The sequence below is a fragment of the Mobula birostris genome, chromosome X (assembly GCF_030028105.1).
Source record: "Mobula birostris isolate sMobBir1 chromosome X, sMobBir1.hap1, whole genome shotgun sequence".
In the NCBI taxonomy this organism is placed as follows: Eukaryota; Metazoa; Chordata; class Chondrichthyes; order Myliobatiformes; family Myliobatidae; genus Mobula; species Mobula birostris.
The window spans coordinates 67,194,322-67,259,380 of record NC_092402.1 but is presented as its reverse complement, the minus strand read 5'-3'; the positions used below and the strand labels follow the sequence as shown (position 1 = coordinate 67,259,380).

Below are 65,059 nucleotides of genomic sequence, written 5' to 3'. Positions count from 1 at the left end.
AGGTCCCTGATGATGGATGCTGCTTTCCTGTGACAATGAATTGAATTGAATTGAATTGCATGATGTTTATTGTCATTATACATAGGTACGATGAAACTGTTTGGCTTCCTCTCAGACAATTAAATAAAGGGGTAGATAAAAACAAGACAGTAATAGAAAAACAGTATTAAATAGATAAGTAACAGAAAATAAATTGCAGCAGCACCAGAATATCACAGTAATGCACAAAGTGCTGTTAGTGCAAGTATTTGGGTCCTTGTGTGTGCCTGTGTGTGCTCACAGTTTCAGTCATTATTCTGTGGGAGTGGTGTGATGGAGGCCACAGCTCTGGGATAGAAGCTGTTCCTCAGTCTGTTTGTTCTGGCTTTTAGTGTCCTAAACCTTTTGCTGGACAGCTGCGGGTCAAACAGGGAGTGGCCGGGGTGTGTGGTGTCTCTGGTTATGCTGATTGCTTTCCTCCTGAGTCTGCTGGAATAGATGGTGTCCAGTCCTGGGAGCTCCATCCACACAATTCACTGGGCCGCCTTCACCACGCGATGCAGGTCTTGTCGCCCAGCGGCTGTGCAGCTGGCATATCATACTGTGGCGCTGCTGGTCAGGATGGTTTCAATTGTGCTCCATGCAGATGTGCTCAGTGGTGGGGAGAGCTTTACCCAAGATGACTGGGCTGTATCAAATACTACTTGTTGGATTTTCCATTCAAGGGCATTGGTGTTTCCATACCAGGCTGTGATCTAGCCAGTCAATATGCTTTCCACTGCACATCTATAGAAGTTTGTCAGAGTTTTGGACGTCATAGTGAATTTTCACAAACTCCTGAGGATTAGTGAATTAGTGAGAAAGATTTACGGCAGCAAGAGCACAAGAAAAAGATTTCCAGTTTAGTAAAACCCCTCTCCTCATGGCTAACCGTACCCTATCACCTAGTCCCACTGTGAAAGTACAGCAAAAATCAGAGCAGGCAATAATCCCCCTTCTTTAGTGGACTAAAATTTAAAACAGATTTAGACAAGTTATCTGCACTCATGAAGCCAAGGCCATTCCACCATTAGGTGTTGATGAGGAAACCCTATGGTAGAATCAGCTCAGGGCACACATATCATGAAGCGAGGAAAAGAGAGGCTGGAATTGGAAGAATTATAAATTCAGGGAATTCTGAGTTGCAGGGAAAGTCCATTTGAAAGGCAAGAGTGGACAGATGAGATGTGGGGAATGACAGTGGTTGTGGCTCCAAATAACACCACTATGACACTCAAAGTGTTAAAGGCACATGGGTCACAGTACCAGCAGAATGGTATTAATGTAAAGCTCTGTAATCAGAGGGGCGAAAGAACTATTTTGCAATTCTGACACAGAATCTCAAAATAGAAGGTTGCATTTCAGAGCCCAGAGTAAAGATATACACTTGTGATGGCAAACTAAGCAGTCAGAGGTTATGCTTTATGTTCAAACTGATAACACACTGAAGTGTGCTAATGGCAAGATATCTATCCTGCTTTATGTAGTAGATATTATGGAGTAGGTGATTAGAAAAGAAAGTAGATAAATCACCTGTGCCAATGGTGTACACTCCAGGGTTCTGAAAGAGGTGGCAGAAGAGATCGCAGAGGCATTAGTAATATTCTTTCAAGAATCATTACGTTCAGGAATTGTTCCAGAAGAATGGAAAATTGCAAATGTCACTTCACCCTTCAAGAAGGGAGAGAGGCAGAAGAAAGGAAATGATAGGCCAGTTAGTCTGTCCTCTGTGGGTGGGAAGATGTTGGAGTCGATTTTTAAGGATGAGGTCTCAGGGTACTTGGAGGCACATGATAAAATAGGCCGTAGTCAGCATGGTTTCATTAAGGGAAAATCTTGCCTGACAAATCTGTTAGGAGTCTTTGAAGAAATAACAAGCAGGATCGACAAAGGAGAATTGGTTAATGTTGTGTACTCGAATTTTCAGAAGGCCTTTGACAAGGAGCCACACATGAAGCTGCTTAACAAGTTACAAGCCCATGGTATTACAGGAAAATACCATGCTGATTGGCAGGAGACAAAGAGTGGTTATTTCTTCAGCAGTTTGATCGAGGCAGAACTGCGCAAGCACGTGGGCGTCAGCCAGTTAGAACAGCTAGGAGAGTTTAAAAGGAGTCAGCTTTATAGAGCGGGCATCAGAGGAGCGGGCGATAGTGTAGAGGGAGACAGAGTAGGAGGGCTTTGGTTCAACTGGGCTTAGGCGATAACGAGTCGAAGTGAGGTAGGTTGCCTGTGTAGAATACAGACAGGAAGTATATGTGTGAGGCCGGTGTTCTGTGCTCAGTGTAATGTGGGAAGTCCAGGAGACTCCCAGCCTCCCGGAAGGCCACATCTGCGCCAGGCGCGTCGAGCTGCAGCTCCTTGGGACCGCGTTAGGGAACTGGAGATGCAGCTTGATGACCGTCAAGGAAAGTGAGGAGGTGATAGATAGGAGCTATAGGCAAGTAGTCACACTGGGACCTCGGGACACAGATAAGTGGGTTAACAGTCAGGAGAGGGAAGGGCAGGAGTCAGATGCTCAAGCCTGTGGCTGTCCCCCTTAAAAATAAGTACTCCTGTTTGAGTACTGCTGGGGGGGACAGCCTACCTGGGGGAAGCAACAGTGGCCGTGCCTCTGACACAGACTCTGGCCCTGTGGCTCAGAAGGGTAGGGAAAGGAAGAGGATGGCAGCAGTGATAGGGGACTCTATAGTTAGGAGGTCAGACAGGCGACTCTGTGGATGCAGGAAAGAAACACAGATTTCCTCCCAGTTTGCCTCCCAGGTGCCAGGGTCTGGGATGTTTCTGATCATGTCCATGATATCCTGAAGTGGGAAAGAGAACAGCCAGAGGTCGTGGTACATATTGGTACCAATAACATAGGTAGGAAAAGGGAGGTGGTCCTGAAAAGAGACTACAGGGAGTTAGGAAAGAAGCTAAGAAGCCGGACCACAAAGGTAGTAATCTCTGGATTACTGCCTGTACCATGTGACAGGCAATATGAGGCTATCAGGCGGGAACTTGGAAGCATAAATTGGGAACAGATGTTCTCAGGGAAATGTGTCAAATGTTCAGGGGATATTTGTGTGGAGTTCTGCATAGGTACGTTCCAATGAGACAGGGAAAGGATGGTAGGGTACAGGAACTGTAGTTTACAAAGGCTGTTGTAAATCTAGTTAAGAAGAAAAGAAAAGCTTACGAAAGGTTCAAAAAAAACTAGGTAATGATAGAGATCCAGAAGATTATAAGGCTAGCAGGAAGGAGCTTAAGAATGAAATTAGGAGAACCAGAAGGGGCCATGAGAAGGCCTTGGTGGATAGGATTAAGGAAAACCCCAAGGCATTCTACAAGTATGTGAAGAACATGAGGATAAGACGTGAGAGAATAGGACCAATCAAGTGTGACAGCAGAAAAGTGTGTATGGAACCGGAGGAGATAGCAGAGGTACTTAACAAATACTTTGCTTCAGTACACTATGGAAAAGGATCTTGGTGGTTGTAGGGATGACTTACAGCGGACTGAAAAGCTTGAGCATGTAGATATTAAGAAAGAGGATGTGCTGGAGCTTTTGGAAAGCATCAAGTTGGATGCCACCGGGACCGGACAAGATGTACCCCAGGCTACTGTGGGAGATTGCTGAGCCTCTGGTGATGATCTTTGCATCTTCAATAGGGACGGGAGAGGTTCCGGAGGATTAGAGGGTTGCGGATGTTGTTCCATTATTCAAGAAAGGGAGTAGAGGTAGCCCAGGAAATTATAGACCAGTGAGTCTTACTTCAGTGGTTGATAAGCTGACGGAAAAGATCCTGAGAGGCAGGATTGATGAACATTTGGAGAGGCATAATATGATTAGGAATAGTCAGCATGGCTTTGTCAAAGGCAGGTCATGCCTTACAAGCCTGATTGAATTTTTTTGAGGAAGTGACTAAATACATTGATGAAGGTAGAGCAGTAGATGGAGTGTATATGGATTTCAACAAGGCATTTGATAAGGTACCCCATGCAAGGCTTATTGAGAAAATAAGGAGGCATGTGATCCAAGGGGACATTGCTTTGTGGACCCAGAACTGGCTTGCCCACAGAAGGCAAAGAGTGGTTGTAGACAGGTCATATTCTACATGGAGGTCGGTGACCAGTGGTGTGCCTCAGGGATCTGTTCTGGGACCCCTACTTTTTATAAATAATTTTTATAAATGACCTGGATGAGGATGTGGAGGGATGGGTTAGTAAATTTGCTGATGACACAAAGGCTGGGGATGTTGTGGATAATGTGGAGGATTGTCAGCGATTACAGTGGGACATTGATAGGATGCAAAACTGGGCTGAGAAGTGGCAGATGGAGTTCAGCCCAGGTAAGTGTGAAGTGGTTCATTTTGGAAGGTCAAATACGATAGCAGACTATAGTATTAATGATAAGACTCTTGGCAATGTGGAGGATCAGAGGGATTTTGGGGTTCGAGTCCATAGGACTCTCAAAGCTGCTGTGCAGGTTGACTCTGTGGTTAAGAAGGCATACGGTGCATTGGCCTTCATCAATCGTGGGATTGAGTTTAGGAGCCAAGAGGTAATGTTGCAGCTACATAGGACCCTGGTCAGACCCCACTTGGAGTACTGTGCTCAGTTCTGATCGCCTCATGCAGGAAGGATGTGGAAACAATGGAAAGGGTGCAGAGGAGATCTTGCCTGGATTGGGGAACACGCCTTATGAGAATAGGTTGAGTGAATTTGGCCTTTTCTCCTTGGAGTAACGGAGGATGAGAGGTGACCTGACAGAGGTGTATAAGATGATGAGAGGCATTGATCATGTGGATAGTCAGAGGCTTTTTCCCAGGGCTGAAATGGTCAGCATGAGAGGGCATAGTTTTAAGGTGCTTGGAAGCAGGTAAAGAGGAGATATCAGGGGTAAATTTGTTTTTTTTTATATATAATACAGAAAGTTGTGAGTGCGTGGAATGGGCTGCCAGCGACAGTGGTGGAGGCAGATACGATAGGGTCTTTTAAGAGACTCCTGGATAGGTACCTGGAGCTTAGAAAAATAGAGGGCTATGGATAACCCTAGGTAGTTCTAAGGTAGGGACATGTTCGGCACAGCTTTGTGGGCCAAAGGGCATGTATTGTGCTGTAGGTTTTCTATGTTTCTATGTCTGTAATAGGAGCTTTTTCTGGTTGGCTGCTGGTTTACTGGTGATGTTCCACAGGGGTCTGTGTTGGGTCCGATTCTTTTTACATTATATATCAGTGATTTGGATGATGGAATTGATGGCTTTGTTGCAAAGTTTGCAGACAATATGGAGGGGCAGGTAGTTTTGAGGAAGTAGAGAGGTTACAGAAGGACCCAGACAGATTAGGAGAATGGGCAAAGAAATGGCGGGTGGAATACAGTGTCAGGAAGTGTATGGTCATGCACTTTGGTAGAAGAAATGTAAAGGTTGACTATTTTCTCAATGGAGAGAAAACTCAAAAAACTGAGGGTGCAAGGGGACTTAGGAGTGCTTGTGATGGATTCCCTAAAGGTTTATCTTAAGGGTTGAGTCTGTGGTGAGGAAGGCAAATGTGATGTTAGCATTCATTTCAAGAGGACTAGAATATAAAAGCAAGAATGTAATGTTGAGACTTTATAAAGCACTGGTGAGGCCTCACTTGGAGTATTGTGAGCAGTTTTGGGCCACCTATTTAAGAAAGGCTGTGCTGATATTGGAGAGGGTTCAAAGGAGGTTCACGAAAATGATTCCAGGATTGAATGGTTTGTCATATGAAGAGTGTTTGATGGCTCTGGTCCTGTATTTACAGTAATTCAGAAGAATGAGAGGTGACCTCATTGAAACCTATCAAATGGTGAAAGGCCTTGATAGAGTGGATGCGGAGTAGATATGGTAGGAGAGTCTGAGACCAGAGGACACAGCCTCAGAATAGATGGGTGTCCTTTTAGAACAGAGATGAGGAGGAATTTCTTCAGCCAGAGAGTGGTGAATCTGTGAAATTCTTTGCCGCAGGCAGCTGCGGAAGCCAAGTCTTTATGTACATTTAAGGCAGAGGTTGATAGATTCTTGACTGGTCAGGACATGAAAGGATATGGAGAGAAGGCAGGAGATTGGGGCTGAGAGAAAAATTGAATCAGCCATAATGAAACGGTGGAGCAGACTCAAGGTTACAGTCTCATGGTCTTAAAAGTCAGTCAGTTTACAGTGGAAGCTGAGAAGGCTAGCATCTGACAGGACTGGGAACTTAATATTCCATAATATTTTTTAAGAGTGAAGGTAGGAGAAATGTGTGGCACTAGTAATAAAACAATTCACAGTCCAATGTTACAATGCAAAGGTGTAGGGGGTTGTTTTCAGACAGAATCCGTATGGGCAGAACTAAGGAAACCTGGATCATTCTGCAGGCTTTAGAACCCACTTATTAGCAAGTGTCAGATCTGCAGGCAGTTCAAATTATCGTTAAGAGCAAGTTACTAAATGCTTTGCTATACAAAGCTGGCCTGGAGTAAAAGATGACGCATTTGGTGATACTCAGTGGCGGTCTGTTTCACCATCCAGCAGTAAGGAAGGTTCCCAGTGCAGGTCTGTTTATGCAAGAGTCATCCCTCTTTCCACTGGGGACCTTGGGTGGTGAGTGTTACATAGAGCAGTACCATGCAACATTCTTGAGTTGGTTCATGGTCTCCCCAGCTACCTGCTATTACTGTGGCTGGGAGGAGACGGTGTATCATGTTCACATATACAGAGTGTGAGAGGTTGCAGCCTCTGAGTATCCGAAGAGGCTGCTCCTCAAATACTGGCTGCACTTCAGCTCCACAGTCCTGATCTTCAGTCACCCAGTGTGGGTGGGTGGGTTGGTTGGGAGATCTCCTGGTCAGTCTGCTCCTGGACCTGGCCAAGGTATCCATTCATGGGTCAAGGTAGTTCTGCCCAAGCCATTCACCTACCCCTCTTCCATGGTTATGTCCAAGTCTGTCCCTGGGTACACTGGGAGATTTTCAGGACCGGTGGATCCCCCAGGGGCTCATCTGTGTTGTAGATAGTGATAACTGTATCGTAATTTGAAAATAAAAATAGTGTATTGTGAACAACAGGAATTCTGCAGATGCTGGAAATTCAAGCAACACACGTCAAAGTTGCTGGTGAATGCAGCAGGCCAGGCAGCATCTCTAGGAAGAGGTACAGTCAACGTTTCCGGCCGAGATCCTTCCTCAGGACTAACTGAAGGAAGAGTTAGTAAGAGATTTGAAAGTGGGAGGGAGAGGAGGAGATCCAAAATGATAGAAGACAGGAGGGGGAGGGATGGAGCCAAGAGCTGGACAGGTGATTGGCAAAGGGGATATGAGAGGATCATGGGACAGGAGGTCCGGGGAGAAAGACAAGGTGGGGGGGGGAGGGAACCAGAGGATAGGCAAGGGGTATAGTCAGAGGGACAGAGGGAGAAAAAGGAGAGTGAGAGAAAGAATGTGTGTATATAAATAAATAACGGATGGGGTACGAGGGGGAGGTGGGGCATTAGCGGAAGTTAGAAAAGTCGATGTTCACCCCCGCCCCCTCCCACTTTCAAATCTCTTACTAACTCTTCCTTCAGTTAGTCCTGACGAAGAGTCTCGGCCTGAAACGTCGACTGTACCTCTTCCTAGAGATGCTGCCTGGCCTGCTGCATTCACCAACAACTTTGATGTGTGTTGTATTGTGATAATGTAATCATTTGAATATTTTTTTGTATATAAAAAATGATGAATTTGGTTAAAATAGTGATTGGATCTAAGACCACCTGTCGTGAAGGGGCGCTGGGTAGTGGCAGGTCTTGACACACATCAAGGAGGTGGTACAGGAGTCTGAAGACACACACTCAACGTATTAGGAACAGTTTCCCCGCTACCACCTGATTGCTGACTGGCCCATGAACCCATGTATACTACCTCATTATATTTTTCCCCATTTTCCTTTTTAAACTACTTATTTAATTTTAAATATACATTTCATTGTAATTATAGTTTTTTTTATTACGCATGGCATTGTACTGTTGCTGCAAAGTTAACGAATGTCATGACATATGCCAGTGATATTAAACTGGATTCTGATATTGTGGCGAGAGTAAGTATACAATTGGAAATAGTCGGCACAATGTAATTAGGTTCAATGTGGGGAAAAAAAAAGGAAAATGACAATTAAGAATAACTTACTGGTAGAAGGAGAAGAAAGGCAAGTTAAGAAAGGACCTGCCTATTCAGCTCATCATTTCCCTATCTCGAGTCAGTAAACAGAATTACTGAAAGATGGGCATGGAATTTTCATGTATGAGATAGGGAAATTATAGGCCACTAGGTTTAACTCTGGCAATAATTGAGTGAAAATTTGGAATCCATTCTATGGGACAATGTAAATCTTCACTGAGAAAAGCAGAGATTAATCTGGAACTGTCAGTATGAATTAAGAGAAGGTCATTCTGACAGACTTGAATTAAATTTTTTTTGAAGTTACAAGGACAGTCCCACTGCTTAATGTAGTGTGTGGATTTCAGCAAGGTTTTTGAAAAAGTCCCACATGACAGACTGGTGAAGACAATCAAAGCCCATGGGATACAGGGAAAGTAGCAAACTGGATCTAAGATTTTACATTGTGCTTAACTGTGTAGATAAAAGAATATCAAACAATTCTTCTGTTTTAGTTGCGATAAATTACACCAAATTACTTCTTTTGGAATATAGTACATGTGACCCAGCCAATAGAAATGGATCAATTAGGGGGAGAAACTCATGAAGACAAGAGAGATTGCAGGTGAGGCAGAAGTTCGCTCACACCTTTTCCAGCCTGCCCTCCTCTACACTGGTGACCGAGACCAGTCGACAGGTTTGCAGAGCACCCATGCTCTGTCAGCAATTGCCATCTTGACCTGGTGGCATGGCATTTTAACTCTTCTTCCCACTCCCACACTAATGTGACCTACTCCACTGTTCAGGAGAGGTCAAACAGAAATTGAAGATCGGCCTCCTCTACTGTAAAGATGAAGCCACACTCAGGTTGGAGGAACAACACCTTATATTCCGTCTGGGTAGCCTCCAACCTTATGGCATGAACATCGACTTCTCTAACTTCCACTAAGGCCCCACCTCCCCCTCGTACCCCATCTGTTACTTATTTTTATGCACACATTCTTTCTCTCACTCTTTTTCTCGCTCTGTCCCTCTGTATATACCTCTTGCCCATCCTCTGGTCCCCCCCCACCCCCGTCTTTCTTCCCGGACCTCCTGTCCCATGATCCTCTCATATCCCCTTTTGCCTATCACCTGTCCAGCTCTTGGCTCTATCCCTCCCCCTCCTGTCTTCTCCTATCATTTTGGATCTCCCCCTCCCCCTCCCACTTTCAAATCCCTTACTCACTCTTCCTTCAGTTAGTCCTGACGAAGGGTCTCGGCCTGAAACGTCGACTGCACCTCTTCCTACAGATGCTGCCTGGCCTGCTGTGTTCACCAGCAACTTTGATGTGTGTTGCTTGAAAGATCAATACTGCATATTCTACTTGGGAAGCTTATGACCAATGACATGAACAATTTTCTAATTTCATTTAATCCACATTCCTGGTGCTCTCCTCCCACACACTCATGTCCACCTAGTTCTCCTTGTTAATCCTTCCCATCCCCTCCACCACCTGGTTTCATCTTCTCCCCATCTGGTTCTATTTATCACTTATCAATCTGTACCCTATCTCCCTTTGTACTGCTGTACCCAAGCAATCTTTCCCGCTCCCTCTCAGTTCTGATTCAGGGTCTCAACCCGATACGTGGAGAAAGTTTGGCTCATCAGCTTCTGCACTGGTAGAAGCTGCACCTGGGGTAAAACATTAGGCCAAGTTGGAATATTCAGGTGCTCATTTGGTCCACTAAAGTGTTGTTCAGAACTCATCTCAGCTGTGATACACAATCAGGCAAGCTCTGCAATTAACCACTTCAAAAAAAAAATGCTCTATGTTGAACAGTGGTAGTCAAACTAGCCCAGTGAAATTGATGAAAACTACCTCTCACTTAATAGTTAATTTACCTGTTTGTTGGCAAGGACAAGTAAGACAGCATCACACAATTCGTCTTCTGCAAGCATTCGCATCAGCTCCGCACGTGCCTCATTCATACGTTCTCTGTCATTACTGTCAACGACAAATATCAACCCTAGAAGAACAAAGTGAGCACAAAACTTCAGAACACAGTTAATATACGGTATCTCTTGCTTTCCTTCCCATATCCTAAAATCAGAAATGCCTTTGCCAAAGAGCGGATGGGTAACACACATCAAAGTTGCTGGTGAACGCAGCAGGCCAGGCAGCATCTGTAGGAAGAGGTGCAGTCGATGTTTCAGGCCGAGACCCTTCGTCAGGACTAACTGAAGGAAGAGTGAGTAAGGGATTTGAAAGTTGGAGGGGGAGGGGGAGATCCAAAATGATAGGAGAAGACAGGAGGGGGAAGGATAGAGCCAAGAGCTGGACAGGTGATTGGCAAAAGGGGATACGAGAGGATCATGGGACAGGCGGTCTGGGGAGAAAGACAAGGGGGAGTGGGGGAAAACAGAGGAAGGGCAAGGAGTATAGTGAGAGGGACAGAGGGAGAAAAAGGAGAGTGAGAGAAAGAAAGTGTGCATAAAAATAAGTAACAGATGGGGTACGAGGGGGAGGTGGGGCCTTAGCGGATGGGTAAACCTGCTTCCCAAACAATTCTTCACTGCACACCATAAATCACCCATCGGCAGCCCATTAGGTGAGACATCTTATTATTCAACCCTCAAAGTACAAAAGACAAGTAACTGGCCACGTGGAGAACTGCTGTTGCACTAAGTAGTTTTATGTACCTCTGCACTGAAGATAAAGACTACCTTTATTTGTCACATGTACTTTGGAACATCGGAACATAGTGAAATGTGCCAGTTGCATCAAAGACCAAAACAGTCTGAGGATCTACTTGGAGCAGCCCATAAGCATCACCAAGCTTCTGATGCTAGAATAGCAAGCCCACAATGTACTAATCCTAACGCACATGTCTTTGGCGTGTGGGAGGAAACCACAGCATTCAGAGGAAACCCAAGTGATCAACAGAGAGAATGTAAATCCGCTTACAGAAAGTGGTGGGAATTAAACCCTAATCACTAGTGCTGTAAAGCGTTACACCAAGCACAACATTACGCTGCCACCCATTAAATCATTTGAGGTTTATGAGATTAAAACATTTATATACAGTACCAACAGTTAAACATTCCAAAACTGATATCTTATTAAATAACAATTGTGCAGTGTGATATGAAGAGGTGAGATGAAATGCACGTACTGAGCAAATATCTATTCACAACCCTTCTCCTCCTCTGCCCTACACCCTCCCTTCTAATTAAGTTGGAAGCATTGAAAACTACAAACAGGTTTCCAGACAGGAGGTGGTTGATGGGCGTTTTATGATTTTTCTACCACTCAATGTGAAGGATGTTAATACAGGAGAAATTAGCATGTTCTATGCAGAGTGTACAGGGAGGACAATGTAACATCCCAAAAAGCAGCATGATCACTTTGGCCACCCTTCAAAAGTATTTCACTGGATGCAAAGCACGTTGAGACGTCCCATATTTTCTTATGATAGAAATGAAACCATTTGGCCCATTGACTTTCTGCTGGCTCAGAGTAATCCCATTCCCCCATTTATTTCTCTCTAACCTATTCACTCTCACATGCTCATCGACTCCACCACTCATCCACACACTATTAGCCTGTTAACACCAATCCACAAGTCTTTGGGATGTGTGAGGAAACTGGAGTATTCAGATAAGACCAACATGGTTGCAGGGAGGATGTTCAAACTCCATGCAGACAGGAGCAACGGTCAGGACTGAATCCAGGTCATTGGAGCCTAGGTACTGGTACTACCCGCTGCACCAACATATTACCCTCTTCAAAGGCACAAAAGAAATTAAAGGCACTAGAAATGCAGACCCTTTGAAAGCTTTCATCACAAAGACTATTTTCGTCCATTAGTGCTGCACTACCTCTCGAACCCCCATTCCTCCTTTCACCAACTACACTAGTCTACTGCTTGCTGGTCTCATACAATCCATTAAACTTCAACTTTCTCAAACACTGCTGAATGCATTCTACCTCATACCAAGATACGTTGGTTCCCTTTCCCTTTCTCCATGGACACATCTCATCTGTCCCAAATCCATCAGCTCCTAAAATTCAATTCCTCTGACCCTCTGAGCATCAGGTGATGTAGACGTTCCTCTAGAGAAACTATTGAAGAAATTGTAGCAGACAGCAGACAGAGATACACGTGCAATAGGCCCTTCCAGCTGCGCTGCCCAACAACCCCCAATATAACCCTAGTCTAATCACTGGACAATTTACAATGACCAATTAACCTATCAACTTGTACATCTTTGGACTGTGGGAGGAAACCCATGTGGTCACGGGGAGAACGTACAAACTCCTTACACACGGGGCAGGAATTGAACCTGGGTCGCTGGCACTGTAAGGCGTTGTGCTAACTAGAACACTACCATGCCACCCAAGCAGCAGGTGACGTTGACACTCCTTTACAGAAACTATTGAGTAGACCAACAGACATTTAATGAGAATTAAATCTCAGAATCCATTCAATATTCAATTAGTAAATACATCTCCCAGTTTTAGAACCTTATGGTTATCTACCTTAATATCATTTAAATTGGCACCAGCGAACAATGATTCCTCGGGTGACATCTTCCAGATAGCAAATCTTTTCAGTTATTACACTTTTTCTATGCCTTCCACTTGTCCTTTCTGTATTGTTTGTGTTACGGAAACTGTTGGAGCCTGTGATGTACAGTTTGAATCATGATTGAAGGATTCAGCACTTTGCTGTGTCCGGAGGGCTGCCTCGTGGAGATCAGAGAAATGGGGGGGGGGGGGGGCACTGAAAAGGTCCAAGAACACAAGCTGACTTGTGGAAAAGACCAGAGACGAGGTGCGGGGTCATGAACGATTCCATCTCAAAGCGGTGAGGAAGATTGAAGCATCGAGTTGAATGTGGAGGGGTCAGCAGCTGGATCAGCATGTTCGATTGGGATTGACAGTGGCGTTCGGACCCAGGTCAGCGGTCACTCTTGTGGTTGCTCTGCTTTATGCAGATGAAAAGACCTTTCCCATATTCTGAGATTTGTGATTATTGGACTATACTTTATATTGGTTTCCTTCAGTTTTTCAGTGGTTTCTTTCTTGTAGACAATTGACAGACAGCTGGTCTGTTGATTTTTTGTAAGGGGGAGGGTTTTGATGCTACTGTCGCTGTTATTTTCTGCGAGTGAGGGGGTCGGGGATTGTTATGTGCAGACAGTTGTTGATTATTATTGTGGCTGCTTTTTGCTGTGGGTGAGTGGGGGATTTTGGGGTCTGCAAGTTTCATTTCTGATCACAACTGATTTTATTTTTTTTAACCTCAGAGCTATATCACTGTTTCCCTTGTTTCCCTTAATACCTAACCTCCAAAACTAGTATCTGGCTTATTGTCAAATTTTATTTGATAATCACTCCCACGAAATGGTTTGGTAAGTTTTGCTATACGTAAGGGTTGGACAAATAAAACAAATCATTGTTGCACTTAAAACAAAGTGAATCTCATACACTGTGCTGTTATCCAGTTTCTCAGTGCAGGTGTCTTTTTTCTGAATACTCTCTCAGATGTGCTGCAAAGTCAATTATGAATGAACTCATTCTTAACTATTCAGCAGTTTAATCTCTTTGAAAAACAAACTGCTCTCAATTTAACTGTATATCACAATCACTGTGCCAGTTGATGGCAACCAGCCTTTACTTCGTCAGGAAATCATCTCAACACACTGCAGTATTTGTCACAGGAAACAATTCTCCTGTTTCCAAATATCCAGTCAAAATGCTTCATTTCCAACTAAACTGCAATGATTTGCAGATGCTAAAGGGAATAATTCATGATTAGTATCATGTTTTTATTAGACCAGAGCCAAATATTACTGAAACTTGATTTGCACTGCAAGGTATTTTAGCCAAAACTGCCATAGCTCAAAGAACAGCTTTTGTGCTTGATTTTGTCACATCTTATCTGAAGTTGGTCTCTTCATTATGTCAGTTTGTGCCAAAGAGTAGCAATTCCTGGCTCCGATCAGTAGCAAACATCTTTATCGATATTTTGCATTTGAACTATACAGAACAATGTATTGTGACAAATCATGTTAAACACAAGGTATCACGAGGAGAGGCATAAACTTACATTATCTAGGCCACAGGCTTGGAGCATCACCATTACATTGATCTTTGTTTAAGTTTGTATCACTAAGTCAGCACTAATTTGAAACGTTGCTGAAGCAAACCAGCAAAAGATTAAGGAATGGACAGACTTGTGAAATGCTATTCCACAACTATTAGTACAGAACATGGTTGCTTTTTTATGGCAATTACAGATATCTGAGGCTCAACAGTAATTTCCTCATTGAGGAATATTTTCTTCTGACTTATTTTGAGAAGTCCTAAGGTTGTGGGAGCTGTGGGTGGTAATGGGGACAAGCTCGCTCTACCTATTAAATGCTCCCAATGGCATGTGTCTCAAATAACCAAGTCCAGCTCCTGACCTCTGCACGTGGTTTGCGTGTGGTTTAGCTACGAAACCCAGCAGAACCATTTCTACTGAGAAGAGAGGAGCAAAGCCAGATTACTGGCGGCTTAAAAACCAGTCGCTTCAGGCAGATGGGCCTCATCAGCCGTGGTTGGCAGCTCATCCATGAGAAGTAAAACTGATCTCAAACCTCTGCTCCCTTGTGTCTTTATCCACTCATGGGGTAGACCTTGGGATTAAACCCCAAGGAAAAATCTGGAGCTGGAGTCCCAAAGGCAGTCTTACGTTGAGTTCAACGTTGACTGGCAGCTCCTGAGATGTTGCTGGTACCAGACTGTATTGGTCTCTGCCATTGCTTTGGGTTCACCAGATGCGTGGAGAGGGGGAGCTTGCTACACGGGCAGCAGCTTCCTCTCCGTATCGCACAGCTGTGGCTTGGTATCTAGACAGCTACTACTACTAATTTGAGAATTTCTATTTACAATGTGCTGTCCAATAGACATAACTGATTGTAATCGTTAGCATTGCTCTTGTTATTTGCAGATAACATCAAGTATCTAGTGGAAACACGACTGGAGATGCTGCAAATTATCCGGTAACTTTCAGAAAATTTTTTGGAATTGAGAGGTGCTCTCAATACTTTCCCTGTGCATGCATAAAAATTACTAAACATAGAAAAACCTACAGCACAATACAGGCTATTCAGCCCACAATGCTGTGCCGAACATGTCCTTACTTTATTAATTACCTAGGGTTACCCATAGCCCTCTATTTTACTAAGTTCCATGTACCTGTCCGGGAGTCTCTTAAAAGACCCCATCGTATCTGCCTCCACCACTGTTGCCAGCAGCCCATTCCATTCACTCACCACTCTCTGTGTAAAAAACTTACCCCTGACATCTCCTCTGTACCTACTTCCAAGCACCTTAAAACTATGCCCTCTCATGCTAGCCATTTCAGCCCTGGGAAAAAGCCTCTGACTATCCACACGATCAATGCCTCTCATCATCTTGTACACCTCTTATCAGGTCACCTCTCATCCTCTGTCACTCCAAGGAGAAAAGGCTGAGTTCACTCAACCTATTCTCATAAGGCATGCTCCCCAATCCAGGCAACATCCTTGTAAATCTCCTCTGCACCCACTCAATGGTTTCCACATCCTTCCTGTACAGAGGCAACCAGAACTGAGCACAGTACTCCAAGTGGGATCTGACCAGGGTCCTATATAGCTGCAACATTACCTCTCAGCTCCTAAACTCAATCCCACGATTGATGAAGGTCAATGCACCATATGCCTTCTTAACCAGAGTCAACCTGCGCATTAGCTTTGAGTGTCCTATGGACTTGAACCCCATATGTATAGAAACAAACTATACAACAGCAAGAACCACTAAGATTTCCTTGCCAAAAACGAGGTTTGAAGGAACACGCACAATGGCATGTGCAGAGGGTTGCAGACACAGTTGGGCACATCATGGTATCCACATTCCCATGGGCTTGGTAAACCAGCCAACATAATTAAAGATCTCATGCATCCTGGAGATTCTATGCTCCCTCACATCACAGAGAAAATACAGAAGGCCAAAAGCATGCTTCTAACCCGCTATCATAAGACTATTGAACAGCTCCCTAAATGGACTTGACCTCACAACCTACCTCGATTACTATAAACATAACCTCCTCACATGTTAATCCTTTCATTCTCAGGGTCATTTTCAATAACCTCCTTTGGACCCTCTTCAATACCAGCACACAGATTCTGAGATCAGAAGCCCAAAACTGCTGACAATACTCAAAGCACAGACTCTAAATGTAGGTAGCATGCCAAGTGAAAAGCCTGCAGGCTTAAATCTCCGAGACTTGAACACGAAAAATCCTAGTCTGGTACTCTCATGCTGAGCTGAGAGAGTTCTACACTATCAGAAGTGTTGTTTATTGGATGGTTATACTAGAAAAGATGAAGAAACTCCAATGGAGTATTGCTTTGTTGTTATTTACAGCATTACATTTCCTGAGATGACTCATGTCTGCTGCATGCCTTTGGTTAGATACAGGCCCTCAAAGTATTATCTTTAAAAAGGAGCTTTAGTGAAGTTTATCATAAAGAGTGCAAACTGCAGACTGGCAAATTCCCAGACCTGCAAGCACTGACATCAGGGGGATCAAGAATGTATTTCAGTCACATTCTTTAGCCTCCTAATTTGTCCTGATAATTGGCTAGGCCCATTGTCATAGGAAATTAAATCCTAACTCAGTACTGATCTAGGGTTGCCATCATTGCTTGCATTTCACGCTGCTGCCTTGGAGACATCACAAAATAATTCCAATTTCCAGCTCTGATAGATGTAAGACTGTGGGAACCAGGAATGAGTGGTAAAATTTGAGAGCAGCACCAACACTTAAGATCATTTAGCAGAACTACTTGGGCAATTGATCTGGATTGCTAGGATTTTTCCCTGCCTTCATGAGTGGAAACATGCCATACAACCAAACTTTTCTCAATAGTACTGAACACATTCTAGAAGATCTAAGCATGTGGAATCTGCTGCTGCCCTTTTCAAATTTTGCTGGTTTCCTACCTTGCCTAGGAAAGGCACTTGACATTGTACTTGCACCATAGGCTTATCACAGCATGCAATGGTGGAGATCCTGCAACACTACACTCTTGCCCCACCCCCAGACAGAAGCAGCGCTGTAGGTACTGACTTGTCAGAATATCAGTCCCTAAAGTCAGAGGCTTATGCCCAAGTCTCAATATTAATAATTACAAAAACAAGTAGATGTCAAAAAAGTATTCACTGATGACTGCATGACATTCTAGCTGGTCTCCAGCATTAACCTCAGCATAAGGAGCCTTTAGCAAAAAGTCAATAGCAAGGCACTTGGCAGATTAATAGTACAAGTTGAAGATCCACACCCTCCACCCCAGACGATACATTGGGAGGGTGTTGTAAGTGACAGAACAGAACCATCCATACTTCGTTTCTTCCTTTGATGTAATAATTCATTCATCCATTGCACAGGACCTGACCAACAACTCCAAGCTCCAGCACAGACAATTTTCAGCTTACTTTAATTGCAAATTTAAAAAGCCTCTACATGCTAACTTTAAAATTTAATTAGCAATTAACAGGAATTAGTGCATCCAAATTGCACTATGCACAACGTAATAGCTTTGTGGCTGCTTGCTGATAAACCTATACCATGGTTTTGCCAGCATGAGTGTGGGCAGTGGCTTTAACTTCAAAACATCTTTGACCAAGTTAGTTTCATAATGGAGACTACACTATAATACCCAAATGAGGTTTTTAAAAAGAAAAAAGTATTTTTATTTCTTTTGTTGCCTGTTTGCATAAATTGGAAGCAGCAGATGCAGGAAATAACTAAAGAGCATTCACAGGAGGAATGAAGCCAAAAGAGCAGGGGTTATTAGTGCAACAGTATAATCCATGAAAGTATTTACTCACTGATGCTATTATACTTCTCACATTTTCTTCAAACCTAATGGTCACAAGCAGGGAAAATATTCCACAAACTGCTGCACAGGTGTGAGATGGGGGGGAGGGGGAGGGGGGAGGGGAACCCAAGTACCAGTGAAGGGGACGAGAAGGAACCAAGGTACCAATCCAAGTTACCAAGGATAGGCTGGCAGACAACTGGGCTTTGGGTACATCAAGACAAAAAGTATTTTTGAAGTAAACTTAATGGCAGTGGAAAATGCAGAGGATCTTGGAATACGAGACACTTTAGGTACTTTTAAACCAGGGGTTCCCAGTCTGGAGTCCACAGACCCCTTTCCTTAATGGTCCATGGCATAAAAATGATTTAGGAACACACAAAATGCTAGAGGAACTCAGCAGGCCAGGTAGCATCTATAGAAAAGAGTAAACAGTCAATGTTTTGGGCTGATACCCTTCATCAGGCCAGTCCTGGAAGTGCTTTTAATTTGTGTTTCCCTGCTAGAGCACATTTTTAATTGTAGACAATGTTTAATATATTTAATTTAACCATGTCATTATTCTCAGTAAATGTGCTCTAGTAGCGAGGCACAGATTAAAAGCATACTTCCATTTTTTAATTCTTTTATCACTAATTTACTAACATGCACTCAAATGTGCAACTTTCCATTATTTCATTATTACTTCAAATACCCCCATGATAATCACACGTTGCTCTGCAACGACACCGGTGCCAAGCTGTATGGATCCTAATGCCCTTCCCTTGGACAACATCAGCGTCGTGGAGAGGGGAGACTTGCAGCATGGGCAACTGCCGGTCTTCCATACAACCTTGCCCAGGTCTGCACCCTGGAAACTTTCCATGGTCTTATGAGACTAACAGATGCCTATATTTGTAAACAATACTACTAAAAATTAATGGTTGGTGAGGCTGATGTGTAGAGGAAGGCAACCAGTGTTGCCTTTACAAAAGCAGTTTTCACTACCTTCAGGAATTCCTTTTGTACATGGGTCACTTGTGGGAAGAACACCAATTTGTGCATTACTCAACAGGCAGCAACACAAATTACTGATCAAGGACAAAGCAGGAGTTAACCAAGTGCCAGTGTGATGAGTCTCAAACTCCTAAGCATGTAAAGTGGTGGAAGGGTGATCAAACATTAAAGCAAGGCATGAAGTGGGCTAAAGGATTGTGCTCATTTGTATGTTTTATGAACATCTTATTTCTAAACATCAACTGATTGAACAAAAACAAGAAATCACTACAAAAGAAACCATTTGCCTTGTTACAGTTCAGTGTTAGACTGAACTCAAGCCAGAGGTAGAAAACATCCTGGACTTGGCAGAAATCTCATAAATGCATCTCCTCAGATGGGCATTAAATTCCTATTGCACCAGTCCTCTCCTGTAACTTAAAAAAAAAATTAGCAACTCCTCCATTGTAAACTGTGGTAATGTAACCACCAATAAAAACCTGAAGATTCTAACTATTTCTGGAGCTCAATTTCATTGATGGTAAAATGCTTCATTCATCGCAAATCAAGACATTTCAGTGAAATGAGACAAGAGAAGAGCTCCACAAGGACGATTTAGCAATCGTCCCAGTAAGATGTACGTTCAAATGCCTTGGGGGAAGTCAGGACTAATATGTGGTGAGCTCCACTTCTATGGCAACCGGAGAGGAATCTGAACAATTTTTCACAGAGACTGTTGCTGTCCATTATGTCAGTCTTCTGGTCTTTTGTGCACTTCCTCCATTAGAAAATACTGCATTTCCCCACTCTGTCTGCTTACATACCAGTGTCAGTTGCTGTGCATTGGAAAAGACAATGGCTGAATCCTCCTGCGTTTTAATGAAATTACTGCCTGGGTCAATATGTTGACTTGTGATGTGGAGAGGTTACACTAGGAACAATGTGGACAGGCTTAAAGCGAGAGACAGACAAGCAATAACTGCTCTGAATAGGGCAAAGCCGAGAGTGGCTCCCAACCTCTGCTCAGTCTCTCTGCTTGTATCAGGGAGGGATAGACACAAGGAGCATTAGGACCCAACAGCTGATCAAGGAGAAGCTCAGTGGGGCAAAGCGCTTTCCGAGCATTCCTGTCATTCATCTGTAACAATGAGCTGGATTAGTGAAGAATAGGATTAGTGGCAGCAAGATCCCAAGAAAAAGGTTTCCAGTTCAGCCAACCCTTCTCTTAACGGTTAGCTTTATATTATCCCCCAGTCCCACTGTGAAACTGCAGCAAAAACCATCTGAGCAAGCAATAATCCCCTTCTTTAGTGGACTGAAATTTAAACAGATTTAGATATGTTACCTGCCCTCATGAAGCCAAGATCATTCACCATTAGTGCTGGAAGGGGCTGTTTAAGGAAACCATACTAGAAGCATCTCAAATGCACTGGTACTTGAACAGAAAGGCATCAATTCCTTTAAGATCACTGAACTTGTTCCACTTTCAATTGCATAAATGAGCAAAACTCACCACAGTGAAATGTTTCAATGTTCATAAAGGAGATGCATTCAGTTTTAAAAAGTGACAGTTACCTGATTTTAAAAATATGCTTGTCTTTTAAATGGCCAATTCAATTAAATATGGACACATTCAAGGTGCAAGAATCAATAGAAATCAGATGAACAGGAAATGCACCCCCCCACCACCCCCAATACACATAGCAGGACACAACCAAGGCAGAGCTATAACCACAAGGTCACAAAATGGAATGGTTACTAAAATGCCTTGCTTTGCCAGGGAATACTGCATTTGAAACATGCTTTCCATTTGGAGTATGCTCTGATCCACAGCCCAAGATCATTTTTCAACAGTAGCCATTATGATCACGCAGTGCGTTTGCTCCCTTATTGGGGTAGATCACTGTCAACTTAACTTGATATGAAAACTAAATCAAAAATAAAAGACAAATTCAAACCTCCACCACCCACCCTCAAATCTAAGCGATATTTTGACATGAGTCAAAGACAAGAAATGCCTTTTAAAATTACTGGTTACAGTCCAAAAGCAAAACTGCACTTGCTGGAAATCCAATGAAACAGGTGCTAGAGGTACTCAAGTCAGGTAGCAACTGAAAACATGTACTGCCATCTCGTTTTTTTCCAGTTACTTGTTTGATTATTGTCCAGTGATTGTCATCAGTGCCAAGGCCTAGGATGGAATGGGCTTGCCTTTTACACATGAAGATCAATTTGAATGGCAAATATCACCCAGCCTTATAATGCCAAGTATAAATAGAGTACATACTTAGAATTTAAAATAAACATTAAATTGAAATAAGGATGCTCTGATATGACAAAACAATTCAATACTACCAAAGTTTCAATATCCAATAAATGTATACATTCCATCTAACAAGTACAGTGTAGCAGCTAGCGTAACACTAATACAGCACCAGCAACCCAGGTTCAATTCTGCCACTGTCTGTAAGGAGCCTGTAACAGATTCCTCGTGACTGTGTGGGTTTCCTCCAGGTCCTCCTATTTCCTCCCACATTCCAAAGACGTACGGGTTGGTAGGTTAATTGGTCACATTGGTGTGATTGGGCAGCACAGGCTCGTTAGCCCAGAAGGGCCTGTTATGAAGCTGCATCTCTAGTACATAAGCCACTAATCCTCAGTGTGTGTTGGCATTTAATCACAAGGGTCCAGCTTGATCCATATTCTAACAACCTGAACAATGCTTCTTTGAGGTCTCTTGCCAATGAAAAAATTCTAGTCATCCACTCTAAAGCCCAAAATTGTAAAAAAAAGCTTCTCCAACCTACTGTCTCATCCCTTAGACATCAATTTCTTCAGTTTAACAATTCACTTATAGCCTCTTCCCCTCCCCAACCACAACCTCCCCCCAGAAATATTTATTGGATTGCACAATGCTTTTGTCAGCCCAGAAGCATGCATAAATACAGCAAAAACTTAAAAAGAAAATACCTTTCCTGTTGCAACCACAGCTAACTTGAGGGAAGCAAACAAAACTCAGAACGGATACTTTCTGATATTTAAGAACAACTTCTCCAGCTTAATTAGCAGCTTCCACCAACTGACATTTTCTGTAGCTGTCCTCAACAACTCAGTGAGGGAATGGTCGCATCTGAACTAGATACAAACCTGGATCCTGGAGTAAAGAATGGCACTTATCCACTGCACCACAGGTCCCAAGCTTTGAATTGGAAATTGAAATGCATGAAATGTTTAGTTTTTATAAAAAGAAAAGGTTCAAGTACAACTTCAATACAAACAATTCTGCCAATTACATACAACCTTGACAATGTGCACCAACATCCAAGCATACAGCAACATGGATTCCTTCTCCATCCCACCTGCTCTACAAACAGTTAAATATGTGCTATTTTGAATGACAACACTTGAGAATTACATCATGCACACTGCATTGCAAGGAATGCCTCTTGAACGTAGCTGGTCACTTATTATTGCAGAGGACTCAGTGGCTTCACACAAATATTTCAGCACCTTCAGTTAGTCTGCAAATCAGTAACCACTTCATTCACCCTTCAATAAAATGGTTTGAAAGCAATCAGAAACCAAATACAGAAACAGATGTCTGATCAATATTTCAGTACATTCACTATAAAAATGTCAATTTTATAATTTCAGCCACAGAAAGATACTGACCCACACTATTTTGCAGAGGTGGACAAGTAAAGTGTTTAATTAAGCCAATTTTACAGTAACAATGAAAGCATGGAGAAGTGAACAAAATTGTTGGGAGTTCCAGTACTCAAGTGCAATTTAAAAATACAAGCAGAACGCTCCATTTATTGGAATGTGATAAATGCACTGTTGATAAATTCAATCTTGATGCATTGTTTTTTTTCAAGATCTTTCTGCACAGGTCCAGTTCCAGTTCAAGTTTCTTACATACAAGCCAACAGCAGCTGTTGATGAGTCTTGGAAAAGAGACTACAATACAGTCAAAGGACACTACTGCTTGGATCCCCAATTCAATAACCAGAAGACACCATACCCCAAGGAAATGATGAAGATTAAAAAAAGTCAGTGTAGCCAAATTCACCTCATCAGGACAGTTACATTTTTCCAAATACACAATCCTTGGCAAGCAGTCATCACTTCTTTTTCAACTGACTGGCTAACCAATCCAGGCCGTTGCAGAGACCCTCACCAGAGGTGGCGCACGTAGCCTGAATATACCACTGTCGACTGCGCAGGGTGTGTAGGCCCAGTTTGTCTGTGATTTGAGCTGCATTCATTGCATTCGGAAGATCCTAGGAGGAAGAGGCAACATTTATACCTCAGGATTATATTGCTTTATGAGAAGAAGCTGCAAGATTGTCCCTGATCCCAAAATGCCCTTTTCTCATTGCTACATTAAAAAACACAGTAACTAATGGAGAACAGAAAGAGAAATACCAATATGAACATTAAGTGAAAGTAGGTGCAGCAACAGAATCATTAGGTCAGGGTGCTTGAGTGTAGCAAGACAAGTTCAGAAAGATTAGAGATGTGCTGGTTCCTTAACCTTAAAATGGTATGCAAGAAAGCTATGTCAAACTTCTGTAAATTACTGGTTAAGCCTCAGCTGGAGCAGCACGCTCAACTCTGGACATACACTTTGGAGAAAGGCATCAGATGTCTTAGAGGAAACCATTTAAAAGAACTTAAATTGATAGATCAGAGAAGCTAAGGCCCACCTTCCTTTAACTTTTCGGGCTCTGACATAATCTGACAAATATTTTAGTAAGCGTAATTAAGAAAACCCTATTTTCAAACAGAACGGTTATTCACCAGAAGACACAGATTTAAGATAATTTACAAAAGAATAAGTTGCAAGATGCAAAGAACATTAACTTAATAAGACAGCAGAATTATGATCTAGAATGTGTTACCTGTAAAGGATTGTGGAAGGCGTAGAGGTAACGAGAATTGGACAAATGCTGAAGAAATGGGGCCATGTGACTAATTGGACAGCTCTACCAGAGAGTCAAAATAGGCATGATAAACTGAATGATTGCCTGTGCTGTGATATTGAGACAAGCATTTGTTAAAATGTTTAGCAAAATGCATAGTACATGTATTATTCACTACTCCCTGGATAAAATTTTATTATTGGCAATGAAGCATTGTAATAATGACTATTTGAGAGGCATTATTGCAAGAGAAAAGAGATTTGCCATTTTTTTTTAGCAGTTCGCAATGCGCAAAGACTAATGCTGCCACTTTGCTGAAGGTGCAAGAAACTAAAGTACCAAAGTACAGCAAAACATTTTAGCAGTGACAATTTGCGCAAAATTACAAATGCTATATTTTGTCATGCAGTACTTGCCAGGCTGCAAATATGGATACACTAAGAATGTGGCCTTTTAGGAAAAGTGATCATGGTGAACCCAAGAGGGAAAGTCAGGTTCAGTTGCTGCAAATGGGATGAAACATCAGGCCAAGTTGGAATATTCAGGTGCTCATTTGGTCCACTAAAGTGTTGTTCAGAACTCATCTCAGCTGTGATACACAATCAGGCAAGCTCTGCAATTAACCACTTCAAAAAAAAAATGCTCTATGTTGAACAGTGGTAGTCAAACCATCCCAGTGAAATTGATGAAAACTACCTCTCACTTAATAGTTAATTTACCTGTTTGTTGGCAAGGACAAGTAAGACAGCATCACGCAATTCGTCTTCTGCCAGCATTCGCATAAGCTCCTCACGTGCCTCATTCATACGTTCTCTGTCATTACTGTCAACGACAAATATCAACCCTAGAAAAACAAAAGTGAGCACAAAACTTCAGACTGTAGTTAATTTTTCCTGATTCTTAGAACACCAATTTCTCTGAACAACAGTTAAGTACATTGAAAGAAACGTACACAAGTTGCAAGGGATAAATTAGGTTGTAGTCCAAGTGGAAGCAGAAGTGACTACCATTTCGGATAGAAGGCCATTCGGCCCTTTGAGCCTGTTCTAATCAGATTTTTACTGCAATTCTATTTTGGAGGCCACCTGACTTAACCCCGTCTCCCTCAATATTCTGTTTCAAATGTTTTTATTATGAAGCAACATCAGCTTAACCACAACCAACAATGTCCTAAAGTACAATGCCTCTTTTTCCTTTTCTTTCTTATAACATAATGAAAATCAAATGAATGTATGTATATTAAACAAGCAAAAAGCAAAGGAAACCCTACGACCCCGTCTCCTTTCTCCTTTCCCCTTCCCAGCCCTCCCCTCCCCTCACCCCTCCCGTATGTGCAGTTTAGGTCCTACTGCCCCCCAAACTCAGTTCAGCTGTCGGTCTCTTCTAAATACAACAGTAATGGTTGCCAGATTTTTTCAAATTCCTTGAGTCTGTCCTTGATAACATATCTTATCCTCTCTAGGTGCAGAGTATCCATTAATGCAGCCAGCCATTGTCTGAGTGATGGATATTCCTCTTTCTTCCAGAAAATCAGTATGAGTTTCTTTCCATTAAGTATGCCATAGGTCAGGAGTTGTTGCTGGGTAGCCTGGAATTTATTTGACCTTGCAGAAGTTACAAAAATTATTAAAATGAGGTCTGGTATTATCTGAACCTTTAGTACCTTTGATAGGACCTCAAATATCTGCTTCCAATACTCTTGTATCCTGAGACATAAAGCATAACTATGTAACAAATTTGCCTCCGAGGACTTGCATTTCTCACACATTGGGGACACCTCTGGGAATATTTTATGAATCCTTACTTTTGAGTAATGTAGTCTATGCAAGATTTTAAATTGTATTAAACAATGCCTGGCATTGATGGAACAAGAGTTCTCCCTTCTCCTTCTCCCTCAATATTCTAAATAAAGAGTGTGAAATAAACATTTGTGGGTGGTGAGGAGCAGGAGTAAGGACAGAGTTCCACTCTCCCATTGTCCCTGTACCTAAAAAGACGAAGGTAACATGTCCTGGCACACTCACCTTAATAATAAGCAAATGCTTTGAGAGGTTGGTCAAGGATTACATCTGCAGCTTGCTACTACCCACACTGGACCCCCTACAATTCGCCTATCAACACAACTGATTGACAGATGATGCAATAGCCACAGCTCTACACACCGTCCCTACACATCTGGAGAAAAGGGACTCTTATGGGAGAATGCTGTTCTTGGACTACAGTTCAGCCTTCAAAACCATAATTCCCTTCAGGCTTGACAAGAAGCTCAAAGACCTCGGCCTTCACCTTGCCCTGTGCAGCTGGATCTTGGACTTCCTGTCAGATCACTGACAGATGGTAAGAGTGGGCTCCCTCACCTCTGCTCCCTCCTTTACTCACGACTGTGTCGCCACCCACAGCTCCAATCTACTAATTAAATTTGCCAACAACACTACATTGATCGACCTAGTCGCAAAATAATAATAAGGTAGTCTACAGAGAAAAAGTCATCACCCTGACACAATGGTGTCAAGAAAACCACCTCTCCCTTAATGTCGCAAAAACAAAGGAGCTGGTTGTGGACTTCAATGGATCTGGGGTTGAGAGAGTGAACAGCTTTAGGTTCCTTGGTATACACATCATCGAGGACCTCATATGGTCTTGTACATATCAGCTGTGTGGTGAAAAAAGCACAACAGCACCTCTTTCACCTCAGACAGTTTAAGAAGTTTGGCATGAGTCCCCATGTCTGAAGGATTTTCTACAGGGGCACAATTGATTGAGAGCATCCTGACTGGCTGCATCACTGCCTGGTATGGGAACTGTACCTCCCTTAATCGCAGGATTCTGTAGAGTGGTGTGGAGAGCCCAGCACATCTGTAATTGTGAACTTCCCATGATTCAGGACACTTACAAAGACAGGTGTGAAAAAAGGGCCCCAAGGATCATTGGAGACCCGAATCACCCCAACCACAAACTGTTCCAGCTGCTACCATCCGGGATAACGGTACCACAGCATTAAAGCCAGGACCAACAGGCTCCAGGCCAGCTTCTTCCACCAGGCCATCAGACTGATTAATTCACACTGACACAATTGTATTTCTAAATTATATTAACTGTTCTGTTGTACATACTATTTATTACAAATTACTACAAATTGCACAAATGGAGACGTAACCTAAAGATTTTTACTCATGTATGTGAAGGATGCAAGAAACAAAGTTAATTCAATTCAACCACAGATAAAGCGCTTACCAGTTTCACTAGTTCAGAAATAGATCATAACTGTACTGTTCGTTCTGGACACTGCTCAAAACTAGTTTTTCCAACAACCATTGAACACTGGAAGTTTTAAAAACCTTGAACATCACCTTTCATCTTTAAACTTGGAATACAAGCCAACTTATGCAACCCATCTGTGATTCAACCCCATAGTCAATATAATCTGCCAAAAGTGCAGCACTCAATGCAAAATAATTTCTGAAGAGGAACACTCAAGACTCTGTACAAGAAAAGCAAAAGTTTTCACCTGTTGTATTCCGACCCCTTTGAGATACAAAACCAATAATCCATTAGTTGAGTGATTTAGTTGCTGACTAAAATTCAACAAGTGCATTGAAACTAGGAATCAAAGTGATAATGCCTCACTTTTTATAGTCTTTGCTGCTTATAAACTTAGAACCTAAAAATGTGTTCACTCAGTTCTTCCGTTGATAGATTACAACTAGACTCACGTGTAGACCAAATCTAAAAATTACACATTACCCTCGCCTCATTTCACTCTACCCTCCCAAAATGATCATTAATAAATGATATCATTGAATATCCAGTATTGGTTGTAGTGTCAAAATACATAAAGTGTAGATAGTTAAAAAAAAGTCACCCCCCCCCCCCCGCTTACCTTGTGTGTTTTGAAAGTAATGACGCCAAAGTGGTCGGATTTTATCCTGTCCACCAACATCCCATACTGTGAAGCTTATGTGTTTATATTCCACGGTTTCCACATTAAAACCTGAAAAGAAAGACATCTTATTATGTGGTTATCCCATCCATTTCCCCTTTTTACTGAATCCACCAAATCTATCCAACCAGAAATTTGGCATCAATACTGCAGATTTAATCAAAAGCACAACTATTTAGTCAAAAGTCATCCTGATGCAAATAGCCAAGTTGGAACCTTGAAATTCTAGCTGCAGCATTAAAGCAGAAACTGCTCTCCAAGTACCAAGCAATTGTCTTGCAGTAAACTGGTTGACTAATCCAGCTTTTCTCCCCCATGAGGTATTTAACACCCTGCCCAACTGAGTATTAAACAGTCCTATTCCTATATCAGCACCAACATTTAAGAGTAAGTGCACAAGGAATATGAAGTATTTGAAAAGTACCTGCTGCAATTTTTCAAAAAAAAAAATAGGAGCAGGAGTAGGCCATCTGGCCTGTTGAGCCTGTTTTGTCATTCAATAAGATTATGGCTAATTAGATCACACACCCAGCTCCACCCGTCCACCTTTTTCCCCCATAACCCTTAAGACAGGCATCTGTTAGTCTCGTGAGACCATGGATTTGCGCTTTGGAAGGTTTCTAGGGCGCAGGCCTGGGCAAGGTTGTATGGAAGACCAGCAGTTGCCCATGCTGCAAGTCTCCCCTCTCCATGCCACCGATGTTGTCCAAGGGAAGGGCACTAGGGCCGATACAGCTTGGCACCAGTGTCATCACAGAGCACTGTGTGGTTAAGTAACCCTTAATTTCCCTGCTGTGCAAAAATCTGTACATTTAATCTGGTAGCTACTACTGCTTCCCTGGGTATGAAGAAGTTGGAATTTATGATTTTCACCTGGAAATGCAGGAGTAAAAGCACAGATTTTATGACAGATTATAGAAATGTGATATGATGTCAACACGGGCAATTCAAACTAGTGACCAAAAGTCTCCAAGTTCAAGGCCCAAGAAGAACTTTAACCATTTCCCCTTGTTCTTTTACACGGATGATTTGACTCAAAGCTGTTCTCTTAATTATACTCAACAACCCAAATCTCTAACACAATGATAGATACCCAAATATACCCAAACCTTTTATTCAAGGAAAATTAAGGCACTTAGCTGCAGACAGATTTTAAAGCATCACTTGCTAATTAGAGTACTGGAACCACCAGATGACTCAAATTACATGCTGTAAAAGATCTTCCTTTATTGAAGTTGAAACAACACAATTGTTGATTCTTCAATTGTAAGGCTATTTGAACATACCGATGGTAGGAATTGTGGTAACAATTTCTCCAAGCTTAAATTGGTAAAGAATGGTGGTTTTTCCAGCAGCATCTAGACCAACCATGAGAATTCGCATCTCCTTCTTTCCAAAGAAGCCTCTAAGACCTGAAGCAAAAATTCCCATGGTCACGCTCACGTCCCTGTATAAAAGAATAGTAGGTTAAAATTTTCCCCAAAATATATAAAAAACATTCAAGTGATCATTGCATGTGCCAAATTAGAAAGATTATTAAGTATGTCACAGACTCCATTGTTTTCAAACAATGTATCACGGAAAGGTGTAAATTAAGTAATTAAGTCGTTTGGCACAGGAAGTGTTGTTCCTAGAACAGCCAAAAATCCATTTCCTTTTACTGATGGAGGCTTGGGCCAGAAGCCAAATTAGACCACATTTGCCCAATACAATTTATTGTCCCAAATCTACAATATTACCACATGGTTAAAAACTCAACTTCTGTGTAAGGTACTCCCTGGTCAATGTGGTCAAGGTCTTTGAAGCTTCTGATACAAAACAAAAACTTTTGATTATGAACAAATACCTGCAATTCTTTAAATGCAAAGGGGCGTACAAACCAGAAAGTGGAGCATTCAATAAAGTGAACTTTAAACAAGCTCAAATCATGCTTATGCCCAAATTCAGTTAATATTAAATGTGTAGAACAGTTCTGCAAGAATTAAAATATATTGTGTTTATGTTCAATACTGCAAAGTTATTAAAACTCCCTTTGCAGCAGAAAGGATTTAATACTTAAACCATTAAAGAGTTATTGGAGAACATCACAAGTTACTATAAATGGTTACTATAGTACTACAAGCAGAAGTCAATCTAAAGTTTGCAATACAAAAATGACAGTCCTCACAAAGGAGGAAGAAAAGTCATCTTTAATTTTCAAGTCAGATTTTGCTCAGGCGTAACTTGCAGAACATCTAGCTTCTCCGGTTACTGGTTTGGATCTTTCAACTGGCTCGACAGTAGAAATAACTACCAGTTACATAATCTGAAATTTGAATTAATGTGCATTTCACAATATCATTTACTAGAAACAGGTTTACCAAAAAGGTTTACCAATCCCTAACTATGCAAGTGTTCCACTGGATCTCAGTTTAGATTACAAACCGTTGAATACAATAAGGTCTTCAGCAGTTAGCTGCCTAAATATTGTGCTAAGGAACACTATTATGTTCCTTTAACAAGATTTTAAAAAGCAGAGGGCATAAATTTATAACAAATCTAAAGTCTCCAAATGTATTGAGTTTCAAGGTATGAACATTTAAAGATCAGCATTCTACATACAGTACATACTCATATTCCCACAGTTCTGATCAGAACACTCCAGAACCTGGGCCTCTACTTCCCTCTGCAACTGGATCCTCAACTTCCTAACCGGAAGACCACAGACCATGCAGATCAGAAACAACATCCCCACCTCGCTGACAGTCAACACTTGCACACTGGGCGTGTGCTTAGCTCCAATCTCTCTACACCCACAACTGTGTAGCTAGTCACAGCTCAAATTTAAATTTGCCAATGATATAATCATTGTTGGCAGAATTTCAGATGGCGATGACAGGGTGTACGGGAGTGAGATATACCTGCTAGCTAAGTTGTGTCACAGCTACAACCTTGCACTCAATGTCAATAAGACTAAAGAACTGATTGTGGATTTCAGAAGGGGCTAGACAAGGGAACTTAGACCAGTCCTCAGAGAGATCAAAAGTGAAAAAGAGTGAGCAATTTCAAGTTCCTGGGTGTCAATATCTTTGAGGATTTATCCTGGGCCCAACAAACTTATGCAGCTACAAAGGCAGCATGACAGCGGCTATATTTCATTAGTTTGAGTAGATTTGCAAATTTCTAAATATGCCCCGTGGAGGGCATTCTAACTGACTGCATCACCGTCTGGTATTGCGGGGGGGGGGGGGGTGCTACTGGGAAGTAAGATGCAGAGACATGTAACCTTAGTCAGCTCCATCACAAGCACGAGTCTCCGGAGAATCCCGGACATCTTCAAGGAGAGATGCCTCAAAAAGGCAGCATCCGTCATTAAGGACCCCCATCACCCAGGACATGCCTGTTTTCACTGCTACCATTAAGGAGGTACAGAAGCCTTAAGGCACACACTCAATGATTCAGGTACAGCTTCTTCTCCTCTACCATCCGATTTCTGAACACTATCTCACTACTATTTTATTTCTATTTTTGCACTACTTAATTTAACTATTTAATCTATATCTACTGCAATTGATGTTTTTTCTATTATTGTGTATTGCATAACAAATTTCACAACATATGTCGGTGATATTAAACCTGATCCTAATTTTAGTAATTCAGACACCTGAGCTCTCCAAATTATTTTACATCAGTTTTAATACCGCTGTAGTAAGTAGTAGCTGCCCTAGTTGAAGGGTAGTCATTTTGATAGGAAATCAAGCAGGTCTATTACTTGTTGATTTCAAGAGCCAGCATTGCCAAGACATTAGGACAAACTGATCAACCCAGCTTGCAGACTGGTTTTGCCCCACTCCCCTTGTCCAATCCCCAAAGGACGCCAAGATTTACATTCAGCTAATTTCATCCAACTCCAGGCCTCACCATCACATTAATCCACTGAAGTGCAGCAGCCCACAAGCCCCCTGAAATCCCATCTGTAATTTACCTCAATGGCTTTTTGATGGCTTCTTCTCTCAAAGAGCATTTTGAACTGCATTTAAGTGTCTGACAGACATGTAAATAGTTGAAATGGACTCAAAAAATATGAAATTTAATTGACAAAGCAAACCACTTACCTTTTGTTAAATCAAGGTTCAAAGGTATAGGAAATGTCCTTCAGCTCACCACACTAGGCTGTGCTCTTGGCCTTCATGCTGCTACGTACGGGTACAGAAGGAACTTTGCTAGTGGTTCCCCTCCAAACTGCCAAGTTTGGCCTGATAAATTTGCTGGTTAGGGTTCTGGATACACTAAAAAGCTCCAATTCATATTAATAATACAACATCGCAGAAATCCCATTCTTCTGATACCCAGGATGCCCATCACTTCCCTCCAATTCTCTCACCACCTGCATACACTAAGAGCAACTGATAGTGCACAATTAACCTGCCTACTAGGAAGAAACCAGCACATCTGGGGAAATCCACATGAGTACAGAGCGCTTGTGCAAGCTCTGCTCAGATAGCACTGAAGATCAGGATGGGACCTGGGTCCTTGGAGCTGCAAGGGCAATAGTACCTACTCTACAACAACTAGCAACACAGACAAATTCCTCATTTGCCTTCCTCTCCAACCACAATATGCTCTGCAACACATATTAACTGTTCAGTGGTAATAGTTGAGACAAAACCTACTGTAATGGACAGCCCATTACAAGCAGTAAACTCCTTGTAGACAATGATATTCTGCATACTCAACTCAAAGCATCAACTGTTTCCCTCCTTAAATGCTACCTGATCTGCTGTGTTCTTCCAGAACTTCAAGCATGTTGTTCGTGATTTCATGCATCTGCAAAATCTCTTGTTTATAATAACTATTTGCTTAGCATAATGCCCAATTGCTCTTAAGGGTTAACATATTCAACAGTATTTCCTTAACAAGTCTAATGACCCTTACAGTTACATTCATGGTTCAGGTTTGCAATCCAAATGAAAGATTTGGAAATTAACACTCTCAAAGTCCAACCCTACATCTATCATGAAAACAGGTGGAAATGGGTAAGGCCTCTGGTGAAGCTGTATAGATCAATCCCCTGGACTGCAGAAGTGTTGATGAACTTTAACCATACCATTGACTTCAGAGGTAATCGATGGCCTATGCTCCACTGGGAGCTAAAGGCCCAAGTAGGTAACACTGATTCACGTGAATAAAAAGGACCATTGCAGTCCAGTCCATCAGGCTGAACCGTAGAGGAACCATCCCGCGATGACTCTCTTGCTCTATTTCTTCTGGAAAACAGTCAATCTCAATCCTCACAGTGCTTTTCACCCCTCAGGCTTACCTTGAACAAAGTGAATTATTGTTCAAAACAAGACTGATCACTCCCAGGGAGCTATGTTCACTATCAGCTCCTTCCTCAGGCATTCATTCCAGTATGAGGTTCTCAAATAGTGCCCTGATAACAGAAGACTAACCTCCTTAACTATGCATTAATTAGAATGCAGAGGGTCAATTTGCTTCTAAGTTTAATCTAGCCCAACATTATTAAAGTGGATTATTTGCTGTGATACAGTGTATAGCCCAGGAGGATGAATGGACTTTATACATATCTGAACATTAAAACAGAAAATGTTACAAATTTATAAAAACTTGAATATAATAGTCATGAGAAGGTCAATCAAACAAGCATCTTGCGGCCCAAAACCCAAGTGGGTTTTCAACTGCAATTATTCAGTATGTAAAATTGAGAGGCGAATCAGCCACACTTCCAGTAAAAGTTTTTTGTTTTAAAAAAAAACATCAAGGCCAATGTTTTACGGCAGAAAAGGTTAATGGTTTGGATATCACAATTGAAGGCTACTGAAGTGCCAACCCAGCTCCTCTAAAGGACAATCTGTACATATCTTAAGTGTTACAGTTTCAATTTCATTTCTATCATCATGCACTGGCATTTCTCAAAGCTGTTCACTGACTAAACCGCATTAGATTTAGAACTGCAGCACAGTGTCGTGAGCAAAGTGTATTGATCCAGTGATCAGAGGCATCACTTGCAGAAATTTAAGAGGGCAGAGTGGGGCAAGGATTGCTATCATATCAAAGTGTTCTCTGCCTGACGTGTACAATCCTACATTTCTAACCTCCCTTAAGTGAGAAAAAAGTTGGTCTGAATTTGCCCAGATCACAGAAAATAAAGCACTTGAAACTCAAAAGTGCAAATATACCTCAAGTACACTATTATGGTACTTCACGTGCGTGATAAGAATTGTTCTCAGTATGTTTTTCTTCTACCTCCAAAGATAAGTTAGCCACGCTGATCCATTTATCACTAATGCAGCTCCATTTCATCTAAATGAAACATGCCACATTTAACCCTGGTTTCACTAGGATATAAAAGACATTGCCGCATTTAATAGAAGATACACATTTCTTTCTATTCCCGCAGGGATCTGTGCTGGGATCTCTATTGTTTGTGATGGCCTAGATGAAAATGTAGATTGGTGGGTTAGTAGGTTTGCAGATAATACCAAGATTGGTGGAGTTGTGGGTAGTATAGAAGGCTGACAAAGAATACACTGCAATATAGATCAATTTGCAGATATGAGCAGAGAAATGGCAGATGGAGTTTAACACAGATAAATGAGAGGTGCTGCATTTCGGTAGGGCAAATGCAAGAAGACAGTACACTGTTAAGGGCCAGACCATTAACAGTGTTGCTGAGCAGAGGGAACTTTGGGTCCTAGTTCATAGCTCAATGAAATTGGCTACACAAGCTGATAAGGGGCCTTATAGAATGCTTGCTTTTATTAGTCGAGGCACTGAGTTCAAAAGTCAAGAGGTTATGTTGCAACTTTACAAAACCCTGGTTAGACCACATCTGGAGCACTTCATACAGTACCGGTCACCCCACTATAGGAAAGATGTTGAGGCTACGTACAGGGCTTACCAGGATGCTGTCTAGTTTAAAAGGCATGTGCTATCATGAGAGGTGGACAAACTTGGGCTGTTTTCTTTGGAGCAGAAGAGGCTGAGAAGAGATCTGATAGAGGTTTATAAAATTATGAGAGGTATAGATAGAGTGGGTGGAGTATCTGTTTCCAGAGTTGAAATGTCTCATACTAGAGGGCTTGCATTGAAGGTGAGAGGAGGTAGGTTCAAAGGGTATGAAGAGGATGCCTGGATATGGTTGAGGCTTTTAAGAGATGTTTAGATAGGCACGTGAATGTCAGGAGGATGGAGAGATAATGGACACTGTGTAGTAGGTAGGAGGGATTAGTTTCTCAGGGGTTTTGATTTACTTTTTAGCTGGTTCGGTACAACATTGTGGGCTGAAGTGCCCGTTCCTGTGCTGTACTGTTCGATGTACTTGCACAGATTCAGTCAAAATGCCAACATTTCAAGTAAAGCAAACTTATTTTTTTGAAATTAAGGTAGCAACTATCCACAATCAGAAAGAAGTAGCTTGCAAAATGACAGGCATGAGATAAGAGAAAGGAAGGATTTGTACAGCAACATATACCTGAAACAGAAGCCAATTTAGGGATGATTGGTAACAAGACTTGAAAGCTGAACTCTACAAAGTACAAAAAATGTCAAATAAGGCAATGCAGAATGGCAAAATCGCAACAGGAGAAATTCTGCAGATGCTAGAAATCCAAAGCAACACACACAAAATGCTGGAGAAATTCTCAGCAGGTCAGAGAGCATCTATGGAAAAGAGTAAACAGTTAATGTTTCGGGCCAAGACCCTTGTTCAGGACTGGAAAGGAAGGGGGAAGACACCAGAATAAAAAGGTTGGGCGGGGTGGGAAAGAAGAGAGAAAAGAGGAGGCAGCTAGTTGGAATGTGATGGGTACATGGATGGGAAAGGTCACGGGCTAGAGAGGAAGGAATCTGATAGGAGAGGAATGGACCGTAGGAGAAAGGGAAGGAGGAGGGACCCAGGGAGAAGTTATAGGTAGGTCAGAAGTGAAAGGTCAGAGTAGGGAATAGAGGAAGCAGGGGATGGAGGGGGGATTTGTTCACCAGAGGAGAAAGCGATATTCACGCCATCAGGTTGGAGGCTACCCAGACGGAATATAAGGTGTTGCTCCTACACCCCGAGGGTCTCATCGTGGCCCAAGAGGGAGGCCATGGATCAACATGTTGGAACAGGAATGGGAATTAAAATGCTTGGCCACCAGGAAGTCCTGCTTGTGGTGGATGGTGTGGAGGTGCTCGACAAAAACATGGATGTAGCACTGAAACATGGATGATATACAAAGTGAGAAGCAATGATACAGCTTCAGTAGGGTAACTTCATTAGAACAGCTCACTGGCTGGATTCAAGGCAGTAAAGTTATCTTCAACGCGAGGAATAAAATTCAGAATTTATGACCTGCCAGCCAGCAGGGATTCTTCACTAAAACAAGGGAGGTACCATGAGACTGTTCCACGGACATACAGATGCTCATAGTGGTTATATTAATATCCAAAACATGCCTCTAACTTGTAACGCATTGATGTACTTTGTTGGTTCTGTTTTTATTGACAAAATCATTCACAACAATCTTAAAATATGCCAGAAAACTTTTTGGATCTTAGAAATGACAACTTAATAAGACTAAAAGTTGTTACTTCAGTGAAGTACAAAGCAGGTACAAACAGAAAGCATCTTCAATTAACTCCCTGCATGGGCAATTAAAAAGGTGTTACAAAAGACAAGATACTGTATGCAAGTCATTTCCACAAGGCTCAATAACACTTGTACTCTTCCTGTCATTAATATTTTTAGCTACAATTCTCCTGATTTTGTCCATTACCAAGAGTGTCTACAAACAAAGCTGCAGAAAATTCAATTCCATTCACAACGCCTCAAATGTAACAGCGCATATCTACATACAGCAGGACTAAAATAACTTTTGAGCAAGTAACATTCATGCCAGAAAGTGACAGGTCTACCATAAGAGTTTAACCACCTTTGACATTCATGGCATCAAATATCAAATCCACCATCAACACCTCAAAGGTCCCCATTGACCAGCACACATGAATTCATCTGCACCAGCCACACAGATACTATGACTATAAGGAGAGATTGAAGGCAAGAGACTTACCTCCCCTGACACTCTAGACTTTGCACCATCTACAAGGCCAATCAGGAGCATTACAGAACACCCTTCACTTCCCTAGCATTGTGCAGCTCCACTAACACACTGGTTGAACACTGCCTTAAACAAGTCTCCAAATTGGTAATCCATTTACAACCCCAAACATTCATTTTCCATCATCATGGCTGCACTGCTCAGAAACTACACAGCAGCCATTCACTTAGATTACTTCAAAAGATTCAAAGTACATTTATTATCAATGTATGCAGCATACAACCCTGCTATTCATCTTCCCCACAGACAGCCACGAAACAAAGGAACCTTTCGGTGAGAGACATCAACCCCACACACCGCTAATGTACAAAAAACAAATTGCGCAAACGGCATGTCACAAATCCAAAACCTTTACCAGGGAGAATGGTAGGGGTCTCCGGTGAATGGCAACACGTCCTTTAAGTGTTCCCCTCCAATTCACACCAACTTCACATGGAAATACATTATCACTCAAACTTATTGGGCTTAATCGCTGGCATTCGTTAATAGGACTACAACCATGACTACAGCAAACCACTTAAGGCCATTAAATGGCCGTCGACATAACCGTCCATTCCCAAAGTAAAGACCAAAATCCTTTCTGCACATAACCGTTAACGGTTACCAAGAGCTTCACTTTAAAAGCTAATTTGAGACAGGAAGCGAGGAAAAATGCACGAAAGGTAATTAAATCACATGTACTCATTAACTCAGGCGAAACAAAATACAAGGCTAGCTCCAGATCCAAAGCTGCAAGGTAGCAGTTTGCCTTCTTTGCAGTTGTCATTCACCGCACCCTGTACCACCCACGAATTCCAGCCGTATACCCCAGACGAGTTACCACAAAAATACGGTAGCTCGTCAATGAAGGCCAAAGCCGGCCCATTCCCGTTACTTAGGCTAGCCGACCAACCATCTACTCATCGAGTCGTGGTACTTCCCAGCTCTTCACCCCTACACGATACGGAAGAGCAACTCAGTACCTCTCAAGTCGAAACCGTGAATTTACCTGCTTCTCCTCGATGAAACTGTTACTCACCACCAACTCCGACGAGCACTGCCAGAAACACGTCACACGTCACACGCACCACGTAAGACCCGCAGTTCATACTGCCGCGTGCCACCTCTACGTCTGACGCAAAAACTTACGGCGGGCCTTCCAAATATTATGAATGGCAAGTGCTGGCGAACGTACGGGGGTACTCATACATGATGTCGTTTGAAAGCTAACATGTAGGTACAACAGACAATTATGATGGCAAATATCATGTTGTCCTTTATTCCAAGAGGATTTAAGTGCAAGAGTAAAGGCGAATACCGCAATTGTGTCGGATGTTAGTGATTCCACACCTACAAAAGTTTTGGTCAGTTTACCGATTGAAAGGTATCCTTGTAGTAGGAGGAGCGCAGCAAAGATTCACCAGACTGGTTCCTGTTTCAGAATGGTGTTATCATTTCAGAGGATCTGTTCTGAGCCCAGCATGTCAGTGCTTTACGAAGGAAGCACGGCAGCGCCTGTATCTCCTTAGGAGTTTGCGAAGATTTGGCATGACATACAAACCTTTGATAAACTTCTACAGGTGTGTGGTGGAGGGTATATTGACTGGCTGCATCACAGCCCGGTATGGAAACACTAATGCTCTTTAATAGAAAATTCTACAAAAAGTAGTGGATGCAGCCCATTCCATAACGGGTTAATCCCTGCCCACCATTGAGCACATCTACATAGAATGCTGTTGCAGGAAAGCAGCATCCATCATCAAGGACCCCCACCATCCAGGTCATGCTCTGTTCTTGCTACTGCCAGCAAGGAAAAAAGGTACAGTAGCCTCAGGACTGTCACCACCAAGTTCAGAAACAGTTATTACCTCTCAAACATCAGGCTGTTGAACCAAAGGGGATAACTTCACTCAACTTCACTTGCCTCGTCACTGAAATGTTTCCACAAATAATGGACTCACTTTCAAGGACTCTTCATCTCATGTTCTTAATATTTATTGTTTACTTATTTATTATTATTATTATTTATCTCTCTCTTTTGCATTTGCAGTTTGGTGTCTTTTGCACATTGGTCGTTTATTTGTCCTGTTAGTTTAGTCTTTCACTGATTCTATTGTGATTCTTGTATTACTGTGTATGCCCGCATGAAAATGAATCTCAGAGTTGTATATGGTGACATAAATGTAAACATAGAAACATAGAAAACCTACAGCACAATACAGGCCCTTCAGCCCACAAAGCTGTGCCGAACATGCCCCTACCTTAGAACTACCTAGGTTTACCCATAGCCCTCTACTTTTCTAAGCTCCATGTAGCCATCCAGGAGTCTCTTAAAAGACCCTACTGTTTCCACTACCACCACCTCCGCCGGCAGCCCATTCCACGCACTCACCGCTATCTGCGTAAAAAAACTTACCCCTGACATCTCCTCTGTACATACTTCCAAGCACCTTAAAACTATGCCCTCTCATGCTAGCCACTTCAGCCCTGGGAAAAAGCCTCTGACTATCCACATGATCAATGCCTCTCATCACCTTATGCACCTCTATCAGGTCACCTCTCATCCTCTGTCGCTCCAAGGAGAAAAGGCCAAGTTCACTCAACCTATTCTCATAAGGCATGCTCCCCAATCCTGGCAACATCCTTGTAAATGTCCTCTGCACCCTTTCTATGGTTTCCATGTCCTTCCTATAGTGAGGCAACCAGAATTGAGCACAGTTCTCCAAGTGGGGCCTGACCAGGGTCCTATATAGCTGCAACATTACCTCTTGGCTCTTAAACCCAATCCCACAATTGATGAAGGCCAATGCACCATATGCCTTCTTAACCACAGAGTCAACCTGCACAGCAGCTTTGAGTGTCCTATGGACTTGGACCCCAAGAACCCTCTGATCCTCCACACTGTCAAGAGTCTTACCATTAATACTATATTCTGTCATCATATTTGACCTATCAAAATGAACCACCTCACACTTACCTGGGTTAAACTCCATCTGCCACTTCTCAGCCCTGTTTTGCATCCTATCAATGTCCTGTTATAACCTCTGTCAGCCCTCCACACTATCCACAACATCCCCAACCTTTGTGTTATCAGCAAATTTACTAACCCATCCCTCCACTTCCTCATCCAGGTCACTTATAAAAATCACGAAGCGTAGGGGTCCCAGAACAGATCCCTGAGGCACACCACTGGTCACCGACCTCCATGCAGAATATGACCCGTCTGCAACCACTCTTTGCCTTCTGTGGGCAAGCCAGTTCTGGATCCACAAAGCAAGGTCCCCTTGGATCCCATGCCTCCTTACTTTCTCAATAAGTCTTGCATGGGGTACCTTGTCAAATGCCTTGCTGAAATCCATATACACTACATCTACTGCTCTACCTTCATCAATGTGCTTAGTCACATCCTCAGAAAATTCAATCAGGCTCGTAAGGCACGACCTGCCTTTGACAAAGCAATGCTGACTATTCCTAATCATATTATGTCTCTCCAAATGTTCATAAATCCTGCCTCTCAGGATCTTCTCCATCAACTTACCAACCATTGAAGTAAGAACTTTGACAATAAATTTACTTTGTACTTTGTGTCCTTTTTGGCACAACTTTTAGATGAGGAGGGATTAAATAGCCTACAGCTCTGGAGGTTAGAAGAATGAGAAGTCACCTTAGAATCAGGTTTATTATCACTGACATATGTCATGAAATGTGTTGTTTTGGGGCAGCAGTGCAGTGCAATACATAAAAATACTATAAGTTCCAATAAGAAATATAAAACTAAGCATATAAATAGTGCCAAGAGAGAGCAGAATAGCACAGTATCGTTCATGGATTCATTGACCGTTCTGAAATCTAATGGTGGAAGGGAAGAAGCTGTTCCTAAAACTTTGAGTGTGTGCCTTCAGGCTCCTGTACCACCTTTGTTGGTAGTAATGAGAAGAGAGCAAGTCCTGGATGTGATGGTCCTTAATGAGGGATGCCGCCTCTTGAAGATGTCCTCGAGGGTGGGAAGGCTAGTGCCCGTGATGGAGCTGGCTGAGTTTATAACTCTCTGTAGCTTTTTTTGATCCTGTGCATTGGAGCTTCCATACCAGGTGGTGACACAACCAGTCAGAATGCTCTCCACTGTAAATCCGTATGTGCAACGTACTCGGGCACTTTCAGAGATAATGCTTCCCTTGACTGAGGGGTGTCGACCTACGGGTCACAGTCTCAAAATATGGGTTGGCTACTTAGGGCTTAAAATGAGGAGGCATTTTGTTACTCTGAGGGTGGTGAGTCTTTGGAACTCTCTACCCCAGAAGACCGTGACGGTCCAGTTATTGAGTTCATTCAAAACTGAGTTCGACTTCTGTGGTCAAAGCTCAGCGATCCTGGAGGTGGGGTCGGCAGGCTCCGAGGAGACCAGCAAGTCCCAGGTCGTCAAGTTTTCAGTCAGAGGTCTGTACAGTTAGGAGACACAAGGGCCTGTCTGAGTCCAGAAGTCACGGCCCAAAGGTTAAACCCGTGATTAGCAAGTCCTGTAGCCGGGGCCTACAGATAAACCCATGATCAGCAAATCCTGGGGTCAATACCTAGAGGTTGGTGAAGTCTGGAGGGCAAGGCAAAAGGTCAGAGTCCAGAGCTGGCGAGTCTAGAGGCAGAGACCCAAAGGTTGAGTCTGTGAGTCCAGGCCAGAAACTGGAGGTTGGAGACCCAGTGTCTGTGAGTCTGGAGGCCCAGAGGTGGTCCATCCTTGGGTTGGAGGCCTGTGTGTGTATGATGGTGGGGGTGGGAGGGTGGTAAAGTGGCTTTTTTTGCTGTTGTTATCTTGTTTCGGTTTTGTTGATGTTGTGATGAGAGACCTAGGTGAGGATGGTGAGGACCCAAGTGTTGGAGTACCCGGGACTAGAATTTAGACACAATATGAGACTGAAACAAGGACAGAGTTGTAAACTAGATGCTAGTTGAGAATCCAAAATAGAGCTGACGATTGAACACTGAACCTCAGTTCAGGTGCTCTTTAAATATTAAAATCCTGGCGCCAAAACATGGCTGCCAATTAGCAGGGCAGGCCTGGTCTTTAAAGGGTCTGCGCCAACTATCCATATTCCGGAGAGTTAGAGCACCTAAACCTCAGAAGCTGGCGCGGTCGGGTGCTTGCTGCAACAGTTGTTGCTGCTTTGTGTGTTCTGCTGAATACTGTGGGCATGTTATGTTGGTGCCAGAATGTGTAGCAACACTTGCGGGCTGCCCCCAGCACATCTTTGTGTGTGTTGGTTGTTAACACAAATGACAAGTTTCACTGTATGTTTCAATGTACGTGATAAATAAATGAGATGACCTGAACTGAACACAAATGTGGTCTAACCAGGGTTTTAATAGAGCTGCAACCATATGTCGTCTTATTAACTGTATCAACTTGCAAAGCAACTTTGAGGGATCTACGGACGTGGACTCCAAGGTCCCCCTGTTCCTCCACTCTGTCAGGAGTCCTTCCATTCACCCTGTACTCTGCCTTTAAGTTCAACCTTCCAAAGTGAATCACTTCACACTTTTCCAGTTTGAACTCCAAATTCTCACCAAATCTTGTGTTCCAGTATCCAGCTCAGTACGTCTGCTTTCACATGTCCTTCCTGTCCTAAACTAATAGGAGTCATACCATCTTCAGCAGTGGCTTCCCATCCCTGAACTATTGCCACTGCAATATCCCAAAAATCTGTCAGTGCTGCTTCTCCAAACAACTATCCACCCCTCAGAATCATAGTTGTGGGCTCAGGTTGCACATGTTCATCAATACAAACCCTCAGTGCAATCTACTGACGCAAACAACAGGAATTCTGCAGATGCTGGAAATTCAAGCAACTTTGATGAGGGCAATCTACTTGCTTCTCCATGGCCTGGGAGGGTGAGAGGCTGGTCCACCATCTTCAATCTCTCTATTTTCCCAAACACACTAAAACCTTTCTGTATATTTTTGGATTTCCTCCTTGGTAATGGGTTTTCCACCACCCAGGTCATGCTCTCTTCTCATTGTTACCATCAGGAAGGAGGTACAGGAGTCTGAAGGCAGACACTCAGTGATTCAGGAACAGCTTCTTCCCCTCTGCCATCTAATTCCTAAATGGACATTCAACCCATGAACACTACCTCACTACTTTTTAAATTATATCTGTTTTTGCACTACTATTTTTAATTTATTTAATATCCATACATATGCTTACTGTAATTCACATTTATTTTGTTCTATATTGTGTTTCATTGTACTGCTTCTGCTAAGCTAACAAATTTCACGATGTATGCTGGTGATATTAAATCTGATTCTGATTCTGAAGTACATTTCTGCAAAACCTCAAAATGTTTTTAGACAAGTGCTGAGTGATCTATGCATATTTTTATTATTTTCTATATTTTTTATTCAATTGGAATCGTAAATGAATGAATATTAATGCATATTAATCGATCATAGATGTCCCCTTAATCCAAACAAAAACGAGGTGTAATCCCAACAGGGCCAATGTAGCAATCTAACTAGCCTATTTCAGCAGTGAAAAGGTAAATTGGTTTACTATTGTCATGTGTACCAAAGGACAGTGAAAAATTTTGTTCTGCATGTCATTATACAGATCACTCCATCACAGCAGTGCATTGAGGTAGTACAAGGGAAAACAATAACAGAAAGCAGAATAAGATGTTACAGTTACAGAGAAAGTGCGGTGCAAAAATGTCAAGTCGAGAGTCCATTTTATCATACTCGGGGACTGTTCAATAGTCTTATAACCACAGGATAGAAGCTGTCCTTGAGCCTGATGGCACGCACCTTCAGGCTTTCGTATCTTCTGCCCAGCGGGAGAGAGGAGAAGAGAGAATGTTTAGGTTTGGTGTGGTCTTTGATTATGTTGCCTTTACTGAGGCAGTGAGAAATGATAGATAGAAATTACTGTGTCACAGTAACATTACAAATGCACGGATACACAAATATTAGAAAAGTAAGAAAGAATAAAAAATAAGTTACCTTAAAAATAAGTTGTACAAGATTTACAAGTCAAAGGTTCCAAGATTTCCCAGTTCACATTGATAAGATGGTAGTGCAAGAATGATCATAATACTGTAAAGTGTAGACAGAGTCCATAGAGGGGAGGGTGGATTCTGTAATACGCTGAGCTGTGTCCACAACTCTCTGCAGTTTGTTATGGTTATTGGCCGAGCAGATGCTATGCCAAGTTGAGATGCATTTGGATAGGATGCTTTCTATGGTGCTTCAATTAAAATTGGTGATGATCAAAGGGAACATGCCAAATTTTTTTGCCTCCCAAAGAAGTAGAGGCGCTGGTGAGCTTATTTGACAGTGGCTTCTATGTGGTTGGACCAGAAAAAGCTATTGGTAATGTTCAGGAAGTACAGCTTTCAAGCCTCTCAACCTCAGCACCGTTGATGTAAACAGGAGTGTGTGCACTGCCTACCTTCCTGAAGTCAACGACCAGTTATTTTGTTTTGCTGACATTGAGGGAAATGTTGTCGTCATGTTGAAGGAGCTCTCTATCTCCTTCCTGTACTCTGACTCATTGTTAATTAAGATATGGCCCATTACGGTGGTGTTTGAAGTCCTGATTTGTTTACTTCAAACCAGTGGGATACAGAATGGCAAATAGCAGCCCAATATCATGTCACCCCACCCAGCAATAAACTGCAGTGGGAGGGTATGATCTTTCTTTGAAAGAATGGGTCAGTTGAATGGGCTGGTGAGGAGTCAAGATCATATTATGGTGGGAGAGGCCCAGATTACTTTGTTTTAGATCCTTTTTCTCGATTGGGCTTCTCTTCTCATCAGCTATGGAAGCAGTTCAAGACTGGATGGCACACAAACCAATCAGTTCACTTTGGAAGTGATAATAGAGGTCCTAAGTCAATGGACAGGGAATTCCATGTCACATGCAGCCTGTTCCGTCAACAAATCATCCCAGTAGTAGACCCTTCTAAATTGGTGACAGCAGTGCAGATAGAGTGACAAGGTATGCAGGGTCCTTTGAGTTATATTATTGCCCTGCTTACATTAGTCTAGACATGTTAAAATAAACCCCAAAATGACTGAGATGCTTGGCATTCGCAATGTGTAGGATCCACGGAGCTCCACCAGATGTCTCCAGATGTCAGTCCCAGACTTGCACACACACATTCCTAGGGTCTTACAGTTCAATCATGTCAAAGTTAATAGGAGATATTTATTAGTTGATCTTATGGTGAGGGAAGTGTGGCAAATAGCACTTTGTATTTAAAGAATGTAAAACATAACAATCTGAAGCTTATAATTCACAATTACACCAATCCCGCTTTTATTAACCAATTATTAAGTGTAATCAAGAATATATACTTGTTATGAGTGCACAATCATACAGTAGAGAAGGAAGAAGCTATTCAGTTTGAGATTTCTTTGCTATTCTGTAAGATCATGGTTAATTCTCATCCTCATCTCCATTCTCACACCAGATTGTCCAAAGCCCCGGGTAACACAGAATTGTGAAGATTCACAATGTTCCATAAGGAAATGCCTGCTCACCTTTCCATTTCTTTATGAATTACATCCTCTGTGATTAACATGTTTTCCCCTCAGCCCTAAATGGCAGACTCCTCCCTTATTTTGAATTTATGTCCCCTGATTCCATATTGTCCACCCTTCAGCTGTAAGTCAGTGTATTGTACTCTTCTTCCTGCATCAGAAGGTTCAAGCTCCACTCCTAAGCCTGAGCACATAAATCTAGCCCAATCCTTCAGTCTGATGGGCTGATCATGTTGCTATCTTTTATGAAGTTAAACTGAGGCTCTTTCATAGAGTCATTGAACTGTTCAAAACAGAAATCGGCCTTTCAGCCCATCAATTCCATGTTGACTTTTTTGGCTATCTACACTAATCCTATTTGTCTGCACTTGGGCCGTAACCTTCTGTCTTGCTATTTACGTGTCTGACTGAATGTTTCTTAAACAGAGTGATTTCACTTGATTCCGCCACCTCCTCTGACAATGCATTCCAGATATCAACCATTATGCCCCCAAGATCCCCATTAAATCTTTTAAATCTTACCTTAAAACAGTGCCTTCGTGTTTTTGATATCCCTTCCATGGGAAAGGGATATCAAATTTGGCTGTCTATGTCTCTCATGATCTAGGTCACTGCACAAACACAGATGATCTAATCTCTCCCCAGTCTGGGCAATATTCTGGTAAGTCTCCTCTGCACCTTCTCCAGCAGAATCACATCCTTCTAACAGTACTGGACTCACTGCAGTCCAGCCGGTATTTTGTAAAATTGCAACATAACGTCCCAACTGTTATATTCTATGCCCCGAATGAAATTGAACATGCCTCATGACTTCTTCATCACTCTATTGATGTGTGTTACCATTTTCAGGGAGCAATGGCTTTAGATTCCAAGGTCTCTTTCATTCTTCAATATTCCTTAAAACTCTATCATTTGCAGTACATGTCTGAACCTTATTTGACTTCCCAAAATGCATTACTTGCACATCAGGGTTAAGTTCTACCTGCCCAACTTTCTAGCATTTAATAATCCTCCTTATGATATACACCATCATCAATTTTTGTATCATCTATAAACTTGCTAATCATTCCTTCTACGTTCACATGCAAGCTGCTAATAACAAGGGTCCCAACAATACACCGCTGTTCACGGACTTTCAATCAGAAAATTATGCCTCGACCATGGCTTTCTGCCTCCTATCACTGAGCCAATTTTGGATCCAATTAGCCAGCTTGCCTTGGATATGGTTCAAGACAGACTAGATGGGCTGAAGGGCCTGTTTCTGTGCTGTACTTTTCGATGACTCTATGGCTCTAAATGTGCCTTAACCTTCAGGACCAGACTGCCATGTGTGATCATGTCAGATGCCTAATAAATAGTAATAATAAATACTTTATTGATCCCGAGTGAGAGATTTTTTTTTCATTACAGCAGCATTTCAAAACACATTTAGCAGTGTGCAGACATAACTAATAGTAAAGTGCAGAATAATAATATGTACAATAATAATTTACCACTGTGCAATAATTTGCAGTACTGTACAATAATAATGTACGAAATAATAAAACAGAGACTATTGTACTGTCATGTGTGTTCTCCTGTCACACAGAGATGAACTGTTGTATATGCTTATTGCATTTGGTAGGAAAGATTTTCTGTACCGATCCTTGTGACAGTGGCAATGAGTAAGTCTGTTTCAAGGGGTGCTCCACTGCTTATTCAGTAGCTCATGGAGAGGATGTGCCAGATTGTCCATAATGGATGACAGGTTGTTTAGTGACCTCCTCTCCACCACTAACTCAAAAGAGTGCGGGTTGTAGCCAAAGATGGATCCAGTTTCTTTTGATGAGTTTATTTAGTCTTTTTGCATCACCAGTACCAATGCTGCCACCCCCCCCCCCCCACCCCGACATAAAGCCACAAAGAAGACTGCACTCACTACAACAGACTGGTAAAAGATCTCCAACATAGGTTGAAGGATCTCAGCATCCTTAGAAAGTGAAGTCCATGCTGTGCTGACAGGTTGATTCAATGTTCATGAAACAGGTCATTATCACACTGCTATTTATGGGAGCTTGCATGAGTTCCTGCATTGCAGTAATGACCACAATTCTAAATTGGCTGCAGAGCATCCTTGCAGAACCTGAGGTTGTGAAAGGCTGAAAGGGAAATAGTGCCTTTCAAACTGTAACCCAGCAAGAGTGCATTTTCTGGAGAAGCCAGAATATTGCCACTTGTTAGTAAAGATTGGCTGATTGAGTTACGTTTTTTAAAAGCATCTTGAAGGTTCCTGGTACATTCAGATGGCTTTGCTCTTAACAGTTCCCTCACCCCACCAGATCCTATGTGTAAGACACTCCCCACTTGTGCTGCCCTCAAGACAACTGCGATAAGGATGACACAGCCGCCCATATCTTTGTGGTCTGTGTATCTGCGTTAAAGGTCTGGTGAAGGGTGCAGGGGTCATCCTGAGTAGCTAAGTAACAGAGATCTATGATCTTCGATCTATGGACTGTTCGCCGGGGCACAAACCGAGACAGAAATCAAGTGCTGCTGGAAGATCGTCAATTAGCTGAAAGCAGCCAGTGGGGGTGGGGGGAGAAGGACCGTATCACAGTCCTACTCGTATGAAACACTTCGAGGCTGTGCCCTGTGTAGAAACCTCTCTAACACTTGGCTTGTATCATCCCAGGAGACCACATGAGTGGCACTGGTGCTCTGTGCAGAGGATGTGTGAACGCTACCAATGAATAGAACTGATAAAACTGAATATAAAGAGAGCCTTGCACTGTTGTTTGGTATTTCTTGCATATATTTTTCTGAATAAAGTTCATATTGTAAAACAGCCAATGCCGTCAACGACTTTGTTAAATTCTGTTGTTTTAATATTATGCATATTCCTACTTGTACACATTCATCTAACCTTCAAGCATCAACAATGCAGAGGTAGCTCAGTTGCACATACAAATATACTGTATAACAGGCAGGAATAAAACTGATGTGTGACCATATTGACTGATGCCACGGCAATTTTGGCAATTACAAGATTTCTGAAGTATCACAAACAAGAGAAAATCTGCAGACACTGGAAATCCGAGCAGCACAGACAAAATGCTGGAGGAACTCAGCAGGCCAGGCAGCATCTGTGGAAAAGAGTAGAGTTGATGTTTCAGGCCAAGACACTTCAGCAGGATTGGAGAAAAGAAGCTGAGGAGTAGATTTAAAAGGTGGGAGGAAGGGAGAGAGAACCACCAGATGATAGGTGAAACCGGGAGAGGGAGGGGTGAAGTAAAGAGGTGGGAAGTTGATTTTTGAAAGAGACAGAAGGCCATGGAGGTAAGAAAAAGGGGGAAGGAGCATCAGAGGGAAGTGATGGGCAGGCAGGGAGATAAGGTGAGAGAAAGAATTGGGGGGCATTACCAGAAGTTTAAGAAATCGATGTTCATGCCATCTGGTTGGAGGCTACCCAAATGGAATATAAGGTGTTGTTCCTCCAACCTAAGTGTGGCCTCATCACGACAGTAGAGGAGGCCATGGATGGAATGGGAAGTGGAATTAAAATGGGTGGCCACTGGGATCAGTTGGTGGTATCAGTTGCTTCTGGCTTTTAAAATGGACGTCAGTTACTATCTGTAACTTTGGAGGCTATAAGTATATTTTCACCTCAAGCCCAGCCACCAGTCTGCTCTGGGGCATGCATCGACTCACTCCAAGTCTGTTTGAGCTTGAAGAAATGTTGACAATAGTTTGTAAAGTCACAGACTCCAATGAAATTCTACCACTTGCAACTTAGAGCAGAAAATTAAAGGATGATTGCAAATTGAAACCAGATAACAGCACATCTGTCCCACTTTGGCAGAACATAAGTTATTTTTCCTATGGTGGCATCCGTTAGTCTTGCGAAACCATGGATCTGCACCTTGGAAGGTTTCCAGGGCGCAGGCCTGGGTAAGGTTGTATGGAAGACTGGCAGTTGCCCATGCTGCAAGTCTCCCCTCTCCATGCCACCAATGTTGTCCAAGGGAAGGGCAAGGGCTGATACAGCTTGGCACCGGTGTCGTCACAGGAGTTGCCAGAACGAGGATATGCTATACTATGGATAGTAGTTTATATTTAAAGATAATTTAGGCAGCAAAAATGAGAGAGCTAAACAGCATTCTCCTGTACACTGGATAATGGCATGTGTATAAAGATCTCTGCCATATCACAGTAAAACAGAGCTGCTCTTGGTAGTAAAGCTGAAAGCATCTGCAACATCCTGCATCTACACACCACCTTTGGTGTCATGAAACAAACTCAGATGTTTCACAGGAGTGTTCTCAAATGTGATGTCAGCACAAGCAACCAAAAGCTTACTTGAAGAAACATGTTTTTTAGATGGGGAACTCGAAGGGGAAAGACCAAGAGGGAAAGAAAGAGAAAAGCAGAGAAAGTGGTTTGAGGAGGAAATTTTAGAGCTTAGAATCCAGATAACAACACAATGCTACTTAGGGTTGGCATGGTAACGTAACACTTCACAGCGTCAGCAATCGCTGATCATGGTTTAATTCCTGCCATTGTCTGTAAGGAGTTTGTACGTTCTCCCTGTGACTGCGTGGGTTTCCTCCGGGTGCTCTGGTTTCCTCCCACAGTCCAAAGATGTACAGGTTAAGCTCAGTGAGTTACGGGCATGCACTGTTGGCGCCAGAAGTGTGGAGACACTTGCGGGCTGCCCCAGCACAATCCTTGAACTGTATTAGCTGTTCATGCACTTCACTGGACATTTGACAACTAAAACTAATCTTCAAATAAAGCTAATCTTTAGAACTGCAGGTTCCAGTTCATGGCTGAAAACAGTAGCAAGATGAAAATTATACTTGTATGCCATCAGAAAACATGAATAAGGACCATCTTGTACTTTTGTAGCTCTTTTCACAAGCCATTTTATGAAGTCCCAAAAAGCTCTGTGGCCATTGATGTACTTTTTGAAGTGCATACAATGTGTCACATAAGAAAGGCAGCGCCCAATTTTGTGTACAGGAAGTTCTCAGAGCAGTACATAGTTAATTATTTATGCAGTGCAATGTGATGATAAATATGGTCCAGGAAAGCACAAAGACAACACTTCCAAAGTACTGCAATGGGCTGTCAACCTGGATCTTTGCACTCCTATCTCTGGAGGAGAATTTTGCTTCATGTTGTGGATTCACAATTTGGCTACTGTGTTTCCTGCATTACAATAGTGATCACACTTTATTGAAAGCACTTCGGGATGATTCGAAACTGTAAAAGGTGTTAAAGAAATCAAAGTTTTTCTTTTTTTCCTTCAATGACCCTTAAAATCCTTCCATGATAAAAACCTATCTACTAACATATTGTATGTTTAAGCAATAACACTGCCCTTCGTCAACAAGGGTTCATGGCAAGATCCCTGGAAAGCATGGACCACTTCTCTGTGAAGGAGAACACCAGTGATAAAATTCACCATCATCTTCAATGTTTTTCCCTGTAGGCTCAAAGGGTCAGATGCAACATTGAACAAAGACCTCTCACAGGTATAGCTGACTGCCTGGCAATATTCTACCTACAATGGGAGCATCTATCTACAAAATGTAACTGTTATGAACAGGGATAATATTAATAGAAGGCTACTTAAAACACCAGGAAGGAGAATAGAATTAGAAGCAAGCACTGATTTAAAAAAATGGAGAGGGTTAATAAAGCTGTGGGCGTTCATGAAATCACAGAGAGAACGGTAGAGGAGTGATGGAAAACAATTATAGGATAGGTGGGTTTAAAGTAAACAGTTCCTAGGCTGTGCTGCGCAGATTCCACTCACCAATACCTCGGGATTTTGAGGGAACAAAGATTAGTTAAAGGGGGAAGGGAGTTAATTTTGTAAATTAACTTTGTAGGTTATTTGGATTTTTCCTGTTACACTGGACAGGAAGACAAATCTGCACTTAAAGAGATCAGTAGTCATGCTGCAGGCTCAAAGCTCAAGACGGTAATTGGAAATCAATTAAAGTAAAGGGGGAAGGATTAAACCATTGGCAAACACAGAAGAGAAATTAATCCCATTGAGGGTAAAGGGAGATGGGTTTAAATAAGAAAAGGAAGGAATGTGTTAAGGGATTGGATTAAATATAATAATACCAACACAAGGAGTAATTAGCATAATGCCATTAACTGATACCCCAGAACATGCAAAGCAACCCGCTTGATTGGCACCTCATCCACTCATGCCCTCCATCTCTGGTACACCCTGACTGCAGTCTGTGCCATCCACAAAATGCCCTGGCTTTATGCTTCTGAGACCTGGACTAGCTACACCAGGTCCCTCAACGTGCCACCAACAATGGGTTCACAAAATCTGACAAATTCACCAGACGGACAAGAAAACCAAACGATAGTGTTCTCTACCAGGCCAACATCCCCACTACTTGGCCAGGTTACTCAAAAGCACCCTCCAAATCCACAACCTCCACCTCCAAGAAGGCCAAGGCTTCAGGAACACCAAGACCATCATCCACTGAATATTCCCCTCCAGGTAATCCGTCGTTCTGACTTAGAAATAGATCATTGTTCCTTTATTGTCACCGAGTCTAAATCCTGGACCTCCCTATCCAACAGCACAGTGGGACAGCTTTGACCAGTGGGCTGCCACAGTTGAAGAAGGCAGCCCACTACCACCTACTCAAGGGGCGATTGGGAATGGAAAATAAATGCTTATGCCATAATAAGTTAAAACAATGGCAGGGGGGAAGATGGAGCACAGAATGTTTCACAGAAGAAGTCTGAGAATGACAATTTAAACATTTTATTTATTTCAAGTTCAGGTTTTCACTGGTGGCAAGATTGGGAGATGACATCATTGAGATATTTAAAAGTTGACAGGTATAGATAATATAGATGAAAGCAGGTTATTTATCTTCAGTTCAAGCCACAAAACTTTGGAACACAAATGCCAAATAGACATGCCTTGGCAAGACAGGTGATTAGAAAGCACTTGTTCCTCCAGAACACAGCAGATACTCTTCCCTTAATAAAAGAGAAATGCACGCAGATTTATTTTTTTAAGGATTTCTATAATGATCTAGTTAACAGCAAAACTGAAAGGCAAAATGGGTTAAATGCAACATAGTCACACATTGTACAGAATATTATTGATTCTGTTCTGCTTGGAACATAGACACATCATCTAAGGAGACCATCAGTAAGGACTGCTCAGTGTATATGATACAGGTTTAAGCTGGTGTCCTGCAGTTTGAAATGAGGAGGTAGTTCATAGACTTTTTTCTTGGAAGTTAAAGTGCTTTAATCTGTCACTGTTCAACATAAGGGAGCCACCTTTAGGGAAAGAATCATCCTAGGGCTGATGGAGCTCCATCTTTGATACTTGTGTCCTACACTCGCAGGTCGCTGTTGAGTCATGTGTTATCAATGTTCATGTGCTGGCCATGGAAAATGTGCAGCAAAGCTTGACTAGAAAGGTACTGGGACAAAGAGATTGTTGACTTAAGGTTTCAAAGTGTGATGGATATTCACTGTCCAAGGCACAGGGGGCTCAGCTTTCTAATTTCAGTAGCTGACTCTTACAGGGGTCAAAATGTTGTTTTTGAGTAGATGAAACTCTCAACCAAAAGTCCTTGCTCAGCTTCTTGTCGTAAGCAAGATCCAGTCTTCAGTTTGTAATGTAAATTGCAAGCATTAATAAACCTGAAGTTAAAAGGACAGCTTGCAAACAAACAGCACTGTCTATAGAGCACAGGCTGATGGCCCACAGAATGGTACTGGCTGCTCAAGAGATGCACTGTAAGACAATGGGGTTATGTTAATTGGCCTGTATCAAACCACACAACATTGGATAAATTATTTAATTCAAGAAATCTTGCAGACCAGACTGATATTATCAGTTAGTACATCAAATTACTAATCTATCAATAGTTGGAAGATTTTTGTGCTCAAAGATTCAGCCCTCACAACATTAATTTTGGGTGTCTGGAATCTCTGTCCCCAAAGCTTTTAGAACATATGTGTGAATTTACCAACAAAGGTATCTGAAAAAAAATCACATGTGTGAAGTCACCAAGTAGCAAAAAAATAGTATAAATGTTAGCAAACAAAGGTCTCGGCCTGAAACGTCGACTGTTCCTAGAGATGCTGCTTGGCCTGCTGCGTTCACCAGCAACTTTTATGTGTGTTGCTTAAACAATTAGGCTTGTTAGGAATGATCAAGGGAATGACCAGAGGAATGACAGAAAGATGTGACTAGATTTTTTTCCTCTGCCTTCGATTTCTGTGATGGACGACTCATTCAGCTGCAACTTTTGGTATGACTTTTTAGCTTATAGGAATTGTACCTGTGATTTGGAAATCCTTTGTGTTTTAGAAATGTTTGCAATTTGGAAGTATTTTATAAGATAAAGTTCAGAAGTTCAAAGTTCAAAGTAAAACTTATTATCAGTACATACACATCATCACATATAACCCTGAGATTCTTTTTCTGTGGGCATACTTAGCAAACCTATAGAACAGTGACTGTAAACAGGATCAATGGACAACAAACTGTAAATAATAGAAATCCTCTGTGAGTTTTGAATGTGTTTTAAGAATGTTGTTTGAAATTAAATGTACATCACTAGAAATAAAAGAACTGAGTTTAAACTACTTCACTAGCTGGAAGTATCTCCTCCTTGGTGGGGGGTGGGGGAAGGAAACTCATGGTTCAATAAATGGATATTGACAGATAAACTCAACATGGAGGATAAACAGAGAAGTGATCTAGCCTTTGAAGGGTAGATGGCTACAGAATAGCCTTCCTTTAGTGAGGGTATCCATAGCTAGCTATATCAGATAGGACTTAAGATCATCGTTTGAGTTCAGAACTTTATGAACAACGAACCCAATATCATCACAAAAGATTATGACTCTAACAAGGGAATAAAGACTCTGAATAGTGAAATGTCCAGGATATAGACAGATGAGGATAAAAGGGGAAAGGTTGTTTCGCTAGTTGGCAATTTAACAACAAAGAAGTAAAGACAAAGATTTTCATGAAAAGAATTATTGGAAGACAACCTCACAGAGGACCAGTAGATTATGACCAATGAAGCAGAAACAGTGAAGTAGATAGGGTTGTAAAGAGAGATTTTGACATATTGGCCTTCATAAAACAAAGTTCTGAGTACAGGAGAAGGGATGTTATGTTGAATTTGTATAAAATGTTGATGAGGCCTAATTTGGAGCATTGTGTGCAGTTTTGGTCACCTTCCTACAGAAAAGATATCAATAAGATTGAAAGAGTGCAGAGAAAATTTACAAAGATGCTACCGGGTCTTGAGGTCCTGAGTTTTTGGGAAAGGCTGAATGGGTTATGATTTTATTCCCTGGAGCGTAGGAGAATGAGGGGAGATTTGATGGAGATATACAAAATTATGAGAGGTACAGATAGGGTGAATGCAAGCAGGCTTTTTCCAATCAGGTTGGGTGAGACTAGAACTAGAGGTCATGGGTTAAGGGTGAAAGGTGAAAAGTTTAGGGGGACCCTGCACAGAAACCTCTTCACAGAGGGTAGTGTGAGTGTGGAATGAGCTGTCAACCACAAGTGGTAGATATTTGTTCGATTTCAACATTTAAGAGGAATTTGGATAGGTACAGGGATGGGAGGGGTCTGGAGGGCTACAATCGATGGCACTAGGCAGAATAGTGCAGCATGGACGAGATGGGCCAAAAGGTCTGTTTCTGTGGTGTAGTACTCTATAACTCTAATTTAACATAATTTAACAGGGAATCACACAGAAATTTTAAAATACAGTAATACAGTCAGGAAATGAGATTATTTCTGTTTTGGCAGTACCTTGGGATTGAGGAGCAGATAGAACTAATTAACAGCTGAGCAGAATTCTCTGCTGTAGATTCACAGCTTCAAATTTTCAGTTAAAAACTATTGGTACCTACCCCTCTGATTGTGCATAAACATGGGACTCATATACAAATGTATTTGGGTGGGCAAGACAGCTCCACTCTTCTCTGACACTCAACTTCTCGTGAGCTCAGTTGTAGAGTACAGATTTCGGCAGATTATATTCTTAAATTGTTTGCGAACCTCGGGAACATTGTTAACCATTCAAACTCCTGGTCATGAACGGCAGCCGGAAAGCCTGGGAGCATGGTCAAGGGTGCTCAGGGGCAGGGCGGATGGAGGGAAGGGGGTAGTGCTGGGCTTTTCCAATCAACTTGGAGCCAGCTTTCCTGGTGGCGGTCATTCCAATGTCCTACCAGGCAAGAGCAGGATCAGCAAGCATGGACGGTCAAATGGAAGGTTTGGGCCTGTGAATCAAAGCATACATGCCCTAACTCCCACTTGATTTTGTTATGTACTCATCTCCAAGAGCACCCGTCTTCCCACTCTATCAGATTTCCTGGTTAAATCCCAATCCCAATGCCCTCTTTTCACTTCTTCATAAGGACTGAAGTATTAAGTTTTCTCTCCTACTTTCAAACTTTGCCTGTCCCCTGTCTTGTTCATTGACAGGATATAAGCATTGCTGCCATTTACAGTTCATCCCCAGTTGCCTTTGAGGTGGTGGCAGTGAGCCACCTTCTTGAACAACTGCAGTCCATCACACTGAAGCAGCTCCCACAGTGCGGAGAAGTCCAATACTTAGGCCCATTGACGATGAAGCAACAGTGATACATTTCCAGGCCAGGATACCGTGCAGTCTGGAGGAAGGGCGGTGCTCACCTGCAGAATCTACCCTTGACTTTTCAGACAGATTTGAGAGTTACATTAGGAGCCTCCATCCAGCTTTCGTCGAACCCCTGCTTTAGTTTCCTCAACGACTGAACGCTAATTCATCTAAAACAAAGCCTCTACTTCCTCAGGACGCTAAAGAAATTTAGTATGTCCCCTTTGACCCTCACTAATTTCTATCGATGTATGATGGAAAAACATCCTATCTGGATGCATCATAGCTTGGTATGGCATCTCTTCTGCACGTGACCACAAGGAACCGCAGGGAGTTGTGGACACAGCTCAGCACATCACGGAAACCAGTCTCCCCTCTATGGACCCCGACTACTCTTCCTGCTGCCTCAGTAAAACAGCCAGCATAATCGAGGACTCCACTCACCCTGTTCACTCTCTCACCATCCCCCTTCCATTGGGCAAAAGATCCAAAAGCCTGAAAGCGCATGGTTCTATCCCACTGTTGTAACACTATTGACTGGTACCTATAGACCCTTAACCTCACAGTCTATCTTGTTATGACCTTGCACCTTATTGTCTATCTGCACTTTCTCTGTAACTGTCACACTTTATTCTGTATTCAGTAATTGTTTTCCCTTGTACTATCTTAACGTACTGTTGTACAAAATGATCTGTATGGACAGCATAGAAAACAAAACTTTTCACTGTATCTCAATACAGTTGACAATAATAAACTTATTGACCATTGTTTTCAGCGCACCTCACACCAGGGAACAACTCTGTACACACATACAGAGTTGCTAGCATGTATTTCATGCTATACATTATCAAGTGAGTGCAGTCAGCCAAATGACATCAGTTGGCATGATAATCCCAGATAACAGAGTCAAACATGTTGTAAACTATGCTGATGAGCGGTTGTGATACTGAGTACTTTGCCAAGAATAACTTCCTTGCTTAAAACAAATTGTCTCTCAAAATTGTAGCTCTCAAAATTCAACTTATGCTTAAAAATGATATTCCCATCAACAATAACCAGTAGCACAAAGACTGGCCTGGTTTTGTGTCTTTCTGTTGAAGCAACATCCACATGCGAAAATGCAACTTGAAGATGACAAGGAATTTCAGTCTGTTTTTGTGCACCATTTCTCCGAATATTATTCTTGATTTTTTTTTCTTGTTATTTGGGTAAACAAATCTTGAATAAGATTTCAAAGTCTAACCTTTTTTTTTCTTGGCAATGGCTAGCTTTGCACATATGTTAAATCTTGTGAATAATATATTGCAGAACTGGAGATTAGCGACCAAGATTGTTACAATCATTTGGAGAATCTGTGGGCCTTTCCATCAATCTCTGACCAATAAAGAGGACTTGAACTCACTCCAAGCGGAGCACAAACATACCAAAAGACTATCCAATGTGCAGCAAAAACAAAATCATCACTTTTCCATCCTGCCCTATTTAGTGGAGCAGAAAAAGAATGAGGCTTCACACTTTCCTTTAAGGATGGTGACCATAGTTTTGTGTCAACCCACATGTGGTAACTCTTCAAATAAACTCCTCTGTAATGAGTTGCAATCAAAATTTGAATTCCATATACAATGCAGAAGAGGGGATTTATGTGCAGCACGCAATTTTGGCTCAGGCCCCTATGTAGTCTTTCTTTAGCACACATTTATAGGGCGCAAAAAAATTCCTGGGCCCGCGATGATACATCAGTCCCACTCCCAAAAAGCCTCAATACTGCATTCAACTTTGGCTTACTTCTTAGTTATGTCTATTCACTTTTTTACAGCATTTCAAAAACTTAGTTGAAAGTTATAAAAATTCTTAAAGGCTGTAAAGCATTAATGATTGTTCCAGAAAGAAATGCTGATGAGAGGAGGGTCAATATACCAGGAGGGAAAATCAAGAGCCACTTTACACTGAGAATGGAAGTGTCCAAGTGGGACATGTTGATTTTCCTTCGAGCTGTAGAGCAGTCATACCGTCCACGCAAATGGGCTGAACTGTGGCTGAAGAACAGGAAGAGGAAAAGAAACATTGACCCTTCTCGCCATCCAGCGTGATCATAACCGATCTGGAAGTTAAAGTGGTACTTTGATGCTCTTGGTTTCCATTAATATCCTGGCAAATTAAAATCTATCTATCAAAACCAATCGAGGCACGACTGTGCAAGCATGTGGACGTCAGCTAGTTAGAACAGCGAGAAGAGTTTAAAAGGAGACGGTTATTTCTTCAGCCGTTTGATCGGGGCACGACTGTGTAAGCGCGTGGACGTCAGCCAGTTAGAACAGTGAGAAGAGTTTAAAAGGAGACAGCTTTATGGAGCGAGTGCAGGAGGAGTGGGTGTCGGAGTAGAGGGAGACAGAGTGGGAGGGCTTTGGTTTAACAGGGCTCAGGCGATAGTGGGTCAAGGTGAGGTAGGTTGCCTGTGCAGAATACAGACAGGAAGTATGTGTGTGAGGCCAGTGTTCTATGTTCGGTGTCAGATGTGGGAAGTCTGTGAGACTCCCAGCCTCCTAGACGGCCACATCTACGCCAGGTGCGTCGAGCTGCAGCTCCTTGGGACTGCGTTAGGGAACTGGAGATGCAGCTCGATGACCTACGTCTGGTCAGGGAGAGTGAGGAGGTGATAGAGAGGAGCTATAGGCAAGTAGTCACACCGGGGCCTCAGGAGACAGATAAGTGGGTAACAGTAGAGAGGGGGAAGGGCAAGAGTCAGATACTAGAGAGTACCCCTCTGGCTGTCCCCCTTAACAATAAGTACTCCTGCTTGAGTACTGTTGGGGGGGACAGCCTACCTGGAGGAATCAACAGTGGTCACACCCCTGGCACAGAGTCTGGCCCAGTGGCTCAGAAGGGTAGGGAAAGGAAGAGGATGGCAGCAGTGATAGGGGACTCCATAGTTAGGGGGTCAGACAGGCGATTCTGTGGATGCAGGAAAGAAACACAGTTGGTAGTTTGCCTCCCAGGTGCCAGGGTCCAGGATGTTTCTGATTGCCTCCATGATGCCCTGAAGTGGGAAGGTGAACAGTCAGAGGTCGTGGTACATATTGGTACCAATGACATAGGTAGGAAAAGGGAGGAGGCCCAGAAAGCAGACCACAGGGAGTTAGGAAGGAAGCTGAGAAGCAGGACCACAAGGGTAGTAATCTTGGGATTACTGCCTGTGCCACGTGACAGCAAGTATAGGAATAGAATGTGGTGGAGAATAAATGTGTGGCTGAGGGATTGGAACAGGGGGCAGGGATTCATATTTCTGGATCATTGGGACCTCTTTTGGGGCAGGAGTGACCTGTACAAAAAGGACGGGTTGCATTTGAATCCAAGGGGGACTAATATCCTGGCAGGGAGGTTTGTTAAAGCTTTTGGGGAGAGTTTAAACTAGATTGCTGGAGGGTGGGAACCGAACTGAAGAGACAGAGGAAGAGGTCGTTGGTTCACAAATAGAGAAAGCTTGTAGACAGTGCGAGAGGGAGGATAGGCAGGTGATAGAGAAGGGACGTGCTCAGACCGATGGTTTGAGATGTCTCTATTTTAATACAAGGAGTATTATGAACAAAGTTGATGAGCTTAGAGCGTGGATCAGTACTTGGAGCTACAATGTTGTGGCCATTACAGAGACTTGGATGGCTCAGGGACAGGAATGGCTATTTAAAGTGCCAGGCTTTAGATGTTTCAGAAAGGACAGGGAGGGAGGCAAAAGAGGTGGGGACATGGCACTGCTGATCAGGGACGGTGTCATAGCTGCAGAAAAGGAGGAAATCATGGAGGGATTGTCTACTGAGTCTCTGTGGGTGGAGGTTAGAAACAGGAAGGGGTCAATAACTCTACTGGGTGTTTTTTATAAACCACCCAATAGTAACAGGGACATCAAGGAGCAGATAGGGAGACAGATTCTGGAACAGTGCAATAATAACAGGGTAGTCATGGTGGGAGATTTTAATTTCCCAAATATTGATTGGAATCTCCCGAGAGCAAGGGGCTTAGATAGGGTAGAGTTTGTTAGGTGTGTTCAGGAAGGTTTCTTGACACAAATATGTAGATAAGCCTACAAGAGGAGAGGCTGTACTTGCTCTGGTATTGGGAAATGAACCTGGTCAAGTGTCAGGTCTCTCAGTGGGAGAGCATTTTGGAGATAGTGATCACAATTCTATCTCCTTTGCCACAGCATTGGAGAGGGATAGGAACAGACAAGTTAGGAAAGCGTATAATTGGAGTAAGGGGAAATATGAGACTATCAGGCAGGAATTTGGCATCATAAATTGGGAACAGATGTTCTCAGGGAGATGTACGGCTGAAATGTGGCAGATGTTCAGGGGATATTTGCATGGAATTCTGCATAGGTACTGTGGAAAAGGATCTTGGTGATTGTAGTGATGACTTACAGCGGACTGAAAAGCTTGAGCATGTAGATATTAAGAAAGAGGATGTGCTGGAGCTTTTGGAAAGCGTCAAGTTGGATAAGTCGCCAGGACCGGAAGAGATGTACCCCAGGCTACTGTGGGAGGTGAGGGAGGAGATTGCTGAGCCTCTGGCGATGATCTTTGCATCATCAATGAGGATGGGAGAGGTTCTGGAGGATTGGAGAGTTGCGGATGTTGTTCCCTTATTCAAGAAAGGGAGTAGAGATAGCCCAAGAAATTATAGACCAGTGAGTCTTACTTCAGTGGTTGGTAAATTGATGGAGAAGATCCTGAGAGGCAGGATTTATGAATATTTTGAGAGGCATAATATGATTAGGAATAGTCAGCATGGCTTTGTCAAAGGCAGATCGTGCCTTACGAGTCTGATTGAATTTTTTGAGGAAGTGACTAAACACATTGATGAAGGTAGAGCAGTAGATGTAGTGTATATGGATTTCAGCAAGGCATTTGATAAGGTAGCTCATGCAAGGCTTATTGAGAAAATAAGGAGGCATGGGATCCAAGGGGACATTGCTTTGTGGATCCAGAACGGACTTGCCCACAGAAGGCAAAGAGTGGTTGCAGACGGGTCATATTCTGCATGGAGGTCGGTGACCGGTGGTGTGCCTCAGGGATCTGTTCTGGGACCCCTTCTCTTCGTGACTTTTATAAATGACCTGGATGAGGAAGTGGAGAGATGGGTTAGTAAATTTGCTGATGACACAAAGTTTGGGGGTGTTCTGGATAGTGTGGAGGGCTGTCAGAGGTTGCAGCAGGACATCAATAGGATGCAAAACGGGGCTGAGAAGTGACAGATAGAGTTCAACCTAGATAAGTGTGTGGTGGTTCATTTTGGTAGGTCAAATATGATGGCAGAATATAGTATTAATGGTAAGACTCTTGGCAGTGTGGCGGGTCAGAGGGATCTTGGGGTCCGGGTCCATAGGACACTCAAAGCTGCTTCGCAGGTTGACTCTATGGTTAAGAAGGCATACGGTACATTGGCCTTCATCAATCGTGGGATTGAGTTTAGGAGCTGAGAGGTAATTTTGCAGCTATATAGGACCCTGGTCAGACCCCACTTGGAGTACTGTGCTCAGTTCTGGTCACCTCACTACAGGAAGGATGTGGAAACCATAGAAAGGGTGCAGAGGAGATTTACAAGGATGTTGTCTGGATTGGGGAGCATGCCCTATTAGAAAACGTTGAGTGAACTTTGCCTTTTCTCCTTGGAGCGGTGGAGGATGAGAGGTGACCCGATAGAGGTGCATAAGGTGATGAGAGGCATTGATCGTGTGGACAGTCAGAGGCTTTTTCCCAGGGCTGAAATGGCTAACACGTGAGGGCACAGTTTTAAGGTGCTTGGAAGTAGGTACAGAGGAGATGTCAGGGGTAAGTTTTTTACGCAGACAGTGGTGAGTGTGTGGAATGGGCTGCCGACAACAGTAGTGAAGGTGGAAACGATAGGGTCTTTTTAGAGACTCCTGGATAGGTACATGGAGCTTAGAAAACTAGAGGGCTATGGGTAACCCTAGGTAATTTCTAAAGTAAGGACATGTTCGGTACAGCTTTGTGGGCTGAGGGCCTGTATTGTGCTGTACGTTTTCTACGTTTCTAATTGTCAAGAGACAACCTTTCTATCATTCCAGTTCCCAACCTCAGTTGCTTTTACAAGGAGAAGTTTTCAGATTTCACCTACTTATCATATCAAAAAGTGTCTGCTTAAACTGCCCCTGAACACCTCTCTTACTTGAACTATGGTGCTATGTCGTGGACTAGACTGGGGAGTATTGCTATCTGTTTCTAAGATCTTCAGCAACAGGTGGAAAGGGAATGTTATACCATAAAATCATAAGACAGCAGCAGAATTAGGCCATTCAGCCCATCGAGTCTTCTCCGCCATTCTATCATGCTGATCCCAGATCCCACTCAACCCCATACACCTGCCTTCTCCCCATATCCTTTGATGCCCTGACCAATCAGGAAACGATCAATTTCCGCCTTAAATATACGCACAGACTTGGCCTCCACTGCAGTCTGTGGCAGAACATTCCACAGATTCGGTGCTGTCTTGCTAAAAAAAAATTTCTCCTTACCTCTGTTCTAAAGGGTTGCCCCTCAATTTTGAGGCTGTGCCCTCTAGTTCTGGATACACCCACTATAGGAAACATCCTCTCCACATCCACCCTATCTAGTCCTTTCAACATTCGGTAGGTTTCAATGAGATCGCCCTGTATTCTAATAGATACCAGTGAGTACAGGCCCAAAACTGCCAAACGCTCCTCATATGTTAACCCCTTCATTCTCAGAATCATCCTTGTGAACCTCCTCTGGACTATCTCCAATGACAACATATCTTTTCTGAGATATGGGGCCCAAAACTGTTGACAATACTCCAAGTGTGGCCTGACTAGTATCTTATAAACCCTCAGCATTACCTCCTTGCTTTTATATTCTATTCTCCTTGAAATAAATGCCAACATTGCATTGGCTTTCTTTACCAAAGACTCAACTTGTAAATTAACCTTCTAGGAGTCTTGTACAAGGACTACTAAGCCCCTCTGCACCTCTGATGTTTGAACCTTCTCCCCATTTAGATAATAGTCTGCACCATGGTCCCTTTTACCAAAATGCATTACCATACATTTCACAACACTGTATTCCATCTGCCACTTTTTTGCCCATTTTTCCAATTTATCTAAGTCCTGCTGCAATTGCATTGCTTCCTCAGCACTACCTATCCCTCCACCTATCCTCATATCATCCGCAAACTTTGCCACAAAGCCATCAATTCCATTATTTAATTCATTGACAAACTGACCCCTGAGGAACACCACTAGTCACTGGCAGACAACCAGAAAAGGCCTCCTTTATTCCTCCTGCCTCTTTGCTGTCAGCCATTCCACTATCCATGCCAGTATCTTTCCTGTAACACTATAGAACTTTATCTTGTTAAGCAGTTTTGGTCTTGTCCTACTCTGGAAACTTTTTGGAGAGACATCTTTAATATTATCTCAAAGGTATTGAATATAGATATTTCTCCTCATCCTATTACAGCTATCTTTGGATTACCTAAAATTTCCAGTAATCTTTCCCCTTCAGCCCGTAGAATGATTGCATTTCTTACTTTAATGGCGAAAAGATGTATCTTACAACATTGGAAAGAGCCTAATGCTCCAACTACCTTTTTTTGGTTTTCTCAGACGATATTATGCTTAAATTTGGAGAAAATTAGAAGTAATCTTTATGAGTCCTCACTTAAATTTGAACAGACCTGGAGATCTTTTATTCAATATTTTCATTTAATGTAATTTTTTTCTCTTTTCTTCCATATTTATATTCCCTTCTTGCCTTTTTTTAACTGTTTTTAATGGAGGTCGGGTTTGAGGATGTGATTTTAAAGTCTTTAACTCTACCTGTTTCCAAGTTAGCCCATTGCTTTGCTTTGCTTTTAGTTAGTTGCACGGTGGGTTTTTTTTTGGGGTCTTTTTTTGGGTTTTTTTCCCTTTTCTCTATTGATATATATATATATATAAATCAGTATACTATTATTTTATTATATTATTTTATGTTTAAATTGCACTGTTTGTATCAATTTTTTCTTCTGTATTAATATCTCCTGTAATTTCTAACAGTGTATTAGTGCCTTTATGGTTTACCCTTTGTATACTTATTTAATAAAAAGATTTAAAGAAAGCAGTCTCATGTGTGGCACCTTATCAAATGCCTTCTGGAAGTCCAAGTAGATGACATCCATTACCTCTCCTTTGTCCACCCTACTTGTTACTTCCTTGAAGAACTCTAACAGATTTATCAGGCAAGATTTCCCTCTACAGAAACCATACTGATGTTTACCTATTATTAGACTGCAAGTACCCCAAAACCTCATCCTTAATAATGGACTCCAGCACTTTCCCAAACACTGAGGTTAGGCTAAATGGCCTATAATTTCCTTTCTTTTGCCTTCCTCCCTTCTTAAAGAGTGTCGCTAAGGGGTGGAGTCATCACAGGTTCTGTGCAGCAAGTAAGGACTCTCGATTAAAAAAGGAAACTAATTCGCAGAACTTTTGTTTGTTAATTGCCATTTGCTGTTTGTTAAAGAGTTATACAATGCCTAAAAGAGCGCCTCCCACCATTTTTCGTGCACTGAGAGTGGCAGTTTAATGAGGTGTTTGTGGGTTGGTGCCCAAGATCAATGGGTTGAGTATTGGATCAGGGTCAGCTTGAAAGAAAATTGAGCCAGTTCTTTATAATTAAATACACTTATGTCTCAGAATTTATAAATAAATGCACTGTTACAAGTTAGCTGGGATCTGCAGTGCAGCTATTTATATGTTCCTGAACGTAAGTCTATTTATTAATTAAAAGCTGATCCAATCCAAAACCCAAGGGCTTAATTTTTTTCAAGGCTAAACCAACCCAAAACCCAACACATGCAGACTATATCCTTTAGTCTCGGGATGTCTGGGTCATGTTCAGGTCAAGTCTAATTTCCTTC

General features: G+C 42.3%; 1 protein-coding gene across 1 annotated transcript; it reads right to left on the bottom strand.

Annotated features, from left to right (window-relative positions):
* Positions 1-22,683: 22,683 nt before the first annotated feature.
* Positions 22,684-38,043, bottom strand: LOC140191775 (ADP-ribosylation factor 1-like). Its single transcript, XM_072249506.1, has 5 exons — positions 37,959-38,043; positions 29,159-29,319; positions 27,813-27,923; positions 24,652-24,776; positions 22,684-23,290 (listed from the first exon to the last, which is right to left on the bottom strand). The coding sequence occupies exons 2-5, from the start codon at positions 29,301-29,303 to the stop codon at positions 23,132-23,134; spliced, it is 540 nt and encodes a 179-aa protein (XP_072105607.1). The 5' UTR covers positions 29,304-29,319; positions 37,959-38,043; the 3' UTR covers positions 22,684-23,131.
* Positions 38,044-65,059: the final 27,016 nt, after the last annotated feature.

Coding starts and splice junctions, on each gene's coding strand:
- LOC140191775 (XM_072249506.1), bottom strand. CDS start 29,303: ATGGGAATTTTTGCTTCAGGTCTTAGAGGCTTCTTTGGAAAGAAGGAG. Junction 27,924..29,158: donor TACCACAATTCCTACCATCG/GTATGTTCAAAT, acceptor CTTTCTTTTCAG/GTTTTAATGTGGAAACCGTG. Junction 23,291..24,651: donor TTGTCCTTGCCAACAAACAG/GTAAATTAACTA, acceptor TCTTCCTCCTAG/GATCTTCCGAATGCAATGAA.